The sequence below is a fragment of the Microtus pennsylvanicus genome, chromosome 5 (assembly GCF_037038515.1).
Source record: "Microtus pennsylvanicus isolate mMicPen1 chromosome 5, mMicPen1.hap1, whole genome shotgun sequence".
NCBI classification, from domain to species: Eukaryota; Metazoa; Chordata; class Mammalia; order Rodentia; family Cricetidae; genus Microtus; species Microtus pennsylvanicus.
In genome coordinates, this window is record NC_134583.1 from 87,945,419 (window position 1) to 88,014,732 (window position 69,314).

At 44.5% G+C, this 69,314-nt stretch overlaps 3 protein-coding genes and 1 long non-coding RNA gene across 10 annotated transcripts; 1 reads left to right on the plus strand and 3 right to left on the minus strand.

The window, feature by feature from the left end:
• Positions 1-2,730: 2,730 nt before the first annotated feature.
• Rbm14 (RNA binding motif protein 14) lies at positions 2,731-30,746 on the minus strand. 7 transcript variants are annotated; one of them, XM_075973069.1, is made up of 4 exons: positions 30,306-30,746; positions 10,408-10,830; positions 4,937-5,615; positions 2,731-3,121 (listed from the first exon to the last, which is right to left on the minus strand). In XM_075973069.1, exons 1-3 carry the CDS (start codon positions 30,640-30,642, stop codon positions 4,945-4,947), a joined length of 1,431 nt encoding a protein of 476 aa, XP_075829184.1. In that variant the 5' UTR covers positions 30,643-30,746; the 3' UTR covers positions 2,731-3,121; positions 4,937-4,944. The 7 variants fall into 7 exon arrangements, with proteins under 7 accessions (XP_075829184.1, XP_075829181.1, XP_075829180.1 ...); XM_075973066.1 differs by lacking the exon at positions 30,306-30,746 and adding an exon at positions 12,177-12,355; XM_075973065.1 differs by lacking the exon at positions 30,306-30,746 and adding an exon at positions 12,044-12,355.
• LOC142850033 (uncharacterized) lies at positions 6,272-10,401 on the minus strand. Its single transcript, XR_012910643.1, has 2 exons — positions 8,071-10,401; positions 6,272-7,966 (listed from the first exon to the last, which is right to left on the minus strand). It is a non-coding gene; the product is annotated as an uncharacterized LOC142850033 (long non-coding RNA).
• Positions 30,747-43,406: 12,660 nt separating the features above from the next.
• Ccs (copper chaperone for superoxide dismutase) lies at positions 43,407-57,862 on the minus strand. Its single transcript, XM_075973070.1, has 8 exons — positions 57,734-57,862; positions 57,362-57,434; positions 53,215-53,352; positions 52,309-52,486; positions 51,820-51,880; positions 43,996-44,073; positions 43,822-43,925; positions 43,407-43,716 (listed from the first exon to the last, which is right to left on the minus strand). Exons 1-8 carry the CDS (start codon positions 57,770-57,772, stop codon positions 43,563-43,565), a joined length of 825 nt encoding a protein of 274 aa, XP_075829185.1. The 5' UTR covers positions 57,773-57,862; the 3' UTR covers positions 43,407-43,562.
• A 55-nt stretch (positions 57,863-57,917) lies between these two features.
• Positions 57,918-60,599, plus strand: Ccdc87 (coiled-coil domain containing 87). Its single transcript, XM_075975224.1, has one exon. It carries the CDS (start codon positions 58,035-58,037, stop codon positions 60,597-60,599), a length of 2,565 nt encoding a protein of 854 aa, XP_075831339.1. The 5' UTR covers positions 57,918-58,034.
• The last annotated feature ends 8,715 nt before the right edge of the window (positions 60,600-69,314 follow it).

Sequence of the window (69,314 nt, forward strand, 5' to 3'; positions counted from 1 at the left end):
TTACCGCAACAAGAACTGTATAAAATGCCATAGCACTTAGGTTGGTTTGAGAACCACTATCCTAACTGGTTATGTAGCTGCAATGACTTGGAATTCCTGGTCTTCCTGCCTCTACCTCCCCAGTCCTAGACTATATGTGCACTATCACATAGTGTTCTGCAGTGCTACAGATCAAGTTCAGGGCTTCAAGCATGCTAAGCAAATTTATTATCAACAGAGCTACAGCACCAGTCCTGACTCATAATTTTCACTTCACTATTCTCCCATTACACTTCATAAGCATTTTCCAAATCAAGTCAATGAATAGATTTTTGTTTGAATCACATTATGAGGGGGCTGGAGAGATGGCTCAGAGGTAAAGAGCACTGGCTGTTTGAGTTCAATTCCCAGCAACCACATGGTGGCTCACAACCATCTATGAGATCTGGTGCCCTCTTCTGGCGGGCAGGTATACATGCAGACAGAACATTGTATACATAATAAATAAATTTTTAAAATCACATTATAAATTTTTTTGTTTTAATCACACTATAAAGTATGGTTAGTCCTTGAACTCTGAATCACTTCGGCTTTCAAGAGATTACACATTGCTGAGATTACAACAGCATTCCCCAAGTGTGCACATGCATGTGTACCATTAGTATACAGGTGGAGGTCGGAATACAATATAGGAGTTTTGGTTCGCCACCATGTAGGTTCCAAGCACCTTTACCATCTAAAGCAAAGTAAGAGTTCAAAGTTAGTCTGGGTGTATACATAGCAAAAGCACGTCTTCTATTTAAAAAGAGAGGGGGAAAAAAAAAAGCTCTGAGCCAACATGAACTGAGCAATGAAAAAAATTGAGAGGTTGTTACAGGAACCAGTCTCTCTCTCTCTCTCTCTTTTTTTTTTTTTTTTGCTTTTTCGAGACAGGGTTTCTCTGTGGCTTTGGAGCCTGTCCTGGAACTAGCTCTGTAGACCAGGCTGGTCTCGAACTCAGATCCGCCTGCCTCTGCCTCCCAAGTGCTGGGATTAAAGGCGTGCGCCACCACCGCCGGGCTCTTAAAACAAAAAGATGAATCAGGTAAATTTTAACGCTCTGCATGTTTTACGTTTTAATACTATAAAAGTATAGCACAGTGTATACACCTTTAGCCCCAACTACTCAGAATGTGAGGCCTGGCAACCTTGAGCAACATGGTGAACAAACAGCCATGTCTACTCTGACAAGTCAATAAAAACAAAGACACCATTTAGACAGGAACCTCCTCCACTTGATGTGCAATTTTACTTTACTTTTGAGACAGGGTCTCACTCCCCTGGAACTCTGACTCACCTGGAACTCGCTGGCCTTGAAGCAAGAAACCCACCCATTTCTGGCACCTGCGTGCTTGGACAAGGGCTTATGCTACCACACCCAGCCCCAAGTGCTAAGTAAGAGCTATCTAAGGGAAGCTGGGCCTGGTGTATCTTTCATTTCTGCCTCCCACCCCATTCTTTTTTATAAAACAGCTTTAAGATCCCTAACGTCTGTTGAAGAGTCTCCTCAAACCTGTTAACAAATATAAGTCTCCCAACCTTCACATCAAGAAATTGAGCTAAAACTATGTGCACAACAGTAACTGAATTTATTCATTAAAGAAAAGGGACCAAAGTACGCATGAACCTTTCTAAGACAGGCAACAATGGCAAAGAAAACAATTCAGCCTGGAAGTAAAAACTCCTTTCCTAGAAAGACCGAAGAGCAACACAGACATCACTTAGCCACAGGGTCTCAGATCACAAAAAATTACCTTTGTCCAGAGTGCTGTCACAATCCCAGCCATCTATAAATTAGAATGATTCAATGAAATAGACAGTTAGTAGATAAATTTAAATTCACCCAAGTCAAAAGTGGCTCCTTTATCATCTTTATTTCATTTTATCTTCATCATTATGACCCCTTTACTGAAAGCATGCCTGGCATAACAGGAGGAACTCAATACTGGTCAAGTAAATGATAGAGAGATGGCCCTATATATGCTGAAACATAGAAGACAAACTGTTTTTAATAAAATCATGACACTAAAGCAGTGGCTTCTCACTGCATTCAAACACTTGTCTTAACTGCTGATAGTAAGTTTATCAATGACTTACAAAGGAGCTGCTGGGCCCTTTACACCTCTCATCTACAGTCATGAAATACAAGCTATAAGATGCTGTGGAACTAACTACTCATGCAGACTCTTGATTCTGGCAGAACCATATGAATGGTGAAATGCGCCACAAAGTAGTACTAGTCAATGGAATAGCAAAATGCACTCTGGCAGAGTCATAACTTTATTTTTCTAAAATATTTTCTTTTCCCTCAAACCTTTACCTCTTTGCCAGAAATAAGTCAAGGGAGGTATGTTGACTGAGTATTAACAGAAGTTGCCAAGTATGCACAATGATTCTTTCTCGAAGCAAGTAAAGATCTACAGCTCTAAACCACTAGTTAGTTGGTGTTATAATCAAAAGTGGACCAGCAGGAAACGTCTTCATTGAAACAAGGATGCCTACTTTAATTCTTCTGTACAACTACTCTTCTGTTTAGTGCCAAAAGGTGCTATCTACTATTTACAAAAAAAAAAGTAAAAACCTCTACAGTGTTATTCACCCAAAGCTAGGTAGCTTAAACTGTAAACACTCCCCACCTTTTGTTCAGGGTACAAATAAACAAAGAACCCAGAAACAAGTCCAAACAAGAACTTTCTCAAAGCACACATACCCTAATTTGAGAAACCATTTATTTCACTGGAAAGTGATCCAAATCTCTAGGACTAGCCTTTGGGCCAAAAAAGAAAACCTGGAGGAGCAGTGATTCTCAGCAAGGTCAGGAGGCAGGGAAGAGACAGCACAACCCCTACCAGTTCCTGCACAGGAGGCATGCTGGGAAAACAGAACATAAATGGGAAGCTACAGAAGAATACACAGGAGAACAGGAAATTGAGCAGGAGAGAGAACAGGAAAAGAAAGTCTGAACTTAACAAGGTAAATTAAGGTCCATGGTTCCTGAGGGACTGAATGCACAGAGCCGAGAACGTCCCGGAGATGGGGTACCACGAAGGGTGTATTCTCATGCACAACCGCAGCTTGGAATTTCAGCCCACACACATCCCACCTGAAAGAGAGCACAGTACAGGGGCTTTACAGCAAAGCTCAAAAGGGCTTTTCCTCTTAGAAACTTCAAAGAACATCTTAGAACGTCATACCTTGATACTTTTAAGTTTACCTTTCCCTAATATCAACATAATTTCTAAAAATGAGAACAGCTTGCAGGTCAGAGAATCATTGGGAAGGCTAAATAGTCCCCTAGTAAAGGCCTTTCTCCAAATTAAATAGCAAAATTTTCATGATAGTAGGCAAAGATATTCTATTACTTTCAATGTTAACATTAGCATTCTCAAGAGAAGGTAATTCCACAAACTCAGAGAGCAAAAACAAACAAACAAAAAAAAAACTGGGAAAGTTCCAATTAACCTCTGGGGTAAAAAGTCAACAATATGTTTCAATCTATGAATTACTGCAAGAACTAGAAAAAAGTTGGATCAACTGAACAAGTTTGAAGGTTTATAGAACCAACTTTTAAAAGAAGGCACTGGAAAATGTGTAAGCTACATCAAGTTATTCAAGTTTCTCTTCTAGCACAATCCTAGCCAATGAACCCAGTCAGTCATTTGGACCAGTCAATGGACACATCATCTGCTCTAATATGAAAGATGACAAAGTATCTGTATTACAAGATTAAGGATCAATAACAATGTCAGGGACACAGTAGGGCTCCTCAAAACTAAAAGAACTGAAAAGTAACCCAAGTACAACAGCACTCTCAAAAAACCTAGAGCCCAAAGCTGACAAGAAGCGTCAAAAGAGAATGTATTCAAAACAGAAGCACCACCATGGTGGTAAACACCTATCCCAGCACTCAGAGTTGAAGCACAACTGAACTTGAACCGTGGAGTTCAAGGTCCCGTTAGGCTACAAACTGAGACTGTCATGGTCAAATGGACTCGGGTAAAGTTGCTGAGTATTAAATGTCCTTAACTAACAGGAAGATGAGGATGAGGTGATCATGGTAAAGTTCCTAAGACTAGATTTCAACATAACCAAGGAATACACAAGTATGCATGTAAACGTATACTGCTGTATCACACTAAGTGAAACATGTCAAACCCAGGGTCAAAAATAAAAAAACTGAATAAGAGGCTACAACACAATAGAGGTAAAAGATAACGAAAGTGGACTCTTAAGGTCATGAAGCTGGACTAAACAGTTAAGTTGGACTTTGAAGCTCATGACAGACTTTCTTACGCTATGAGAAATGTTTTCGACTATTTCTGCTTTAATTTATCACTAATTAAGTTCTTTAAATGCCTAAGACAGAGAGACCTTTGAGAATATGAGAAACAATCTTCAAGATTAAGATGAAGCCCTTTGTGGGTCTTCATAGGATTTGAACAATAGTAATCAGTTAACTAGTTAGAAACTTTATCATTAGTGGTCCTATCAGACCCTTTCACAGCATAATGCAATACAGCAAACTAAAAAAAAGAAAAAAACAGGAACTAGTGCCACACAGCTAAGAAATTCAACAGACTCTAAGAAGCAGCCCACCTATGTCTGAGTATCTGGATCCCAGGTCAATTACAGCACACAGATTTGACCCAAGATTTAACAGTACACCATTGTTTGTTGTTACAAACACAAATACAATGAGAATGACTCCCACTATTAGAAGCCTGGGAAAATAGGCAAAAGAGCAAAGGATGTTTATTTCAAACTCCAACATTTAAGGACTTGTCTGTAAACTGAACTATGCTAGTAAACTCATACTAGCCCTGCAGAAGGCAAGCAAGCAGAGCAGCCTAACTAGAGCCCTTTGAGGTCACAGGAGGGATGGCAAAACCAACAGGGGACACCCCCCCCCCACTCTCACCTCAAACTTTAAAAGGCTGAGTACCGCGCCCGATCCGCATACTGCTCCCGCTCATACCGGGCCATGTCGTACAGGGAATTCCGCATGGCTGCTGAAGCTTGGGATAACTCACTGTCATGCCCGTAACCGTAGCCCTCTCCAACAGTGGGGACTGGGCCTGTAGCGCAACGCAGGGGGCTCCGATCCCGCCCATAATATGAAGTAGAAGCTGCAGTACAAGCAGCAGCAGCAGCAGCTGCAGCAGCAGCTCCTGAAGGTGGCAACAGATGTCTATTGTAGGGATCGAGAGAGGTGGAGGTGAGGTGACTGGCCATGGCTGTGTTCTGGACTTGTGGCAGCTGGGACAGAGTCTGCTCTGCATAGTTATATGCAGAGGCAGCTGCAGCTGCCACTGCCTCATAGGAGCGGGCAGCACGGCAGCGCTTGTAGTAGGCATCGAGCGCTCCGTACGTGTTGTTGTAATACAATGAATCCCCATAACTCATGGTGTAAGGCGTACGCACTGCTCCATATTGCTCATTATATTGCTCAGTCAAGTCTGCCACGCGGCCCGAACGATCTATTGGACACTCTTTGGACCAGTGCCCCTCTTTCCCGCACCGATAGCAGCCGCTCTGGTCTCCCATCCCGGGCGCAGTCCTAAGTCGGCTGGTGGACAACTGCACGTGCATTCGTTTGCCTTGAAGAAACAGACGCAAGAAGGGTTGCTATCACGAAGTAATAGCCCAAGCCCCAACCCCAGCCACTGGACACAGCAATGGTTTTACCTAAACAACTCTAGATGTGTGACAAATTGTCAAAATGACTTTCTACAGGGGATGGGGAAGTCCAGCATAAATGACCTTATTTCAAGCAAAAGATAACCAGATGAAGAAGAAATATAGCTATCAACATCAGCTTACTGTTTTAAGAATTCTACTTTTGCTCAAAAAAAGAGATTTCACCCACTGCCAAGTAACTGCACAAATAGCTACCCCACTGGCCCAATACATAGGAAACTCAAGAATGTTTCAAAAATCTGACATACCCATCTTTTATATCAAGATTAAGTAGGGGAAAAAATGTTGAGCCAATTTTATGCATACATACCCCAAATCAAAAGAGATTCATTTAAGTTACCATCATTTAAGAATGATTAGGACTTGTTCCAAAGCTGAGCCTGGATACCAAGTTTCAAAGCTAGATCTTTGGAATAGTAATGAATTAAGGAAATATGGGAACACAAGATGAAGGTCTTCTCTTTAAATTGTTCTTTCTCATTTAATAATCATTCTAATAGGGATTTATCCACAATTTGACACTCTAATCAGAGGGCCAAAAGAAAATTGGGCAAGCTTTCAACACATATACACACGGTAAGTGCATTTTAATAAGAGAATAAGAAAGGTACAAAGGATAATCAACAATGTTAGTGAAACAAACTGCTCAGAGTAGAGGAATTACAGTGAGAAGATGGGAAAAAGCTGAGCATGACGGCACACACCTTAAAACTAGCACTTTGAAGAATGAGGCCAGAGGATAGTTAAGCTGTAGCCCAATCTAAGTTATGACATACAGCCTGTTTCAAAAATCAAGTAAGATCTTGAAATTCTAAGAACATGCTCCAAGCACAACCTTTCTTTGAAAAACACAATTGGTATTTTGAAAATGAAATAGTTCTAAAAGCCCTAATAAAAAGAAAAGAGGCAACTTTAAGAATAAAGGTTAAAACTAAATTCTCAATTTATTCACCTAATAAGAAATTTCTACCTATGTCAACAAATTTACTGGCAAATGAATTCAAAAGGTATCTAAATCCAACAAAATCTTCACAGTGTAATGACTTTAATGCACTTCAACACATAGGTTGTAACAGTAACAGAAGAGGAGGCTGGAAGAATGGCACAGTGGTTAAGATCACTGGTTGCTCTTCCAGAGATGACAGGTTCTATTCCCAACATTTACATGGAAGATCACAATTACCTGTAACTCCAGTTTCCAGGGGATCTGATCCCCTCTTCTGGCCTCCAAGGTGCCGAGCACACTTAGTATACATATATACATGCAGGTAAAAGTAAAAAATAATTTTTCGGGCTGGAGAGATGGCTCAGGTTAAGAACACTGACTGTTCTTCCAGAGGTCCTGAGTTTAATTCCCAGCATCCACATGGTGGTTTACAGTCATCTAAAATGAGGTCTGATGCCCCCTTCCGGAATGTAGGCAGACATGAAAACTAACACTGTATACAAAATAAATAAATAAATATTTTTAAAAAAAATAACTTCAAGTCACTAGAAAAATGGTTTCTCCTACATAAAAGAAAGTGTTAAATAATCTCACCTGAAAAATCAAAATTAGATCCTAGGAACTATTAAGAGAGTGAGGAGACAAAATACAAAAACAGGTAAAGCTTAATAAATCTAGACTGCAGATATCAAAAAGAACAAAGATAGGCAGTTAGATATTTACAGGCCATAATGGAAACACTGAAATTTGCCCAGGATGGGGATAGGGAAACTTTAGAACATAACAAATTAGGGGAAAAAAATACAACCAAGAAGCATGCAAACACACTTAAGACATAGAATTATTCACTGATAAATGCCTTGATCTATGCATTTGTTGATTCTGGTGTCCAAAAAGGGAACTAAACCTTTTAAATCTAAAATCAGTTTTCTTCAAGTAGGCAAGGAAAAAAAAAGAATATAAACTAAAAGGAAAAGGACTAGTCAGGTATTATTACTCGACATATAAAGAACTTTGACCAATTAAGAAATGAAACAAAGGCAAGCATGATATAATTCCAGCACTCAGGAGACAGGCAGGTGGATCTCTGAGTTTGAGGCCAGCCTTATCTACAGAGCAAGTTCCAGGACAATCAGAGCTGCTGTTACAGAGAGAAATCCTGTATAGAAAAACTGTGTGACCCCCCCCACACACACACACACAGGGAGGGAATAAAACAGTAATGCTAGGGATTGGAGAAACACACACCTAGAAGAGGCTGGAGACAGAAAAATGGCTTAAACCCAACCTAAGTTTAAGGCCAACCTAGTGAGTTCGAGACCAGCCTGGTCTACAAGAGCTAGTTCCAGGACAGGCTCCAAAAACCACAGAGAAACCCTGTCTCAAAAAAAAAAAAAAAAAAGGCCAACCTAGGTAACATAATGAAGAAAGGAGAGAAGAAATGGTCTCCAGCTGTTGCTCAGCTTACTAGCATGTGAAAAGCCCTGGACTCTATCTCTAGCACCGTATTTTGAAAAACCATGACATTAAGAGAAAGAAACAGTGTAAAATTAACTAAGCATGGGTTAGCATCAGAGCCCGAGTTTCAGATACCCAGTTATAAGGACACTTGCCCTCAAACAGACTACACTGTCCTCCTCCCCTTACACATGTAACTGCCACCAGAAGACACCAGCTCTTTGTGATTAAAGTGCTGGAAAGCCTCCAAATATCAGGTATCATACCAGAACCTTCCACAGAAGCAGTCTTTGCTTCCAATTAAGTTGTTGACAAAATAACTCTCAGCTTCCCAATTAAAAAAGAAAAGCAAACTAGACCTGAGAGACCTGTGACATTTTTAATAATGCAAAGCAATGCCCATGACACAGGGCACTTGTCACATGGGGGGGTGTCATCAGACTCTAGAAAGGTTCAACTTAAGGGGGGGGGACCAAAGATGACAATAAAGCACTGTTCCACAAAAGTTAGTAATGAAGAAAAGAACCTGCCACTGCTTAGTATTAATATAGCCACAGCCCAGGCTTGAAATACAGTTCTGAGGGGGATCTGCACACATGTACACATACACACACCACACTCAAACAACACACATAAAGTTAAATATTTTAAAAAAGGGGGAGGGGGAGCAGGCTAGAGAGATGGCTCATAGGTTAAGAAGACACTGGCTCAATTCCCAGCACCCACATGGTAGCTCACAACGTCTGTAACTCCAGTTCCAAGGGGGTCTGCAATCTTCACATCAAAGCATAAACAAACAAACAAATAAATAAGAAGAAAACCTGAGTTATGGGTCTGGTGGGATGGTTCAGCAGTTAAGAGCACTTCCTGCTCTTCTAAAGAACCCGTGTTCAGGTCCTAGCACCTAATTACCATATGGCTGACAACCGCCTGGTTCCAGTCCCAAGGGATCTGACACCCTCTTCTGACTTCTGTAGATCACACATAAATATTTCAAAATCTGTGTGTGTATTTTTTTTTTATTTCCCCCTTAAGAAATATAGCTATGAGTTCCAGGACTATGCTGTAATCTGGAAGTTTGTCAGAACCTTAAAAAAAACTGTTTCTGACTCTTGGAACCTAAAAGCATGAGGAGTTCAAAGTCCAGCTGACAATTCAGTCTTTTAAATGCCACTCTTGATAAGAAAGTTTTGATCTTAAAATAAAATACCTTTCAAATGAATTGATAAACCACATCAACACCCTTCAGGCACAAAAACAATTCAGCCACCAGGGCTTTATGGTAACCCCAAACTATCCCCCAAAATGTTGAAACCAATCTACCCCTGCATGCACATGAAACCAACTGGAGGACATGCCATTACTGCTCCAAATCCTAACTCTTCCTCTCTAGATTCTTAAAATCAGTCTCCTAATTCTAAGTGATGTTCAAATGTGACTCCTTCGCACAGACATAAAGCAAACTAAAGCCAGAACCTTTCAAAAGTTTGTTATCTTTACTGAAAGAACTGAAACAAGAGGGGAAGCTTAACCCAAATTCTGTCCCTGCTGCTTTCTTTCTCTGGATTTTCCTCTATCAAGTGCAATTCAATGTGACCTTGTGTTGATCCAATAAAAATCAGAATTAAAAAGAAGACAAAGTCTTCAGAGAAATGATTTTGTTTGTTGTATTCTCAAGACAGGGCTTCTCTAACAGTTCTGGCTGTCTTGGAACAACTCACTCTGCAGACCAGGCTGGCCTCTAACTCAGAGATCCACCTGCCTCTGCCTCCCAAGTGATGGGATTAAAGGCTTGCGCCACCGCCACCACCATGCACACAGAAAGGATTTCAGAGACTCAAGAGTCTTAAATACTACAAATGAAAACGAACTATTATTTCCCCCTCCAATCACCATTCTCCATTTTATAAAATTCATTATCTATTTCCTGCACTGTTCCTGAACATTTCATAAAAAAAGGTTGAGGGTCAGTGGGTGTGACTTAGAGAGTAAAAAAGCCCTTGTCACCTGACTTGTTAGGCCGGCCACCTAAATTCAATCCCTGTGACCCACGTGGTAGGAGAAAACAAATTCCCCCAAGCTGTCCTCTGATCTCCATATGCATGCTGCAGCACACAGGCACAGATACAAAGTAAATGAATAAACATAAAAATTGTTGCTGAAGAAATGCATCACCCATCCTTATCAGCCAACAAAAAGTTTTCTATCCCAAACCCTTTCTCTACTCATCCAATTTCTTCCTAATAGCCTTGTGTTGAGCTGCCAATCACCAAAAGAGAGTGGTTCACCTTGAAACTCTGTGTTGTCAAGGCCTCTGATGGCCTCCACTGCATCCTCTGCCCGCTCCATGTGTACAAAGGCATAATCTTTCACGATGTCACATTCAATGACTGGGCCATACTCCTCAAACTTGGCCCGAAGCTCTTGGTTGGTACAAGTGGGACTGATGTTGCCCACATGTAACTTGGTTGAAGCTTTGCTCTTATTCTTGCTGGCTTCCACATTGATGTTCACTCCGTGCAGTTTGTAGCGGTGTAGGTTGCGTATGGCATCCTCAGCGGCCGTCTTGTCCTCTATGTGCACAAAGCCATAGTTCTTAATGATGTCACATTCCAGCACCTTCCCGTACTGCTGGAAGAGTGAGCGGATCTCTTGCTCTGTGGCCTCCCGGGGAAGATTTCCAATGAACAGCTTCACCATTTCCACACAGCCTACAAGTAAAAAGACAAAGTTTTTAAGGGAAGACCTAAGTCCACAGCAACTATTAAAAAAATAAATAAAACCAATCCCTACTATCACCTCCTTTTACTCTAGCATATAGTTCCAAAAATTTTATCTTATGGGTGTGCCCTGTCACATCTCCAAACAATAACCAACAAGGGAGTTCAACAAGAGACCCTGCTTTACTCCCCACAAAAACTTCTATTAAAGAGGTCTCTAACAGGGCAGTCTTTTGTAGACAAAGGGAATTTTGTGGTGTTGGCATCAAACCTACAGTGACGTGTGTTATAGGCCAATGCTCTGCCACTGAGTAGACCCTTTGCCCCAGACAAAGGAAAAACAGGGCTGGAAGTTTTGAGAATAAATTAAAAGCTACATATACTGAGCATTTCAGCCCACGGTGATAGCCACTAGAAAATAAGATTTTAAGCCGGGCAGTGGTGGCATACACCCTAAGCACAGCACTCAGGAGCACAAGTGGATCTGAGTTCTAGGTCAGCCTGATCTACAGAGCGAGTTCCAGGATGGGCTCCAAAGCTACAGAGAAACCTTGTCCCAAAAAAACTAAAAAATAAAAATGAAAAAAAAAACAAAGAAAAGAAAACAAGATTCTAACTACTAGACTTGCTAATTAGCTCTTCCTCTCTTAGCAATCATTTCCGGAAACGTGGGCCTTGAAGTACCTGGGTTTATGAGTTTCCTTTGGAATAGCGAATACTGGAATCAACCAGATAATAAGTATGGGAAATACAGAAAGTGCCCGAGTAGGAGAGATGGGGGGGGGGGGGGCGGGGGCGCCGCACATCTTTACTATGTAGCTCCTACGAAAAGAAAAACTGGCCGAGCGGTGGTGGTGCACGCCTTTAATCCTAGCACTTGGGAGACAGAGGCAGGCGGGTCTACAGAGTTCCAGGACAGCTAGAGATGTTACACAGAGAAGCGCAACAGAAAGAAAAAAGAAAAAAAAAAGGAAGGAGGGGAAAAAAGGAAAAGAAAAACTGCCTGGTAAAAGATGGATGCTATATATTGTTTAATGAGGCAACACGGCCCTGGGGCATGAGAGTCTCATGTCTAAATCTAAGAGTTAACTAGGCATAAACCCCCAAATAGGAAAATCAGCAAAGCAGAGGATAAAGGGGACAAAAGGAAGGTATTCCAGGGACTGCGGGGTGGGGACTTGGGGGAGGGCTGCTTCAGGCTTACCGCACAAAGTCGAGGACCGAGGTCGGCTCTCAGTGACGGCTAGGCAGGCCGCGACCCCACTAGGACAGCCCTGACGTCCAAGGGAGTCAGGGAAGTTTTAATAAAGAACACAGAAGGATTTGGAGTCTCTCACCACATGGAAATCTGCAGATCCTCCTCCTCCTCGCAGCGCGGACGGTTCTGACAAAATGCTAAAATGGCGGCGGCCACAGCAGTGACTCTGGGTAGAAAGGGGGAGTGAACCTACCACCGGATTGGACGTTCGGGAAAGTAAAAGGCTGGCGTTCCCGGAGATCCTCTTCCTGATTGGTTACCGCGAACGCCAATTACCTGAGAGGCCAGGAAGAGGTGGAAACGTCAGTAATCCGGAGCTTTTATACGAAAGCCAATGAGTACCCAGCCTAGTGAAAGCGAAGCCACTGATTGGGCAGGAGGTTCATGTGAGGGAGGAGCCACAAACGTGGGTTTCTTCGAAGTGCGGCCCGCCATTAGGCAGACTAAGCGATAGTCTCAGTGTGGCAGTGGCTTCATGGCCCTAACTTGGTTAAGCTTTCACATTCCACCACTTCCACGTGCACGCTCTGACTGTATTCAGTCCTCTATTCCAAGATTTCGCACCCTGCAATTGAACGCCACTACACCCCGCAGTTTACACAGACCTCCGTCCAGCCTACACAAACCACACGCAATAAATAGCCGAGCACCCGCCCCTACTTAAAAATCAACCTCAGCCTTGGGCAATTTCCACTTTGGCCCTCCTAAGTCCCATAGCTACCCAGGAATTAAAACTAGGTAGTTGAAAAACTCTAAAACAGTCCGTAGATCCAGCTTCAATTACGGTGTAATGGCCCAGATATGAGCCGGCCAGAAACCTAGGAGGCACTGGGATATAATGATCCCTCTAGCCTCCCACCACCCAAAATGTTGTGTAAACATAAAAGTTGACCCCCACCCCAACCTCACCCCCAAAAGGAAAAAAAAAAAACAGCAACAAAAACAAAAGCAAAAAACAGGAACGGCAAAAGTTTGGTTTGGTTTTGTTTTATTGGGTGCCATTAGCCAGAGCTGTTAAGTTTAAACTCCCTAGAACTGACCTTAGGAGAAAAGGCTTTGTCACAATGAGCTGCAAACAAGTACAAACGAACATTCTTCACAGGATCCAATGCCCTCATCACATTTTTCTCACCCACTGGTTGCTTCACATAATCCCATACTCAGTGAGCAAGCAACTTTAGTCACGACCGTTGCAAAGCAGCTTTTGAAGATGGGGATAAAAGGGGAAAGGTGCTTAATGGATAACTTGAACATGAACATGAACAGGCAGAAAGCAGGGCAACTTCATGACAACAGGATGATGGGGAAAGGAAGAACAAACAGCATACTGCCACCCAAACCGGCGGGGGGGGGGGGGGGGGGGGGACAGGGGATTGACTAAAACAAAAAAGACAGAAAATAAGCCTAACTCAGAGACAGAAAACTAGCCAATAATTTAAGTATGGGAAAAGGTATTTTTTTTTTTTAAGTTAAAACCTAGGCAGTTGTGGCGCACACCTTTCACCCCAGCATTTAGGAAGCAGAGGCAGGCGGAACTCTGAGTTCCAGGTCAGTCTGTTCTACAGAGTTCCAGGACATCCAGAAAAACCCTGTCTCAAAAAGCAAAACTCTTCTGAGTTCAAAGCCAGTCTGGTCTATATGGCGAGTTCCAGGACACCAGGACAGGCTCCAAAGTTACAGAAAAACCCTGTCTCAAAACCCCCACCCCCCATGTGAAAATATGACATTAAATATGGCCACTCTGATGCACCTGAGTCTGAGTAAAGGCAACCTGAGATCAGTAATCAATACAACCAGTTCTACCGCCCTGGACCTTTCTGAGGAGGTCTAATACTACATTATCACAACTCAATATGTATCCAGAAACACATATAGTATAGAAATTCTTTTCTCTCAGTTCAATCTTCTAAATTTTCTTATGCCGAAATCCCTGAAAAATACCTGCAATAGCATACAAGACCAATTCATTCACTAAATTAGAATCTCTACAGGTTCAAAGGTAGAGACTAGGTAACAATTCAAAGGATCACAATTCATGCCAGTGTGCAGACATCAAAACCACCAGACTATGGCCAACCAACCTCCAAATCAAAATCATGTCCTTGGTTATTAAAATCTACTACAGCTGAACAGGCAATACCAGCACATAAGAGGGAGAAGCAATTAAGTCTCTGTGAGTTCAATGCCAGCCTGGTCTACATAGCAAGTTCCAGGTTAGTCAAGCCTACATAGTTTGACTCTGCCTAAAAGAAAAACGGAAGTGAGGGGCATATTCCAATTTCTTTATGGACTAACAAACTACCCAACCAGGTTTTCGCTAAAGTCTCAGTCTGCTTGATCACCACCAGATAAAGACTGTTTTTTTAATTCTCTATTCAGATCTTTTACTGGCCGCTCTTTCCCCACCCCACCCCACCCCCGAGACAGGGTTTCTCTGTGGCTTTGGAGCCTGTCCTGGAACTAGCTCTTATAGACCAGGCTGGCCTCGAACTCACAGAGATCCGCCTGCCTCTGCCTCGAGTGCTGGGATTAAAGGCGTGCCGCCACCACCACCCAGTTTACTGGCCGCTGTATCTAAAGTCACAGACACTGACTTGTAACTGATCACTTCATACTACTTTTGCAAATAATTACAATTACTTGAAATTCTATCTTGATCATTTTCCATATTATATGCCCTCAATGCTGGAACTACTTTGGTAACATGAAAGACCCTCAAATATTTATTGACTAAAAAAAGAATGCAGGCCAGAAGCAGAGGCAGAACTGTGAGTTCAAGGCCAACCTGGTCCACAAGTCTACAAGAGCTAGTTCCATGACAGCTAGGACTGTTACACGGAGAGACCCTGTCTTAAAAAAAGGGAAGGAAAGGAAAAAACCTAATGCATGAGAAAACTTTTTGATATCTGAGGAAGGAAGTGATTGGATTCAGTTCATGTTATACTGGCTTGCTGGCTAGAGAGGTATATGCTCAATGATAAGCGTCTAACATGTAAGGTCCTTACTTTAGAATCCCAGTACTTCAGCAAGGCAGTGGTGGCACACACCTTTAAACCCGGTACTTGGGAGGCAGAAGCAGGTATTCTCTGTGAGTTCAAGGTCAGCCTGGTCTACTGAGTGAGTTCCAGGACAGCTAGGGCTATTGCACAGAGGAAACCCTGTCTCGAAAACCCAAAAGAATCCCAGTACTTCAAGGAAAAGTTATCTGTGCTTATCATCACCAGAACGTTTCAATCTTCTTCAAAACAAAATCTGATCATCAAGTCAGAGGTGGCTTTTCATCATGACGTTAACAATAGCAAAATGAAGCCTTCGGTAACGAGGTTAACTATAGACCAAGAGTTCACACTGAGGTCTATTTTGCTCACAGCCCTTACAGAAAGTTACAGCACCAATTTCAAACCCTCTCCCTTAACTATAATCCCACCTACAGAAGCACTTTTACTGTCTTCATTTTTAAATCATCTTGTCTGCCAGGGCTAGGTATGTAGCACAATCATAGAACGCCTGCCTAGCAAGGAGGACCTGGGTTCACTCCCCAGCAACATAACTAAAAACTCTTAGATACCTCAGCCTTTTTTTTTCCTTTTTGGTTTGTCGAGACAGGGTTTCTCTGTGTAACTCTGGCTGTCCCGGAACTCACTTTGTAGACCAGGCCGACCTCAAGCTTAGAGATCCACCTGCCTTTGTCTCCCTGAGTGCTGGGACTAAAGGTGTGTGCCACCACCACCCGGCTGCCTTAGCCTGCCTAGTACTAGAAATATAGCCACAAGCCAACACGTCCACCTAATAATTTACACTCCTAATAAATAACTGGCCCCTAGTCCAAAACTGAGTCACAAGTTTGACAAAGGCTCAAATTAAAACCCAGTATCAAGGATGTTCATAGGGAGCCAACAGGCTAATAACCAAGTATGCCCACTCCAAGCCCACTGGCTAACTATATTATTTCTACTTTCCATTCAAGATGTTCCTCGTACTGCAAACTTTATTTTTTCATAAGCAAAAGAAAAGTCATCCTAAGACACAAAATGGTGTCACCAGAGATGGGGGGTCGTCCATATTGGTGTAGTCTAATAGGTTAAGTCATTGCTATGCTGCTATGCAGCACTCACAGCAAAAACTCAGATGACTCCTATGTGTTGCATTCAAACCTATATCCCAAGTCCTTTGCAAAACTATGTGTTTCACCAGGTCAGCTCAGTGTCCCCAGACTCTATTGTCTCATTCCTAAGATGAAATTTCTTTTTACATGTATGAGTCTGAGCCTGTGAGAATTTATGTGCACCATGTACAGGACCCACAGAGGACATTGGATGCTATGCTTCTCTAGAACTAGAGTTAAGGGTTGTTATGAACCGCCAAGTAGGTTCTGAGAACCAAACCCAGGACCCTCTGCAAGATCAGAAAGTACTCTTAAGCAATGAGGCATCTCTGGAGCCCCGAAAAATGAAACTTAGTAACTGAGTATAATACATACCCTCATTTGTTTTATGTTCACTCACCCTTTTAGAAACTATTATGGAATAATAATTACAAGAGGTAATGTATTTTGGTTTCAATGAACATTAACATATAAAAATGACTTTTTCTTTTTTTCAAGACAGGAAGGGTTTCTCTGTGTAGCTTTGGAGCCTGTCCTGGAACTTGCTCTGTAGACTAGGCTGGCCTTGAACTCAGATCTGCCTGCCTCAGTTTCCCAAGTGCTGTGATTAAAGGCATGTGCCACCACCGCCAAACTAAAAATGACTTTTTTGATACTACTATCACTTTTTGATATTTCTGAGTTGGTTAATAAAAAAATGATTTTAAGCAATACTTAGAACCATGATCATGTCAAATGAGGTACTAAGGGCACGGTTTAGTTGGTAGAGTGCTTCCTTCATAGCATGAAGGCGTTCCTGGAGTCATTCACATCCCAAGCACCATATAAATGGGACATGGTGGTACATGTCAGTAACCGTAGCATTTGGGATGTGAAGACAGATATGAATTTAAGGTCATCCTAAGCTACACATGAAGTTGGGAGACCAGCCTCAGACATCTAAGACCCTGTTCTCAAAACAAACAAACAAAAAATTAGATAAGAACAAAGGTGAGTATGGTGGTGCACACCTTTAATTATAGTACTCATGAGACAGAGGCCCGCAGAGAGCTAAGTCTAAGGTCAGCCTGATCTACCTGTTGAATTCTGGGCCAGCCAGGGCTACAGAGTGGCACCCTGTCTCAAATTAAAAAAGAAAAAAAAAATACTGGATGATAAAAACAAGGCAGAAGTACTGACATATCCAATTATCACACAGTTAAGAGGAAAAGCCAGACTGGGCAGTAGCAGCGCATGCCTTTAATCCCAGCACTCAGGAGGCAGAGGCAGGCAGATCTCTGTAAGGTTGAGGCCAGCCTGGTCTGCAGACAAATTCCAGGAAAGGATCAAGTTAGAGAAACTGTATGGAAAACCAAAAAAGAGGTAAGAGTCAGGATTCAAACTCAAACCTGAGTTAAGTCTTACCAAAAAAAAGTATTCTCTAGTCACTGACACATCCCCTTCTCCTAGGTCCACCCTTTGCCTAGCACTGCTCATTAACTCTAACAGTTCGCCGGGGTAGGTCCTACTTTCCAGTGCGGAGCTCTCTCCAGCCAACCCCAGACCAAGCTCCCAAGCACTGCCATCTCAAGCTTTATAGATACAGATTTAATTATGAGTCAGAGGGAGACCTGAAATTAAAAGTTTTCAGAAGAAAAGGCCTTATTTTAGCATCTTTTTAAAACATAGATAAATATTAGCTTTCTGTGTAGTATTTTATCTTCTCTATTACCCAAACTTCTATTAAATAACGCCAGTCCATAAATCTAGTAAATATATTTTCATTATGGCTTTACCATGCTACTCTATTGTCCCTTGACTTGGCTTGATAGGACAAAATGCCTGGAGAACCAACAGACTGTGCAAGGACTCTGACACTGCTTAGCTGGGGACACAAGGGGGTTGTATAGAAAAGTAGCACACTTCTAGAGACCGGCTCCTCATTGATGGTCTCTCATTATCTCTATTTTAAGAAATAGAGCCCCAGCAAGCCAAGAGAATTTAAAACAAAAGCCAAACCTCTGAAGAGGACAGGCTGATAAGGTTAGAAGTCTCTGTGTATGTCTTGTTCCAGGAATAAACCAACAAAACTTCTCCAATATGGCCAACATGTAGAGATGCTATGTGTAGAAGTTGAATGTTCTGAAGATGCGATGAAAATCCATTTCCCCAAAACATTCATTACATTTCTGTCCTCCCATTCACCAAACCCATCTTTCCCCAAGTTTTAAGAACTTAAAACTCAGATATCGATAAAAAGCAAAGTATGAGTGGGTTATAGAATAGAGATGAATAATTTAAATAAGGGTTTTTTTTTTAACAATCTGCAAGAGAAAAGAAAATGACCAATGATTTAGCTCTGTAGCTCCTTCTGGCTTGAATGAGAACCCTGAGGGCTGGGGCAATGAGGCATCAGGATCTAAAGATGGCCAACAGTTAGACTGATCCAATAAACCAAATCACTTTGAGTTTAGCTGTAAAAAAGATCAACACTGGCCCTGGGAATACATAGCTGGTTGGAGGGGGGAGATTGTTTTTGTTTTCTGCAGGAACCATGGAATTGTGACTGTGGCAGAACAAGGGCTGGAGGAAAAGGAAAATGACAAAGAGATACTGCAAATACCTAGACCACAATCAGGCCCTACATCCAACCCTCTACTCCCCCAGAGCAGTCACGCCAAGTCTGTAACTTAGCTCTCAGATCATTCTACCATCACAGAGAAAAGTATTAAGAAACCTATCTTTCCATTCTACCCCCATTCTGAAGAGGAATGAATATGAGCAGCAAAGCACCTGAAGACAAGGCGATGAGCAGAAAGAGAAGCAAATAAAAGACCTTTGACCCCAGTACTCCCTGACATTTACCCGTTAGCCACAAATAAGAACTTGTGAGTTTGAGGCCTTTTTTACATGATGGGCAGAAGGAAGAAGACATTTGGGGCAAACTACTGTCACAGCCAAGTTCCGATGATGCCAATGGAGGCAGACAACCCACCCCATCTATTTTGCAGCTCCAATCACACGTGCACGCACATACCTTAATCCACCAAGCCCCCAAATGTCTCTAAAGCATCCTTTCACAAGGAGTATCAGGATTCTGTTATCACTCCACTTAACCAGTCTTCTTTTATCTACCCATCAAGTTCAAACCTCCATTTTATCCCTGGTTCAAACTGCCCAGGTCTTCCAGCCCTCTTCCAGACAAGCTCTATATCAATTCTTTGCTCAATCTCAGCATTCCTTCTTGATTATGTTTGCACCCCAGCCACTTCTCATGAATGTTTTATAATACCTTCAGATATAAACCCAGCAAAAAGGTATCTAAAAACCATAATAGATGCAGACAGGTGTTGTGATGACCGAAGTTGGCAGGACACATGAAGGATGCTCCATGATGAAGTTCAACAGGCGAAGTACCACGATATGGTCAGATAGCCCCATATGCTTCATATTTTCCTTGCCCCTCATTTTTCCAACCACAGGGCAGTACTGGATAGTGACATCACCTCCACTCCACTATGGCTTCTTCCCCAGGTCCCAGCCTCAACACTCACTCAAGCCTACTGCCTGGATTCATTAGCTTTGTCAACACTGGCGGCAGCCCATTACCCAATCCCAGTCAGATCTCAGCCTGAACCATCCTATAGGATTGTAGTTTTTGCTTTGTTTCCTGAACTGGGAAAAGGTCATGGACATTAGTCAAACATAAGCAGAGGAAAATGGGCATTGTTCTAAATATGTGATCAACTGAAACTGATCCGTCTGCTCTCCAGTTCTAAAGATGGCATGCCATTTAAGACGATAATGAACTTAACCCCACTTTCAAGCACCTTTCCATACCTACTCTGGGTCTTCAGGCTGCCTTTCTTTAGCTGTCATGTCTTCCTGGATGTCAAACTGGCTCACCTGACACTGAATGCAATCAAGACAATGACAACCAGGTTTCCAAACCACAAATCGCCCCAAGTTTTATTTGTAGTCCATACAAAAGAGAAAAAAAATTAAGGTTTCTAACACCACCTACTTGGGCAGATAGGGAATTGGGACTATGCCAGTCACCATCAGCTAAACTTCAGTGGCAAGCAGGGATCTGGACACATACCACCTGACTGTCCCAACCGGATCTCAGTCTCAATAGTCTCTACAGAGGACAGTCAGGGCCCCCTGGACTGCTGGCATAGGTTGGCCCACAGGAAATGGTTAAAGTAACCCTTTCCTGGCCTCCCTCACATCTAAAAAGAAAAACGCGCCGCCCAACATCAGCTGTAGGTTGTATGACCCTCCAAACAACCTCAAGTATCGCGCAGAAAAATAAAGGGAGCCAGGAAAAAAATAAAAATATAAAAGAAATGCCCATTCTGGGAAGATGGCAGGGTAGGGGAAAACCGCAGATCTAAAGCCAGTAGCAAGATGTGCTGCTGAGGCAAAGAAACAAAGCAGGCTACTGCCAAATACAAAATGGTCCTCTCCTGGGGAAGGCCCACATGGTAGAGGGAGGGGATGAAAAATCACCATTGGGAGAGGTATGAAACAGGGTGGTGATGACCTGAGTCTGAACCCTACCCTACCTCTTCCTCTCTCTCCCTTCCTGTGGCGCCCCATCCCCAGGATGGCCCTACATGCGGCGCTGGTAGCCAGAATGCATCTGAGCTGCCCGCAGGTAATCATTATAGGAGCCCGAATAGCGTGCGTAATCGGAATGGGCATCGGGCAGGCGACGGTAATCCAGCGAGGACTTTGTCGGCGAGCGGCGGAACGAAAGCTGCGACTCTGATAAACGGCGGTAATCAGAGAGCTCGGCTAAACGCCGGTCGGAACCATACCTAGTCGAGAGAAGAAGACAGTTGGTAAATGAGACAGTTTACGGGAGGGCTCCAGGTGGGCCTAGGGGAGATGCCATTGGGGACAGGGAGGGTGTTATCAGATTTGTCTCAAACCATTTGGTTTCCTTGTCAGAAGGCTCATCATACTATCCAGGCCAAGAAATCAAACAAGGTTTCAAGTCAGCAGGAAACAAGCCCTCTGCTGAAGCTCTCTCCCTTCCAAACTGGTCAAGGTGAATTCTGGTCTACATTCCCAAACAAACTATCCCCATTCATGGGCCCTGTACAAAAAGACCTTGGTTCATCAACAGAACGACGGAGAAAAAGCAGGGTCCCCAACTTCCCAGGGTGAACGCACCTCATAAGCTTGCCTTCAGCCAGTGAGTGCCAAAAGGACTACTCTTTCACATCTACCCCATCAAAACCAGGACAACAGGGAATGGGCTAAGACATTGGGAAAAGCTATGAGCCAATCCTACAGAAAGTGGCTCCAGTGGTACAACAGGCTATCCTAGAATGGTGACGTTTCCTGGTCCTAGGTTGTTGGTATCACCCCAGACTGAGCACTATGTTCCACCTAAACTCTGATGGCCAATGTTCACTCACCCTCATGACCCTTGGACATCCCACAGAAGACCAAGTGAGGGGCCAATGGCTCCTGTTTCCCTCCCATGCCAACCTCAGCCCCTTGCCCTAAGCCCCAGCTGGGGGCTGAGGCGGGGGGGCATACAGTACCTTTTTGACATGGCGACAGCCTTTTTGTAGGGATCGTCGTAGCTGGCCCGGGGTGGGGAGAGGCGGGTACGCTCATAGGGCGGCGGGGTGCTGTTGGCGTTGGCAACGGCCCCCTGGGACATAGACAGGTAGGCTGCTGACGGCTGGCCTGTCCCATCGTAGGCACTGCCGGGCTGGCCACGGTAGGAGGCAGCAGCCTGGGGATGCTGCTGAGCAGCATACGAAGCAGCCAAAGAGGCTGACTGAGCGCGGTAAGGAGCTGCCAGGGTGGCAGAAGGCTGAGCCCCATAGGCAGCTGCTGCACCATAGGAACCAGTGGCCGCAGCAGCAGACTGAGCTCCATATGAGCCTGACAGGCCCATTGATGCTTGAGCCCCATAACTATTCAGCTGGGTCTGAACAACTGGTTGAGCTCCATAGGAACCAGCCATTGGGGTAGTGGCTTGTGCAGCATAAGCAGCTGGCTGGCTAGCATAGGCAGCAGCTGTGGCTGGCTGTGCCACATAAGCAGCAGGCTGGGAAGAATAGGAAGCAGCCTGTTGGGCAGCATAAGGGGCAGATTGGGCACTGTAAGAGGCTGAGGGCTGGGCATTGTAAGAGGCTGCCTGGGCTCCATAGGCCAGTGAGGAGGCTGCAGATTGGGCACCATAGGAGGCTGCCTGAGCTCCATAGGTACCTAGGGAAGAAGCTGCTCCCTGTGCGTTGTAGGAAGAAGCAGCCGCACGAACCCCATAGGAAGAGGCAGCTTGGGCGCCGTAAGAGGATGGCTGGTTACCATAGGTGGCGAGGGAGGATCCCTGAGCCCCATAGGAATTAAGCGAAGAAGCTGCAGCTGCCTGACCCCCATAGGTGGAAAGGGCTGAGGCTGAGGGCTGCGCTCCACCATATGGGCCAAGAGAGGAAGCTGCAGCAGACTGGGAACTAGGGCTAGCCAGCTGACCCCTGTATGGGGCCCCAAGGGAGACAGAGGGCTGAGCACGGTAAGAGGCTGCCTGGGCTGCCATGGGCTGAGTCCGATAACCAACACCCAAAGAGGCAGAAGGCTGGGCCCTATAGGCAGCTCCCAGTGACACTGAGGGTTGGGCACGGTAGGTGGCTGGCTGGGCCGTCAGAGGAGCCACATAAGAGGCTCGAGGAGGTGAACGGCGCAGGGGGCTGCGGTCGCGACCAAAGAATGGCGGTGTGGGCTGACGGGCTTGCCCATCAAAGCCACCAGTGCTGTTGCCAAAAGCCTGTTGGTAGTCGAAGGTGGCAGAGAAGCCACCAGTTCCAGGGAATGCTGTATCCCCAGCCCCTGGTTTCTTGGTCTTGTCCCCAGACTGGATAGCCAGGGCAGGCCCCTTCTTCTGCCCCTTGGTTGAGAGTTCCACGTTGATGCGCTTGCCCTTCACTTCCTTGCCGTTGAGCTGCGCGATGGCGGCTTTGGCATCTGCTTCCTTCTCCATGTGAACAAACGCGTAGTCTGATAAAGCAGCAGACAGAGGGTTAGCAATTAGGGGGGCAGGGCATGCTACCTGTTGGGTCCCAAACTGGACACACAACAGCACCCAGCTGTTGCCAGCTACAACCAGGCTTCCAAACCCTCCTCTACATGAGTATGCCATGAAATGTGGCTGATGTGTAACAAAGCTTTTGACAGTCTCAAGCAGTCATTTGACTACGGCCTTGTCCCCTGCCACCTCAATCAACTAACTTTCTGTGAAAAAAGAAAAGCAAAAATGAACAACAATGCAGGATAAAAATCTTCACAGCTTCTATAAATATAAACCAGCAAGCAAATACACAAAGTATTTCTAGATCACTCAATTACTCAATGTTCTCAATTCAAGCACATCTAATAACTAGCTACTTAACACTCACCTCTGAAGCTAAGAGCTTAAAACACTAAAAACCACCACTCACAATTTGGCATGACTCACTTCTCTGTCTAGGTCCAATTAGTAAAAGCAGAGTGACTGCAAGAAGCAAGCATTCACAGAATTCCTGCTAGAAAATCTTCCCCTTTCCATATTACTTTCCAGTTTTCACACCCACTTTCACATCCAGGACCTCTCAACAATCCTGGGAGGCAAACTTTTAGGCAAACAGGTTCCAAGTTTCTATAAGGCTTACTGTAAATCAATTTATTAATGCCAGGACCAAAGCCCCAGCTAGCTCTTCCATGCCCCTTTGTTTCATCCCGGAGGTCCATGGACAGGATTGTGTAGTATAACTAAAAACGTTAACTTGCACAGAAGCTAGACCCTATGAGTGTCAGTAAGATAAGGGAATGGAATCAAGAGTCCACATTGCTTTCTCTGCTATTTCCTCTTCAAGGGACAGAAGAACACATTCCCCTTAAAAGATTGTTTGCTGAATTTTCAGGTTTACCCTTAAAGGGCACTTGCTTTATTGGGAGGGGAAAGTGTAGGGCCAGGGACTGAACATACAAAGGGCCTTACACATGCCAGTTCATGACTGAGCAACATCACCAGCCACCTACCTAGGTTCTCTCATTAAAGACTTGAGTAAATTGTGTTGGGAAGAAGTCTAAGACAGGATATTGATCTGAGAACTCTAATCATCTACAACATAGGAAAAACCTTAAAGGGGAAGAAATTCTTAATAACACCCATACCACGAACCGTAATAGTGCCATCAAGAGGATATAAAGAACAATGAAAGGAACCTAAGGTTTTGCCCCTAACTCCATTTTGGACCTGTGGTTACTTTACGTAAATTAAGAGGCAGAATCCAATCTCTGTCATATCAGTGCAAGAAATGAGGAGTTATCTGGATGGAATTACTAAGGCTATTATCTATTATAAAATAGATTACTGTAAATGGCCTCCCAACAGCCATCCTTACTTTTAGGACTTCATTCCAAGATGCTTATCTAAGTTATTCCTTCCTACAGAACAAGTCATTTCCTGGATTTGAAGACAATGCCCTCTCCCAAAAAGTAAAAGGCAAAAAGCCAAGTACAATATAATATCAAGGATCCTGGGCTACACTACAAGGCCCAGCTTTAGATCCATCATCACTGACTTGTTAGGTGATCTTAAAGAACATAACATTTATTCCCCGTTGGAAAAATTTATACTACTAACCTCAAATTAGAGGTCAAGTAAGAAGACAGAAATGCCTTGTGAGGTATAAATGGCTGCAAGATAATGGAGAATTATGACAATTCTTCAAACCTAAACTAACCAGAGATTTATTTCCCTAGAGAATATTATTTTTCATCTAATAAATCATAATGCCACATAAACTTGAAACCTGCTTAATACGACCAAAGAACAAAATGAAGCTGGAGAGCTGGACCAGCAGTCAAGAGCACTTGCTGCTCTTACAGAGGACCCAGGTTTGGTTCTCAGCACCCACATGGGCAGCTCATAATCACTTCCTGTTCCAAAGAATGCCACACCTTCTAACTGTGTAGGCACATATATGCAGGCAAAACATTCATACACATAAAATAATATTGGGGGGGGGTCAAGATGGGGTCTTATTATGTGACTCCAACTGTCTTGAAACTCACTGTGTAGACTAGACCAGGCTCATCTCTAACTCACAGAGATTCCTCCCCCCCCATCTCTGTCTTCTGAGTATGGGATTAAAGGTGTTCACCATTATGCCTGGATTAATTTTTAAGAACAAGATGAACACCAAGCTTGATGTTCCTAGTTCAACAAATGCTAGTCTTCAATGATCCCATGGTCAAAAGCTGACGTTTTTAACAATTATAAAAGGCTAAATGTTACTTTCCACCTAGCCACAGGGTATTTGAATTGTCCTTTGATTGCTGATCTCTAGTTTAGGTTGATCAGCTAAAAATAGCTATTGTGGCCTAAGATATCTTTAAAAACAGAGAGGCCAGGTGTAGTAAAGCTTGTCAAAACTCCAGCACTCAGGAGGTGAGACAGACAGAAGGTGAGTTAGAGGTCAACAAGAGCTACAAAGACACTGGAAAAAAAATAAAAAAGAAAAAAAAAAGCTGAACTCACCTCAAGAAAGACAAAGGTACCAGGGAAATGCAATGACAAGCAGAAACACCCACCCACTCAAAAGAAAACATTAAGGTTAGCTGGAGCTTCAAAGTAGATGGGGCAGAAGGTGAGGTAGAAAGAGACAACCAAACAACAGGGAAGGTCAAAGAAACCTTCCTGCATTCTTTTTTTTTTTTTTTTTTTTTTGGTTTTTTTGAGACAGGGTTTCTCTGTGGTTTTGGAGCCTGTCCTGGAACTAGCTCTTGTAGACCAGGCTGGTCTCGAACTCACAGAGATCCGCCTGCCTCTGCCTCCCGCTGCATTCTTGATCTTTGTTCCCCTCACTATGTAACCCTGGCTGGCATAAACCAGACTAGCCCTCAACTCATAAGAGATCTGCCTGACTGACTTGCAAATTGCTGGAATTAAAGGCAGCTCAGTGGGTGGAGCATGGACCGCTCACCCACGTCAAGTGGTTCACAACTCCGTTAACGCCAGCTCCAGGGGATCCAAAGTACTCTAGCTAGACTCCACATACACACATAATTAAAAAAAATAAATCCAAAAAATAAATAAATAAAGGCATGCACCAACATGACCACCCACCTGTTTCCTTATCCTATTCAAAAATGAGCTAGGAAAAACACCTAAGAAAAATTTCAATGGATTTACAAGAGAAATTACATCTCCCATCATCTATACCTTATACTTGGTTTTGAGTTTAGCAGATAAAGTGCTGCCCAGCATATGACAGTAGTAACCCTGTAACCCTAGCAATCAGGAGGAAAGGCAAGGAGGACCAGAAGTTGAAGGGCAATCTAGAGTCTCAGTGAAGCCCTGTCTCAAAAAAAAAAAAAAAGCTTAAATAGTGACAAACCAAAAGAAGAAGATTTAAAAATGCCGCGGGGGCGGGGCGGGGGGCTTAGTGCCTTTAATCCCAGCACTTGGGTGCTCTGTATGAGTTCACAGCTAGCTTGGCATACAAAGGAGTTCCAGGATAGTCAGTGAGTGTTACATAGTGAGACCCTGTCTTGAAAACAACAACAAGAAGACTTATGAACTGGGATGTAACCAGTAATGGTGTATACGTAACAACTGTAAGGACATTGGTTTGATCCCCCATACTATAAAAAAGGAAAGGGGGGGGGGAGACAGACAAGGAGAGGATGGAAAAGGAACAGTACTTTCAAATGAATAATTCAAATGACTGCCCAATTAATTAAGCAATAACGAGGTAAGGTCTCTGACACAAATATAGTCAACTTTTATAAGGAAATGTCCAAGCCTAATAGTAGAAAAACGTGGGGCTGGAGAGATGGCTCAGGTTAAGAGCACTGACTGCTCTTCCAGAGGTCCCGAGTTCAATTCCCAGCAACCACATGGTGGCTTACAGCCATCTATAATGAGACCTGGCGCCCCCTTCTGGTTTGCAGGCACATGTGGAAGGGATGCTATACACATAATATAATAAATAAATGAATAAACAAATAAATAAATAGAAAAACGTGTGGACTGGGCATCGCAGCACATACGTATGATAGCAGCTCCTAGGAGGTAGAGGCAATTCAAATCAGGACTGTAGCTACACAGCAAATTCAAAACCAGCTTGGGCTGCATAAAAAAGGGGAACAGGGACTGGAGAGATGGCTTCTTGAATTCCCTACAAGACCTGCAGCTCTTGTATAATAAGTTCCCAGCACTCAAATTGTGGCTCACAACCATCCCTAACTCCAATTCCAGAGGATCAGACCTCTTCGGACCTGTGGGCATCAGGCACATATGTAGTGCACATACATACATGCAGGCACTCACAAACATAAAATAAAATAGACCTAAAGGTGGGGGGGGGTGAAGATGTACCTCAGTTAGTAGAAGCCCAGGGAATCTGTTACCTAGAAATGGGCTAAATTGCAGTAAGTAGCCAAAGTCAGACCTGTCAAAAACACTCAGAAACCAACTACTACTAGGGCAACAAAGAAATCTGAAGAACTCCAAAGACCTTCTTGCCTGCTGAACTACTTCAAAGAAACTACTGATGGAAATCACAGCATAAGATTAGCAGATGGTGGTGCACACCTTTAATCCCAGCACTTGGGGGACAGAGACAGACAGATTTCTGAGTATGGGAGTCAGCCTGGTCTACAGAGCAAGTCCCAGGACAGCCAGGGCTATACAGAGAAACCCTGTCTGAGCAGGGACAGAGGAGATATGATTAACAAGTTATGTTTTCAGGACCTTCTATGATGGCACCACAATCTCTCTAGCACCAAAGCTAAAAGAATACTAGAAACTGAGTTTTCCAAAAGACTAAATACTTTCAAGTTTACGAAGTTGTGTAGAGAAAGAATGGCCGACCAAAAAAAAAATCTTTCTTTTCTGATATTCGGACCTGAAACTGTCCATCTTTGACTATCCAACAGTGCACAGCTGCTATAGCTGTGGAGAATAGTCATTGTTTGTTACAAGTCAGACCTAAGCTCAATTAACCAAGCAACTATGCTTTTTTCCTATAAAATAAAACAGCTGGCCATTCTGTGTAAAAAAAAGCTTTTGCACTTTTCAAAGATTTGACAAGTCAACCAAATCCCTATCCTCAGCCTCCCCTCCCAAAAATGAGAAAGGTATTTTGCAGAGCCAGTTTCTTCTAGTACACTCCCAATTTTAAAATGCTTTCATTCCCAAAGAGAACATCATCAGTGGAAGTATGTTTCAGATCATCACCAAATCTTTCATATCAAAGTAGAGACTGGGTCATATCAGTCTAGAGTGTAATTTTGCTATATTTGTTTCTAAAAGGAAAAATGCACAAACTTTGTAATCTGCCTAGAGCTGTACAGTGTATGTAAAGTTATTATCAACCACCACCCTCACTTCTACTTAATGTCAGTCCCAAACTAAGCCAGGCAAATTTCTGGCCTACCACCTGAGAAAAAAGTTTATTGATCCATATGAATTCCAACGGAGAGACTGTACCCTGAGGTACTGGATTCTAGATTTCCACTCTGGTAGCCAGCCTACCTAAGAACCACAAAAGAAACTAAATAGGTCAATTAAACACAAAATTCTCATAAAAACTCATATATCCCATCCTTTTGTTGGTCAAGTACCCAAACTGAGACCTTTCCCACTTTTACTTTAAACAGAAGCAAAAATCCATGCACCACAGTATGCTTAAAGACTGCAGGAAAGTATCATTCCAGATATAACCTGAGTTGAGGAAAAGAGAATCAGTATCAATGCAGAACAAACATTTTGTTCCTGGTAATGCACATCCTATGACCCTTTAAACACCCCCATTATAGAGAAGACAACAATGGCCCAAAAGTTGTGACTTTTCTGGATAGCAAATGAACTATTTGATGAAATGAGCAAGCACTACCACCGCAGTTATTCCTGTCCTCATCATTCCCACAGGGCACGAGCAGATAGGAATCCAACAGAAGTAAGGCATGAGTAGGACATCACTCCCAGGTGGCATTGTTGAAAATGACAGGGCAAAGTTAACTCTGACCAGTGAAACAGACATCGGTCTGGGTTGTCCCTTAAAATCTCGCCAACAAAAAAGAATAGCATTTAGGAGACAAGCGATAAGACCCCAGGCTAAGAAAGTCAACAGGGTCTCAAAAAAGACATTTCCTCAAAGAAAACGAAACTAGGGAGCTGTCCTAAGAATTATTCAAGCACGACTACTGAGTGAATGGTGTTTAGCCCAAGTTTAACAGACACCACGCCCGCCTCTCAACATCCCGCAAAGCCAGAGCATACCCCTTTGCAATCTCAAAACTTATAAAACTGCTGGGCCCTGTGGCACCAACTTGGCAAGTAAAAACTACCTGGGGGGAGGCCTCATAACAAAAGCCCCCTTCCACATGCAAAAATAAAATCAGGGCTTCCAGCTGGTAAGATGTAAGACTGAACACAAAGTTGGGGGGGGGGGGAGACCCAGAGGGTTGGAAAACACAAAACTATCAAGGATAACCCACCAAATATTGAAAAGCCAAATGGGTTTGGAAAAGGCCCCTCTGGTACCCACAAGCAGATCCATGACAGAATACTAATAAAGACTGCAACCCGAGAAACGACCAAGGGCCCCGTTACCTTCCGCTTGGGAGCATTCGTAAGGAGGAAACCCCGGGGAGGCCTTGGGGCTTTAGCCCCCACCTTTTCCCTCTTCCCGGGATCTGACCGATGTGTGGAGAGGAAGTGGGAAAGTGGCGAAATCTTCCCTGCTCCATGGTCCGGCTGGTGCCCGTCACTTCCCAATTTCAGTTTAGTAGCAAATCCTTGCAACCAGGAAAATGCACCCCTGCCCCAACCCGAGACACTCGCAAGTCTCTGGCGCGACTCCAGGCCCGCGGCTTCGCCTAGCAGTGGCCACTGCACCCGCCCAGAGCCGACTCCTCCCACTTGATGAATGTTGTTGCCTGGACCGCAGGGGAGGGTGGCGGTACCCAACTGGCCCCCAACACCTTAGGCCCCGCTCCCGCGCACTTCCCCACCGTTCCCAACCGCAAGGACCAACCCCCCCGGGTAAGGGGCGTGGCTAATAGGCTGAGTGCACCGCGCGCGTCCCCTCCCCAAGCGCGCTCCCGCGTTACCTTTAACCACGTCACACTCGATGACGCGTCCACGGCGCTCAAAGAGGCTGCGCAATTCCTGGCTTGTGCATGCAGCCGACACATTGCCCACGAAAATCTTCCAAGTGTTCAAGGGCCTTGGGCGCGACATCTCCACCACGAGCGCGCGACCTGGACGCAGCTCGTGGCCATGCAGGGCCTCGATGGCGCGCACCGCGCCAGCGTTCTCGCGCATGTGCACGAAGGCAAACTGTTTCATGACGGCGCAGCTCATGACCGTGCCGTAGGGCGCGAAGAGGGCTGCCAGCTCCTCCGGCGTCGTATCCGCCCCGTCGACATTGCCCACAAAGATCTTCATCTTGACGCCGCAGCCGCCTTCCCGGAGAGACGGGAGCTCTCCTACAGCGACAGGCAAAACGTCCGAACGACCCGCAGTCCTCCTCTGGAATGGCTGGCGACCGAGAACCCCGCCGCGCAGGCGCTCTAACCTAGCCAATTGGAGACTGCATCCCGCGCCTACAGCAGCCAATCAAAGAGGTTGAGAGAAGATGCCCTTTGACGCAGCCAATCCCAAAGGGCCTGGAGCCCGCTGGTTCTCGCAGGGGTGGAAAAGGCACGGAGGCGCGCGACCAACCGCCGCCGCCGCGCCGGGGGGAGGGGAAAGGAGGGCTGGCGGCGAGGGAGCGCGCTCAGGCTGAGTCGGCAGAGGCCTAGTCCGCAGAGCGGCCTCTGGCCGGGGTGTGGCGAGCCGGAAGGGCCCCGAGGAAAACTTTGTTCTCTGGGGGAAGGCAGGGCTCCTGCTTTCCAGCAGCCTCGGCCAGACCCGAGTGTTGTGGAAGCGTGTCTGCCGTAAGGCTAGGCCTGGCGGGAGACACCAGGACAGCCGCCTTCAGTCTAGGATCGATACGCGATACTGTGCTCGGCGGTCGGGAGAGGCACCTCCCCTGAGTAGTTCGTTCTTTGCAAGCACATTACTTGGGGTTGCTGAGGCTCAAAAGGATTTTGTCGACAGTGAAAACTGAGCGTCTGTTCAAACCCGATGGAATTTACGATCGAGAAATACAGAGGTGACAATTTATTGTATGCATGAAGATTTCACAGTACAATATTTCATGAAATAGAAGAACAGTTATCCTAAGGAAGCCAAAAGTTGGGGCTTAAAAAAAATACGAAGAGGGAGCCATGCGTGGTGGCGCACCCCCTTTTCATTCCAGCGCTCTGGAGGCAGAGACGGATGGGTTGTTCGAGGCCAGCCTGGTCTACATAGTGAGGTCCTAGACTGCCAGAGCTATGTAGAAACCCTTAGAGGGACAACTCCCTGGTTACTAGCACTTAGGGCTTTTCGAGAAGACTTGAGTTCAATTCCCAGCACTCACAAGGTGGCTCACAGCCAGCTAACTTCAGTTCCAAGGGATCCAACGCCCTCTTCTGACCACTGCACGAATGTGGCGCACAGACATACATGCAGGCAAAGCACCCATATGCATAAACAAATAAAATTTTAAAAATTAAAACCTAAAAACAGTGTTTAAAAGGCAAGAAGAGCTGGGCAATGATGGCGCATGCCTTTAATCTCAGCACTTGGGAGGCAGAGACAGGCAGCTCTCTGCGAGTTCGAGGCCAGCCAGGTCTACAGAGCTAATTCCAGGACAGGCGGGAAGCACCAAGCTACACAGAAAAACCCTGTCTCAAAAACAAAACAAAAATCTAGATGAAGTGGCACACTGCTGTAATCTCAGTTTTCGGAGGCTGAGGCAGGAAGCCAAGGGGGCCAGCCCACAGCGTGAGATTTTAAAAATTTAAACAAGTTATCAAAAGCATAAATTCATTAACTACTTGTCCATAGTTTCACTCACCATATTTCACATCTTCCATATGGAGAGTGCCAAGCACTGAGCAAAATGGCAACTTCAACTTTCTTGGAGTTTATATTGTATAGTGAAGGAAAACAGGCAGTAAGTGGAATGGTGTCGACGGTGGTAGCTCATCCTATAATCCCAGCACTTCGGAGTCAATAAGACTGGACTACAGAGTAAGACCCTGTATCAATAATTCAATAAGTAATAAGCAATACAGCATGTTAGATAGTGATAAAGACTTGAAGTAGCCAAAGAATAGCGCCAGCCAGAAAATACAAGCCTAAAAGACGTTGGAACAGGAACAAGTCTGCTGGTTCAAGGAAGCCAAAAGCCTCTGTGCTGGGCGTCAGGCACAGTGAATAATGGAGCAGAAAGGAGCAGTGTGGTCTGGTACCCTGTGCATCTTTGGAATGATTATCTTTTACCCTGAAGCTGAACCTTTATGGAGAGTATCAGGCAGAAGCAGTGTGATAGCACAGGTCTCATGGTTGTAAATGTTCTGGCTGCTCTCAAGATGGATAAAAACAAATAGAGAACAACAATTCCTACTGCCAAAATCCAGGAGATGGTGTTACCATGGCAGAATAAAACGCAATCAGAAGCTGGATGGTGTTGGTGCATGCCCTTAATCCTCAGCACTGGGAGGCAGAGGCAGGCAGATCTCTGTGAATTCAAGTTCATGGTCAGCCTGGTCTAAAGAGTTCCAGAACAACAGGGCTACACAGAGAAACCCTATCTCAAAAAACAAGCAAACAAACAAACAAAAAGGTCATATCTGGGATTCTTTAGAGCCCTGTCATACATGATTAGATGTCCATTGTGAGAGGAGTCTAAGATGGCATGGCACGATCGGAAGCTTGGAATTGGCATTTACTGAGATAGAGAATATTGTGAAACAGGTTTTCTATAAATGATCAGAAAGTCACTTTTCGTTCACTAGGGTCTGAATGTTTGAATTCTCCCCAAATTCCTATATTGGACCTTTTTTGTTGTTGCTATTATTTTGTTTGTTTGTTTGTGAGGCAGGCAGGATGTCGCTCCGAGTAACTCAGGCTAGTCTGGAATTCTAAGGCAAGGTCTTGGAGTGCCAGTGCAGCGCGCTCTACCACACTTAGCCTAAATTGAAACCTAGTCACCAGTGTGACGGTGTCTAACACATTCCTTTACTAGTTGATGAAGGAGAAGAGATCATTATAGCCAGTATACATTTAAACCACCTGTTACTGAAAAGGAGGAAAGTACACACACTTTCTGTTGATAGTGTGGATTTTACCTCCTTCTAGAGAAATATTCATCACTCCCAGCTGGAAAGACTGCTATTCGCCCCAGAGCAAAGGAAAAAAAATCCATCTATGTCCAGCTTGGTGAGCCCATAGGTTTCTTACTTAAAGGAACAGAGGTGACTCTTGGGCTGCCGCACTACTAAAAAGCCTTCCCTCATATGAGCAATGACTTATAAAATTGGCATCAAGGTGGTCCAGCTTGCAGGCAGCTACATCTAAATGGTTTCTCCTGCCCAGCAGTTGTTTCCCACCTAAATTACCTTGGGTTGGGAGGTGCTGGGGATGTAGCTCAGTTGCTAGAGTGCTTACTAACACGCATAAGGCCCTGTGTTTCATCGAACCCAGCACTATGTAAATTGGGCATAGTGGTTTACCCCTGTAATACCAGCACTCAGGAGGAGGCAGTAGGGTAAGAAGTTGTAGGATAACCTGGGATATATGAGACCCTCTGTTAAATAAATAAATAAATAGCCTTGGGGAGGGGTCTCTTGAGTCTTGTGGATTTCTTCTGTTTTGATTTTCTATATGTATGAATGTTTACCTGTATATGTCTGTGCACCACGTGCATAGAGTGCTGGTGGAAGCCAAAGAGGAAGACATCATGTTCCCTGAAACTGGAGTTTGCAGATGTTTGTGAGCCGCCATGTGGATACTGGAAATAAAAGCCCCATCCTGAGATGCTGAGCCATCTCTCCAGCCCCTTGTGGGATTCTTTTTCTTGTGAGCTCCCCTTTCCTGCCAGGGAATCATTTTTCAATTCAGAGGAAACAGTCCCACAACAAAATATGAGAGAAAATTGATCATTTTAGCCATCTTTAAGTATGCAGTTCTGTGCTATCAAGTTCATTTTCAATGTTGTACAAACACCACCACCATCTACTCAAGGATATTCTTACCTTCCTCCTCAGAACCTCTGTGCCTATTAACACTAACCCATTCATCTTCTCTCTGCAGTCCCTTGAAACCACCATTTGATTTTCTCTCTGTAAGTTTGAGTATTTTGAGTACTCCACGAAAGTAAATTATACAAATATTTGTCCTACTGTGCCAGGTTTATTGTACTTAGCATAATGTATTTAAGTTTCAGATCATAGTGTGTCAAAATTCCCTTTTCTTTTTTGTCGAGACAGGGTTTCTCTGTAGCTTTGGAGCCTGTCCTGGAACTAGCTCTTATAGACCAGGCTGGCCTCGAACTCACAGAGATCCACCTGCCTCTGCCTCCCAAGTGCTGGGATTAAAGGTGTGCGCCACCACTGTCCAGCTCAAAACTCCCTTTTTAAGGCTGAATAATAATCTATTGCTTGTATGCCACATTTCCTTTATCCATTGCTCCATCAGTGGACACTTTGGTTGTGTGGAAATTGTGGCTTTGTGGATAATGTTGCTAAGAACATGAGTGTACAAATACCTTTGAGGGCCAATGAAATGTCTCATTTGGTAAGCATGCTTGCGACCAGTCTGATGACCTGAGTTTGCACCCCAGGACCAACATGGTGGGAGTAGAGGACTGATTCCCACGTTGTTTGGACTTCTGCACACGCCTACTCCCCACACACAAATAGAAATAAATGTTAAGCCGGGCGATGGTGGCGCACGCCTTTAATCCCAGCACTCGGGAGGCAGAGGCAGGCGGATCTCTGTGAGTTCAAGACCAGCCTGGTCTACAGAGCTAGTTCCAGGACAGGCTCCAAAGCCACAGGGAAACCCTGTCTCAAAAAAACAAAAAAAAAAAAAAAAAAGAAAGAAATGTTAAAATATATATGCAGTGTTTAAGCCCCTGCCTCCTGAATGCTGGCCATGTGATCACTCTGGCCAGGGAAAAGTTAGAAGTGCTGTTTGTCCTGTCAGGCAGAGCTGTTTAAGAGTCAGGACACATTTGACCATGGGCTCTTCCTTCCACTGATAGTGGACATACTGAGCTGAGGCGTCTGCTGTCCAGAATGGCTTCAGTGGGCAGATCCCTCACTCTCATACTTAGCCTATCATGGGCTATACAAAGGCCCTAACCATTATTAAACGGGAGAACTAACTCCAAACATATTTCTAAGCAAGTGCTCTATCACTGAGCCATTGCCTTAGTCCTTGAAAGGCATTTCTAATAATTATTTCATATGAAATACTTTTTATGAAATATGTTTTCTGGTCAGCCTCAAATGCTAACCAAATGGTTATTGCTGCCATTTTGTCACTGGTAGTGCTTTTCAAAATGGTAAGATTAAATTAAGTTCAGTGAAAAGATTTTGTTTGTAAATAAAATAAACTGAGATTTTCACACACAGATTCAACCAACCACAAATTGAAAATATTCCAGGAGCAGGGGCTGGAGAGATGGTTCAGAGGTTAAGAACATTGACTGTTCTTCCAGAGGTCCTGAGTTCAATTCCCAGCAACCACATGGTGGCTCACAGCCATCTGTAATGAGATCTGGTGCCCTCTACTGGCCTATAGGGATATATGTAGGCAGAATATTATATATATAAGTAAATAAAATCTTGGGGGTTTTTTTTGTTTTTTTTTTTTGTTTTTGTTTTTTTTTCTTTTTTTTTGCTTTTTCGAGACAGGGTTTCTCTGTGGCTTTGGAGCCTAGCCTGGAACTAGCTCTGTAGACCAGGCTGGTCTCGAACTCACAGAGATCCGCCTGCCTCTGCCTCCCAAGTGCTGGGATTAAAGGCGTGCACCACCATCGCCCGGCAGTAAATAAAATCTTAAGAAAAAATTCCAGGAGGATGGGTAGAAATTTAAACACGGTACTCAAGTATGAAATTCTCAAAAACATAGCCTTTGTCCTTGACATTGTTCCCAACAATACATTCTAATATTTATGTACAAAGCCATCTATTTTATTGAGTGTGATAATGATTTAAGGAAAATCTTCCTTAACTGTGACTCAAACCTTACATAGGGTCACACAACTTAATGTGGGGGGTAGGTCCCAGAAATTTTGTCGAAAGTGAAAAGTTTCTAAAAGTACAATGACCAAAAAGTCAACTCAAAATAATGAGTCAACAACTTCATATGGAAAAGCAAAAAACCCAGGATAGCCAAAATAATTCTGTATAATAAATGATCTTCTGGAGGCATCACAACCCCTGACTTTAAACTCTACTACAGAGCTACAGTACTGAAAACAGCCTGCTATTGACATAAAAACAGACATGTAGAAGAATGAAAATAGGTCCATATCTATCACCATGCACAAAACTCAAGTCCAAATGGATCAAAGACCTCAACCAACATAAAGCCAAACACTCCAAACCCCATAGAAGAGAAAGTAGGAAGTAAACTTGAGCACATTGGTACAGGGGATCACTAAATATAACCCCAGTAGCACTGACACTGAGAGGAACAATGAATGGGACCTCCTGAAACAAGAAGCTTCTGTAAAGCAAAGACAAAATGGCAGCCTACAGAATGGGAAAAGTTCTTCACTAACCCCACATCAGACAGAGGGCTGATCTCTGAAACATACAAAGAACTCAAGAAACTAGACATCAAAAGAACAAATAATACAATTAAAAAAAAATGGGGTACAGACCTAAACAGAGAACTCTCAACAGAGGAATCTAAAATGGCTGAAAGACACTTAAGGAAATGTTCAACATCCTTAGTCATCAGAGAAATGCAAATCAAAACAACTCTGAGATTCCGATTACATCTGTAAGAATGGCCAGGATCAAAAACACTGATGATCCTGGAAAGGATGTGGGGTAAAGGGAACACTCCTCCATTACTGGTGGGAATGCAAACTGGTACAGCCCCGTTGTATATCAGTGTGGCGATTTCTCAGAAAATTAGGAAACAACCTTCCTCAAGGCCCAGTAATACTTCTTTTGGGTATCTATTCAAAGGATGCTCAATTGCGCCACAAGGACATGTGCTCAGCTATGTTCAGAACAGCACTATTTGTCATAGCCAGAACCTGGAAACAACCTAAATGCCCCTCGACCAAAGAATGATTAGGAAAATGTGGCACATTTACACAATGGAGTACTACACAGCAGAAAATAATGACATCTTGAATTTTGCAGGAAAATGGATGGATCTAGCAAACACTATATTGAGTGAGGTAACCCAGACCCAGAAAGACAAATAACATATGTACTCACTCATAAGTGCTATTAGACATAAAGCAAAGAAAACCAGCCTACAATTCACAATCCTAGAGAACCTAGATAACAATTAGGACCTTAAGAGAGACATACATGGATCTAATCTACATGGGAATTAGAAAAAGACCCAAGATCTCCTGAGTAAATTGGGAGGATGGGAACCATGGGAGAGGGTTGAAGAGGAGGGGAGAGAAAAGGAGGGGAGCAGAAAAAATGTATAGCTCAATAAAATCATTAAAAACAGAAAAAAATTATGACTCCAGCTGGGCATGGTGGCACACACCTTTACTCCCAGTATTTGGGAGCAGAGATAAATGGTATATATAGCAAGTTTCAAGCTAACAGGGCTACACAGTGAGGCCCACTTTCAAAAGGTGTGAGTGTGTGTGTGTGTGTGTGTGTGTGTGTGTGTGTGTGTGTGTTGGGGGCTGGGAGGTGGGACAGGAGATGATGGTTCAAAGTTAAGAGCATTCACTGCTCTTCCAGAGGACCTGGATTCAGTTCCTAGCACCCACATGGTGACTCACAGCCATCTCTAACTCCAGTTCTGACAAAGGATCAGATAACTTCATCTGAGCTCTGTAAGCATCAGGCACACACTGTGAACAAAATTCATACATAAAATAATAATAAAAAACCAAATTATTTATATACTAAAATTGTTTTAAAATAAATTTATAACTCAATATTAGTAGTATTTGATTTGAATATTTTATGTACTTTTCTACAAAGGACCTCATGGGAAAAAAAGACTTGAATTTAGGCATGTTGGAGAGGGGCCAGAGAAGTAGCTCAGCGACTAAGAGTACTTGTTGCTCTTGCAGGGATCCATATTTAGTTCCCAGTACCCATATGGTAGTTCACAGCCATCTGTAATGCCAGTTCCAGAGGTCAAATGATCTCTTCTAGCCTCCATAGACATCAGGTATGCATGTGGTACACAGACAAACACTTTTTTTAAATCTTTTAAAGTGTGTGAGAGAGCCAAACATGGTAGCACATGTCTTTAATCTCAGCACTCAGGAAACTGAGGCAAGTGGATCTCTGTGAGTTTCAGTACAGCCTGGTCTACATAGCAAGTTCCTGGCTAGCCAGGGATACATAGTGAGGTCCTGTCTCATAAATAGAGTATTTGGGAGAAGGGCATACATAGATTCGTTACAAATACCTTACCATTTTACATATGGCACTTGAGCATCTATGAGGTTTTGTTGGGTTTTTTTTGGTTGTTTGTTTGTTTTTGTTTTTGTTTTTCGAGACAGGGTTTCTCTATAGCTTTGAAGCCTATCCTGGAACTAGCTCTTGTAGCCCAGGCTGGCCTCAAACTCACAGAGATTCGCCTGCCTCTGACTCCTGAGTGCTGGGATTAAAGACATGTGCCACCACTGCCCGGCTGAGCATCTATGAATTTTGACAATCTACAAGGGTCCAGAATCTAAACCATGTGGACACTGAGGAATGATTAATTGTAAATTAATCATTAATGTAAATTAAGTGTATTTTCCAGCTACATTTAGTGGATCACTTTACCTCCAAAGTATTTTATAATTATAATTACACAGGAGTGCATGCAAAGGACCAGGAAGTAAGGAAAGAGATCCTGGGTCCCAAGATTTAAAAGACTGACTCCCTGAACCCAAGAGGAGATAGAAAACCAGCAGGACAGCCAAAAGGAGCAGAGTCCAAGGCCTGCCACTGCCAGTAACCTTGAAGCAGGAAAGAGTTAAGGTCTGGGAACTGGGAGTCAAGCCAAGAGGCTCAAAGTCAAGGCCAACTATAAAAACCAGTGCCTGGTTCTAAGCAAGTGGCCAAGGGGGACAAAGTGTGTGGTCTGATAACTCTCCCAGTCATGAAAACAGCTTTGTCAGGATGAGCAAGCCTCATGTGGCCCAGGGAGCGCTGCTGCAGCCTGGCTCTAGGACCCATGGCTACTTCCTAGTGATCATTGTTGGGATTCCCTCTCGCACTTCACACAGTCTCAGGCTCAGAGCCACAGCCTCCTACATGTGTGCAAGTCAGGTTCTGTGCCATGCATTATTTCTTAATCAGGCGTAAGGCAGGGCATGGTAATTTTAGCATTTGGGAAGTGGAGACATCAGCAGTTTAAGGTCAAATTCAGCTATAAAGAAAGTCAGAGGCTAGCCTAGACTACAAGAGACCCTGTCTTAAAAAAAAAAAAAAAGAGGAGGAAGAGGAAAGACTTGGAGAGATGGCTCGGTGGTTAAGAGCATCTATTGTTCTTCCAGAGGACCAGCATTCAGCACCAAGATGCAGTCCACAACTGTCTGTGACTCCAGTATCCGGGAGATCTGACACTCTCTTCTGACTTTTTTTTTTAAAGATTTATTTATTTATCATGTATACAACATTCTGTCTCAATGTATGCCCGCACGCCAGAGGAGGGTGCCAGATCTCAGTACAGATGGTTGTGAGCCACCATGTGGTTGCTGGGAATTGAACTCAGGACCTCTGGAAGAGCAGCCAGTGCTCTTAACCTCTGAGCCATCTCTCCAGCCCTCTTCTGACTTTTAAAGTATGTATGTGGTACACACACATACATGCAATGCAGCCAAAACACCTAGACACATAAAAATAACAAATCTTTTTAAAAAACCAAATAAATGACTGGATGACTTGTGTAGAGGAAACGAGTGTAAGATATAATGCGCTGTGTGGATGAAATGTCCTAACGAAGTTCACTGTCTTATGTACTAATTTTAAAAATTCCTTTTAAAAGCTCAGGCAGTAATGGCAAACACCTTTAATCCCAGCACTTGGGAAGCATAGGCAGGCAGATCTCTGTGAGTTCGAGGCCAGCCTGGTCTACAAAGGATAGTTGGGGCTGCCTCAAAAAGACAAATCAAAAAAAAATAAATCTAGGAGATATGAGAGCTGGGCATTGCGGCACACTCCTTAATCCTAGCACTTGGGGGACAGAGGCATGTGGTCCCTATGAATCTGAGGCCAGCCTGGTCTACATAGTGAGTTCCAGGACAGCCAGGGCTATGTAGAGAGATCCTGTCTCAAAACAAGCAAACAATATGTTCTGTTTTTATATTTTAGTAATCTGACAAATATGTATAATACAGATAATGATCTATAATATAACATGTAATAAAAGGGCCAATGATATGGCTCAATGGGTAAAAGCACTTGCCATAAAAACTTGGCAGCCTGAGTTAGAGTCACACAGAGATGGAAGGAGAGAACCAACTCTACAAAGTTTTCCTCTGGCCTTCACATGCCTTGTCACCAGTGCGTACACACAAAAAAAATAGCAACAGCTGGGCAGTAGTGGCACACGCCTTTAATCCCAGCACTCGGGAGGCAGAGGCAGGCGGATCTCTGTGAGTTCGAGACCAGCCTGGTCTACAAGAGCTAGTTCCAGGACAGGCTCCAAAACCACAGAGAAACCCTGTCTCGAAAAAAAAACAACAAAAAAAATAGCAACATACATAATACATAGTATATTGTAATATGTAACTATGATATACAATATACATTATGTATAAAAATATTATAACCAGTTATTTATGCATGATCCTCCTTATAACAAAATAAAAAGGCATATTATGAAATTAATAGAGAGTAAAAAGGGGGGCTGGAGAGATGGCTCAGCAGTTAAGAACACTGGTTGCTCTTCTAAAGGCCCTGAGTTCAATTCCCAGCACCCACATTGAGGTTCACAACCATCTATAATGGATTCCAATGACCTCTTCCACTGTACAAACACGCACACAGAGCACACATATACATAAAACATGTAAGTAAAAATAAATAAGTCTTGTTTTAAAAAAAAGAGCAAAAGGGGCTGGAAAGATGGCTTGCCATACAAGCTTGAAGACCTGTATTTGGTTCCCCAAAATTCACATAAATGTTTGGGAGATAGAGATAGATTTGTGGAGCAAACCAGCATAGCCAAATAAGCAAACTCTGGGTTCAAGTAAGAGACTCTGCTTCAATATTTAGGGTAGAAAATAACTGGAAGACACTGGCTGTTGTAGCAGGAGGTCTTGAAGAGCACTGCTGTCTGGCTTGACTTCTGGAAAGTTAGCACCTAGGCTTTGAACTGCTTTCTGTAATTGTTGCCTTTTGTGATTATTGACTTTTGTTTGAAGTGTTTGATTATTATTTGAGTTCTTCCTGAAGGATTCAGAGCCTTTGCAAAACTTAGTGGTGGGATGACTTGGAAAACCAAGATATCTCATAGCTGAGAATTGCTTGCTTGGGCAAATGGTTCCTTCAAACAACTCCAGATAAGAGGTTCTGGTATTCAGAAATTGACTTGCTAAGAAGTATAAATTGTGTAACAATAAAAGGAGGTTTTTGGCCGGGCGATAGTGGCGCACGCCTTTAATCCCAGCACTCGGGAGGCAGAGGCAGGTGGATCTCTGCGAGTTTGAGACCAGCCTGGTCTACAGAGCTAGTTCCAGGACAGGCTCCAAAGCCACAGAGAAACCCTGTCTCGAAAAACCAAAAAAAAAAAAAAAATGAGGTTTTTTTGAAGCAATGGGTAGTCAGTTCACTGGTTTTCCTGCTGCTCTGCTAGGTCAAAATTCATCTTGGTAAAACTCAATATAAACTCAGAGACAGAAATTGGGGTTCAACCTGAAGATCCAAAAAGCAAAGCAGCCAGCTACTGGCTCTTACCTCGAACCTCAGTCTGAAATAGTGATCCTGCCTCCAGGAATCTCAAAATGACACTAAAACTGAGAGCTGTCTCCTCCTGTTTTATAATCCTCTCTAGGGCTGGGATTAAAGGTGTGCACCACCCAGTTTCTATGGCAACTAGTGTAGCTACTGGGATTAAAGGTGTATGTTACCACTGCCTGGTCTGTAAGGCTGAGCAGTGGGTCCCTTGTGCCCTCTGATCTTCAGGCAAGCTTTATTTATTAAAATACAAATAAAATACAAATGAAATGCCACTACATCTTGGAGTGACCTTAATTCTTCCATGGACTCATGCAAGAGAGAACACTGAGAGGATGTCACCATCTCTCCACAAGCATGTGCACACACATACAAACATGCATGCACACAGCCATGCATACCACATACACCGAAACACAAAAGAGTAAAAGAAGACAACTCAAGACATTAAGTTTTTAAAGGAAAAGGGACGTGCATTGCAGGGGGACATAGGTGTACCTCTTGAATCCCAGGACAGGCTCAGCTGACCACACAGTGACCTGATTTGGTGAATATAGGGTGGTCAGAACGCTCCAGCAGCTCTTAGGTTTTCTCTGGTCTTTTTTTCTGATACTCAGTTGACAAGGAAGAGAGGAAAGGGCCACTGTAGTTTCCCTATTCCCATATGATGGGTCCATCCACGGAGAAAAGGGCCCTAATGCTAGATCCCAGGTTTATTGGAGACAGAGACCCAGGTTAGGTCAAGAATCCTTTTAATTCTATTCAGTAACAGTGAGGGGGTTAGGGAGATCACACACAGACATATGACTCCAAGGAAGATGAGGAATGAATATATATATATATATATATATATATATATATATATATATGTTTATATATACGTGCGTGTGTGTGTGTGTGTTTAAAGTTAGTTTGGGGGGCTGGAGAGATGGCTCAGCGGTTAAGAGCATTACCTGCTCTTCCAAAGGTCCTGAGTTCAATTCCCGGCAACCACATGGTGGCTCACAACCATCTGTAATGAGGTCTGGTGCCCTCTTCTGGCCTGTAGGCATACCCACAGACAGAATATTGTGTACATAATAAATAAATAAATATCAAGACCTTACTGTAAAAAAAAAAAAAGTTAGTTTGGTATCAAAGCTAATGGGTAGGGTAGCTCTGGCTGCAGTCAGCAGAGAGACTCTACTCACCAAGCCCAATAAGAGACACAGAAACACAAAGTGCCATATGAAAATAACAATTTAATTTGCTAAGGATACAGCAACTCCTACCTGCCTTGTACTTAGTTCTCCTAGGTCTACATAAGCAAGGTCCCTTGTTCCCTCTGCAGGTAGATGTTGAGCTAGGAACACAAAATGACCTGAGATGAGGCCCTGATCAGAGGTGAGCAGGAGCCTGGACTGAGTCCTTTCGGCCTTCACCAGCAATGGGCCGGCCTCGCTCCTCCCAGATAGTGAGGCCATCACAGGAGCAGATCTGCTTGGGGTTCTGGAAAAGGCCAGCAGAGCGTGCGATGATGCCACAGGCCAACCTGTGGAAGGATGTATGGTCAGCATGGGCCTTGCCTAGGCCTCCTCAGGGTTCCATGTGCCCCACTGGCACATCAATGTCTCCAGCTGGGGGTGGCACAGCTCACCTCTTCCCAGAGTTCCCTGTGATCTTGGATAAGGGATGGTTTCCCCGGCCCAGGTCATCTTCTCCCTCATCAACAACCAGGCTGCGGCCAATCACATCCCACACCTTTGAAGGGAAACAAGAGCCTCAACTCCACTGTCCTTTGAGGAGGGGCCCCACATTCTTCCCATCTTACCTTCAGCTGTTTATCCTCTATCCGGAAAGTGGCTCGGCCATCAGCCCCAGCCAGGATGTTGCCCAGATCTCCCCGGTGCTGGAATGAGACCCCCATGAGGAAAAGAAAGTTACACAGTCACGACCAGTATTTTTGCCTTCCCAGGATCTGATTCCTCATCCCATTTCCCCAGGCTTCTAATTTCCTCCTGCAGGTATCCCCTGTGAGGACTCAAAGAAGATCCTGGACACTCACCACCTTAGAAGTGAAATCCTAGGCAAAAAGCCACCATGCTGCAAAGAACTAGCATTCCCTGTTAGACTCAATTTCTTTCCCCTCAAGCCCATTGTCTAGCCTGGCTTCCATCCCCAATTAGCTAAGTTCCTGTTCTTTATCTCCAGTTGCTCCGGAAGCCTCCATTCCCCAAGGCTTAAATTGGCTATGTTTGGTTTTTCTGACCATCACAGTGGCCAGCATTACTTTCCTGCCGTGGTGATATTTTGTTTGTGCTCTAACAAATAAAGCTTGCCTAAAGATCAGAGTGTGGAGCTAGCCCACTAGTTAACTACAGAGGACAGGCAGTGGTGGCATACACCTTTGATCCCTACATTCGGGATCTCATGCCTTTAATCCCAGCACTAGCGGGGTAGAGAGACAGGAATATAAGGCAGATGGAGACAGGAGGATTCGTAGAGGTAAGAACTAGTGGCTGGCCACTCTGCTTCTTTGATAAAATTTCACCCTCCTATCTGACTCTGGGTTTTTATTATTAAGACCAATTAGAATTTACACTACACCTGACTCCCAGCCTCAAGGAACAAGAGGGAAGAATGTGAGGAGGCAAAGAGATGTTTTTTTGTACTCCCTTAAAGGTGTCAAAGAGGCTGGTGAGACAGCTCAATGGTTGTAATGCAAGCATGGGGACCAGAGCTCCGATGCCAGCAGCTATGAGAAATCTTAGCATGGTAGCGCATGCCCAGGATCCCAGTGTGAGGGGCGTGGAGACAGGGAGATCCTGGGAGCTCACTAGTCAGCCAGTCTAGTGAAAACAGCAAGCATCCGTTTCCATGAACCCTATATCAGACATAGTGAGCACTGTACACACTCCTCACTTTTTGTTTGTTTGTTTTTCAAGACTGGATCTCTCTGTGTTTCTCTGACTGTCCTGGAACTCACTCTGTAGACCAGGCTGGCCTTGAACTCCGAGATCCGAGATCTGCCTGCCTCTGACTCCAGAGTGCTGGAATTGAAAGCCTGAGCCACCACTGCCCAGTTTCCATACTCACCACTTTTAAGAGCCTCCACTACAGAACAGAATGAGGACAACAAATACTGCATGTGGGGGTGACCTGAGCAGTGAGCACAGAAGTGAGAAGTGACGGGACCCAAGCGGTGAGCACAGAGTGACGGGACTCGAGCAGTCAGCACAGAGTGACGGGACCCGAGTGGTCAGCACAGAGTGACGGGACCCGAGCGGTCAGCACAGAGTGACGGGACCCGAGCGGTCAGCACAGAAGTGACGGGACCCGAGCGGTCAGCACAGAGTGAAGGGACCCGAGCGGTCAGCACAGAAGTGACGGGACCCGAGCGGTCAGTACAGAAGTGACGGGACTCGAGCGGTCAGCACAGAGTGACGGGACCCGAGCAGTCAGCACAGAGTGACGGGACCCGAGCGGTCAGCACAGAGTGAAGGGACCCGAGCGGTCAGCACAGAAGTGACGGGACCCGAGCGGTCAGCACAGAGTGACGGGACCCGAGCGGTCAGCACAGAAGTGACGGGACCCGAGTGGTCAGCACAGAGTGACGGGACCCGAGCGGTCAGCACAGAAGTGACTGGACCCGAGCGGTCAGCACAGAAGTGACGGGACCCGAGCGGTCAGCACAGAAGTGACGGGACCCGAGCGGTCAGCACAGAAGTGACGGGACCCGAGCGGTCAGCACAGAAGTGACGGGACCCGAGCAGTCAGCACAGAGTGACGGGACCCGAGTGGTCAGCACAGAGTGACGGGACCCGAGCGGTCAGCACAGAAGTGACGGGACCCGAGCGGTCAGCACAGAGTGACGGGACCCGAGCGGTCAGCACAGAGTGAAGGGACCCGAGCGGTCAGCACAGAAGTGACGGGACCCGAGCGGTCAGCACAGAGTGACGGGACCCGAGCGGTCAGCACAGAGTGACGGGACCCGAGCGGTCAGCACAGAAGTGAGAAGTGACAGGACCAGAGCAGTGAGCACTGAAACCTACGTCTGAGCAAAGAAATCATTTCCAACCTAATTCATGAGCAGACACAAATGCCTCGGCTGGAGTGAGCTGGTCCCCACCGTCTCACTGCCGAGCAATGAAGAATGTCACTTCTCCAGTCAGAGTGGCGCACATCTTTAATTTCAGCATTTGGGAGGCAGACAGAGCTCCGTGAGTTTGAGGCCAGCCTTGTCTACACAGAGAGTTCCAGAACAGCCAGGGCTACATAGAGAAACTATATCAAGTTTAAAAAAAAAAATCAGGCTAGAGAAACGACTCAGAGGTTAAGAGCACTGGCTGCTCTTCCAGAGGTCCTGAGTTCAATTCCTAGCAACCACATGGTGGCTCACAACCATCTGTAATGAGATCTGGCGCCCTCTTCTGGCCTGCAGACAGAACACTGTATTTATTAATATATAAATCTTAAAAAACAAAAAACAATCTCTGTGAGTTCGAGACCAGCCTGGTCTACAGAGCTAGTTCCAGGACAGGCTCCAAAACCACAGAGAAACCCTGTCTCGAAAAAAAAAAAAAAAAAAAAACAAAAAAAAACAAAGCCGGGCGGTGGTGGCGCACGCCTTTAATCCCAGCACTCGGGAGGCAGAGACAGGCAGATCTCTGTGAGTTCGAGGCCAGTCTGGTCTAGAAGAACTAGTTCCAGGACAGGAACCAAAAAGCTACAGAGAAAACCTGTCTCGAAAATCAAAATAAATCAATCAATAAATAAATAAACAAACAAACAAATAAACAAACCCCCTAAGGGAAAAAAAAAAGAACTGAAATTTGTCTTCTACTTTATCTTATCTAGACAAACAGCTGGCACCTGGTATTTTTTGTCACATTGCCCTATGCTAAAGACGTTAGTGGTAGAGAATTCTCAAGGTGGGGAAGATAACAAGGACCTTGCCAGATGTTTCTGGGGTTGAATAACCCAGGCAGTGTGACTGAAGGCATGACCTTGCAAGGGGGTCAGGGAAAAACAGCCTTTTCAATTCCTTCCCCTAAGAACTGGTCACAGAGAGGCCTTCAATGTCACACCAGGATACTGGGCCCAGCCTATACTCTGGGTCCTGAGGGACCAAGAAGGGTCTTTGCATAGTGTGTGGCAAGGCTCCTTCCTGCATCGGAGAACGCCGCTGGTATAGTAGAAAGGACTAGAAAGTGAGAAGGGAAGGAACCTGAAAGACTGTTAGCCAGGCTTGGATGTAATTGCCCACACTGATTTTAATTCCATCTGGACAAGTCAGCTGCTGACATCTAGGAGAAACTTGCTGAATACCGTGTGGTCTTTACCCTCCAGTCTTGCTCATTTTTAGTCCATTTTCTGGAGAAATGGCTCAAATGGTTCAAAATTCAAATAATTTTAGAGTCTTATACATGCTAAGTATATGCTCTACAAATAGGTTACACTCATAACTTTTTGGTTTTTTTATTTTTACCTTTTGTGTGTGTGTGTGTATGTGCACATGCGTGCTCACACATGCACATGTATGTATGTGCCTTTGCACATCAAAGCAAGACAACTTATAGGAGACAGTTTTCTCCATCATGTGGGTTTCTGGGGTCAAACTCAGGTTGTCAGGATCAGCAACAAATGTCTTTACCCCATTTTGTTTTGTTTTACAGACGGGGTCACATGTAACCCTGAGTAGCCTTGAACTTGCTATGTAGCCAAGGCTGGTCTTAAATTCCCAATCTTCCTGTGTCTACCTCCCAAATGCTGAGATTACAAACAAGTGTCACTATACCTAGGATAATCCTCTCTGGTTTTGTTTCCTGAGTCCCTTTTGATCCCCTGTCCCAAGTGGGGTCTGAGGGGAAGGACACCAGTCCCAAGGTTATCTTTGTCTTTCAGGAACCTTTCTGCTCCGTCATGACTTAGATGGTTTCCTCTGCTGGACCTGCCACCCCAGGCTCACCTTGTCTACATACAGAGTTCCTCCTCCTTCAAAACCCAAGAAGTCAGAGGCCGCACAGATGCCCCTTCCTGTATTTGCATTCTTTATGATTTCTCACTTTTGTGTGGCCTGGATCGAGGATCATTTCCTGGACTAGATTACAGCATGAATCCGACGTCCATGTTGGATGTCCTCTCATTCTCTGACGCACGTGTCCCGAGAGACACCAGCTGTCTAGGGAAGTTCATGTGGCACAAGACTGATACCTGGCCAATAGCCAAGGCCGGCCAGCAGCAACACTGCCAACTGCCAATAGCCATCAGGACAGCAGATCTTTTCCCTGTTGAACTCCATGACTGAGGCTCCAAAAGACTTTGAGCCAGAGAAACCCAGGTTTCTTTCCCAGAGAAACTGGGAGATAATAAATGCTTGTCACTTTATGCCCCAATATTAGTGGCATTTAATTCAAGACAACATTACTTACAGACTGATCACAAGCATGGCATTGTGCAAATAGACAACAAACAAGTCTATCCCACCTCAGAGCAGGGAAGAAGAACTTTGACCATTAGAGAAGTATGGAGCTATCAAAGGTCCAAAAATGAGCTACATGCTTTAAGAGGCACACAGGCTGCCAGGTGGTGGCACACATCTTTAATCCCAGTACTCAGGAGTCAGAGGCAGGTGGATCTCTGTGAGTTTGAGGCCAGCCTACTCTACAGAATAAGTTTCAGGACAGCCAGGACTGTTTCGCAGAGAAACCTTGTCTCAAAAAACTAAAAGAGAACCAGGCAGTGGTGGTGCATGCACTCCAGAGGCAGAGGCAGGCGGATCTCTGTGAGTTCAAGGCCAGCCTGGTCTACAAGAACTAGTTCCAGGACAGGCTCCAAAGCTACAGAGAAACCCTGTCTTGAAAAACCAAAACAAACAACACCCCCCCCAAAAAAAAAAACCGGAGAGAGAGAGAGAGAGAGAGAGAGAGAGAGAGAGAGAGAGAGAGAAAGAAAGGAAAGAAAAAAAGTAAAGAAATTCAAAACAGACAGAGACTATGAAATGCTCTAGACCAACATGTCTTATGTACATGGATTTTGGTGGTGGTGTTTCATTTTGTTTTATTCTAGAATATTTTCTTTAAAGAAAAAAAAAATTTGAGGTAAGTCTCACTGTGTATCCCTGTTTGGCCTGGAACTCAGGCTAGATTCAAACTTAAATCACTTGTGATGAGAGAAGCCCACAATCTTGGGGAGGGCAGGCGCAGTGGCAAGAGAAGCTGCCCAAGAAATGGCTGCTGCAGGGGGTCAGGGAGACATGACAGCTTCAGAAGCTGCTGTGTAATTTCGTGCCATGTGTTGGATGCCAAATGTTTTTACCTAAGTTGTTCTATTAGCAATAAAGACTTGGGAGTCAGATGTTGGGGTAAAAAGCCTGCTAGAACAGAGAAGTAGCAGAGGAGTGACTTTCCTTTTTTGACCAGAGACCCAGCAAGATTGTCTCTCCACCTGTCCCAGATCAAAAAGACCTGGAATCTCTAAGTCCCTCCCTACTCCTTCCTGAGAGTCTTCTCCATTCATCTCCCTGGGTCCTCCGCACTTTCTATGGCTAATTCTTGTCAACTAGTCACTGGTTAGTTTCAAACTCTTTATGTAACCAAGGATGACCTTGAAGTTTTGGTTTTCCTTTCTCTACCTCTCAAATATTGAGGTGACAGGCATGAGTCACTGTGCCCTGCTGTTTGTCTTGATGCCAGTTCATAACTTCCTGGCACAAAAATCAGTAGAATCATGATACAAGCTGGCCATCCCAACCCCATGGAACTGTGGTACAAGTCAAGCATTTCTGTTGCAGATCCCACATCTAGATGTTACAAATTCTAAGACTCTGATAAGAGTTTAGCTTATTTTTAATTAGGAGGGCACAACCAGTAAAGTGTATGAAAATATTCAGAATTGTAGGGCTAGAGAGATGGGTCAGTGGTTAAGGGTACTTACTGTTCTTTCAGAAGACCCAAGTTCAGTTCCCAGCACACATGTTGGGTGGCTCACAGTTACCTGAAATTCCAGCTCCCGGGGAATCAACACCCTCTTCTGGCCCCCACAGGAACCTATACACAATGTGCTATCCACACATATGGAGACATATATTAAACATATGAGCAAAATGAAAATTCATCTTCAGAGCTGTGCATCATGGTGCACACCTTTAATCCTAGCATTTGGGAGGCAAAGGAAGGCAGCGCACTGGAAGCTTGACTCTAGCCTGGTCTACCCAGTGAGTACCAGGCCAACTAGGGATGTACCATGTTTTGGGATATTTGATCTCACTGTGACACTCTGAGACCATGTTAATAAAATTAACCTTGGGTCAGGAGGCAGAGCCAGTGACTAGTTGACAAGAATTAGCCATAAGAAAGTATGAAGGAGCCGGGCGGTGGTGGCGCACGCCTTTAATCCCAGCACTCAGGAGGCAGAGGCAGGCAGATCTCTGTGAGTTCTAGGCCAGCCTGGTCTACAAGAGCTAGTTCCTGGACAGGCTCCAAAGCCACAGAGAAACCCTGTCTCAAAAAAAAAAAAAAAAAAGAAAGAAAGAAAGTACGGAGGACCCAGGGAAACGAATGGAGAAGACCCTATCTCAAACAAACAAACAAAAATGATAGAAAATTTAAACAAATTCTGGAGTCTTGAGAGGATCCAAGAAGGAACTGGGGTTTTCAGCTCCTGGAACGAGAACTCAACGTCTTTGTCTCCAAGTACAGGGAGGAGGACTCCTCCGAGAAAGGAGGTGCTTAGAGGTGTGCAGCAGAGCACCAAGGAACAGAAAATCTCCAAGGGAGAAAGCAACGTTCTTATGTCGGCTAATTTTGATTATAAATTTGATCGGATTGACAAACGCCTAAGAAATATGTAAAGCACACTTCTGGGTATGCAAACCATGAGGGCTTTGGCATAATCAATGGATTAATCTCTTGATGGATCCACGATATATTGGCATTACTGGGAGATGGTGAAGGTAGGGGGTGGGGCTTGGTTGGAGGAAATAGATCCCTGGAAAAAAGTTCTTCAGGGTGGGATCTTGCCTGTCTCTTCCTGTGACCCTTTTCTCTATTTTCTAGCTACTATGATGTGAAATGTTCTCCACCATGACCTCCTTGCTCCACCATGACCTTCCTGCTCAATCAAACAATGGAAAAATTAACAATACAGATGCAGTCAGCTAAGACAAAGAGCACTAAGATGGCAGGAAACTCCCTGAAGACAAAAAAGAATTTTATGGTGGAAAATGAAACACCAGTGTTACTGGGAATGCAGCTCAATGGCAGAGCAACTTGCCTAGCATGTGTGTGGCCTTGGGTTCCATGCCTAGCACCACAAGAAAGGAAATGGCTAAGGGAAGAAGGGATGAGGGGCAGGGCAGGAAGCAGAGAGGAAAAGAAAGAAGCCCCAAGGCTCCCTGTCAAGAGTATCTTTCTACACAACCATAGAGTTCCTCCACTAGACTATGAACGTCCTCAGGGCAGGCACTGAACCCTACTGCACTGTATCCCGAAGACCTTGATCACAAGAAGTATAAAGTCACTAAGCTAATCAACATCAGATGAGAGGGAAAGACCCACACATAAAGCAATCACAGTCCAAGATCCAAGAACTGCCTGCCTACCTCTGAGTCCCTGGATTCTCTCTATGCCCAAACCCAGCCCAAACCTACACTTACCCGATCAGTGTCCTGAGGGCCCCCATGAGATGCTCCATCAGGGTTAAAATGGTCCCCACAGCTAAGGATGAAAATTAGCAAATAGGTATCCAAACAGTAGTGTCTGGGCCCTCTTCTCTGACAGCCTTTATTCAGTCCCTCATGTATTCAACAGATTGAACGCCAGGATTTGGGCAAAGAATAGAAATTGGCACATGGATTATACCTTCCTTGAGTTTCTGCTTCAGGAGACACAGAAGAGTAAACACCAATCATACTGCGGAAGACACTCACAGACACGGGGCCTCTTCCTTCCCTGTGTCCAGGAGTCACCCTCTATTTCAGATCTTGACTCAAATCCTCTGAGGCCTTTCATATGTCGCTTATAACCTCTTTAGGCCTCAGTTTCCTCATGTGTACACTGGGCCTGTATATACGTGCCCCCACCAGAGAACTTCTGAGGACAGAAAATGAAAGTGTGTAGCTACAGGGATGCTACAGATGACTTACCTACTGCAATCCCTTGTGAGATCCCCAAACTGATGGACATGGAATCCATGCAGCCCGGGTTCCAGGCCATCAATGGTTCCCTCAATCAGGCAGAGCTCAGAGGTCAGCTGTAGGAAGCGGACCACCCCCTGTATGGCATTACGGCCCTCCAGAATGGCTACTGCTGCTCCCAGATTCTCTGCAAGGTATGAAATATTTACTGTTTTTCCATCTCACCCAGTCCCTGATGAACCAGCCTGATTCCATCTTATTAGAAGGTCAAAATAAGTTCATTCCTGTTTTTTATAAAACTTGGGTTTGACCATGTATCAACCCATTTTCTGGATTCGGATATGTTCTACACCCTCCACCCTGAGAAGGTAAGATGTTATGCCAAGTTACCCAAGCCTTAGAACCCTCCTAGCCTTGCCATTTTCGGGGCTTCATAAGCCTTACTTTTTCCTATGTTCAAAGCTATTTTCTCAAACCTTGCTTTAGGAAGATAGCCCTATCTAACAGAAAATAAAGCTTGCTTAATTCAACTAAAAGAATTTGGGCCGGGCGGTGGTGGCGCACGCCTTTAATCCCAGCACTCGGGAGGCAGAGGCAGGAGGATCTCTGTGAGTTCGAGACCAGCCTGGTCTACAAGAGCTAGTTCCAGGACAGGCTCCAAAACCACAGAGAAACCTTGTCTCGAAAAATAAAAAAAAAAAAAAAGAATTTGGGTAATGGTCTTTAATCTTGTTCTATAGGATTAATATCATGTCCTTTCGGCAGCTCAGAAAGGTCAGGGAAGGAATCTCACATAACTTTCATAACTCCCCAAAGCCAATCCGGTCCAATCCTGAGATTCCTGGGCTTAGATTACACCAGCTCTTGCTCCAGCCCGCCAACCCCAGAGGCCAGGTGACTATAAGTATCACTCACGTAACTGGCTGCTGCCCATGCCCTTGAGTACAGCCTGCCTCCCTGTGCTTTCCAAGAGTGCTTGCACCTCCTGGCTGGGAAGAGTGGTATGCACCAACACCATTTCGTTCTCCAGTTGCACTTCCACACTCTGGACACCTGGCAGAGAGAGAGGGAGAGGGCAGGAGAGGGCTGGCATCACATGCTGATGGTACAGCATTTCCCCATCTCCATCTCTACAAAGCTTCATATGACCAGAGGTAAACCTGGAAGCTCCTTTCTATTATTAAGAACTTGGTGTGGTATTTTTGTGAGTCCTGCATGTAATGTGTAATGTGAGGAGTGGAACTCAAAGGCCTCTCCCACGCTAGACAAGTACTCTGTCACTGAGCACGGACTGTTACACACGTTAACAAAGGGAGGACCACAGCTGCATCCTAAGAGCTGACACTGAGCACGGACTGTTATAGATGTTAGCAAAGGGAGGACCACAGCTCCATCCTGAGAGCTGACACTGAGCACAGACTGTTATAGATGTTAACAAAGGGAGGACCACAGCTCCATCCTGAGAGCTGACACTGAGCACGTACCATGGACTAAGGTCTCTTTTTTATTGAAGATTTACTTATATAAATGAGGGCTTTACCTACATGAGTGTATGTGCATCATTTGCATGCAGCACCCGCAGTGGCCCTAAGAGGACATCGGATCTCCAGGAAGTACAGTTACAGACTGCTGTGAGCCACCATGTGGGTGTCAGATACGGAATCCAGGTCCTGTGCAAGAGCAGCCAGTGCTCTTCCCACCGAGTCATCCCTCCAGCCCATTAAGTCCTTTTTTGGTGTTGTTTTACCTACATTGCTTCATTTCATATTTACAGTAGCCTGGGAATTGATCTCTGTTTTGCGGATAAGGATATCAAGGCACAGAACAATGAAGCAATTTATTGAAATTAGGTAGGCTGCAGAATGCAACTCAGTCCAGACAGCTTAGCTACAGAGCAAAAACAATTACCCCAAACCTTCTACTCACCCTAAGAAGGGCCCTAGCCCAGGCTTCCTGGGACTCCCCAGCCCACACATGCACCTGCTAACTCCCATTTCTGCTGAGCCATCTACCGGCACTGACTACAATTCTTTGTGTGTTTTGAAATAGGAAGAGAAAATCTAATGGAGAGGGAGCCATTTCGTTAAAAGTAGCACATTCTGGTCAAAGCTTTTCCAAGATGTAGTAGGGCTTGCTACTTCCTGCAAAGCATTCTCGCTGGGAAAACAGACAAGTGGGACTTTAGTTGGACACAGAGCAATTTCAAGGCTTTAGTGAGTTTCTTCGACACCCAAAAAAAGAGTCTTCTGGTCTGAGAGGTGAAACCAGTTTGGCTTTTTCATAGCCGGGCAGGAGAGTTTCAGTGTACAGAACACACTGAGCGAGAGAGTTACCCAAGGCCTTGGGCAAGAGAGTCTTACTCTCCTCCCTGGGGCAAGTGGGAGAAGTTCCAACTTCACATCTGCTGGACAGTAACTGTGGCCTCTCTTTGCTCCTCACTGAGCCCTACCAAAGCCCAACCTGGCCATGCTCCAAGAGTCACCTGCCAAACAGAACTGTCGCTCTGTTGGAGACACTGCCTTCTTCCGGTTCAGACTGAGGTTGCGAACTTAAGAGGGGATAAGCCACAAAAGCATTCCCTTCTGCCCCCGCCCCCCACATTAGGAGTGCAGTATCACTTCTCCTGGGAGTTCTTGGTTCTGGGAATCCACCCTATGCCCAGGCCAGGCTATCAAAAAACCTTATCTGCTGTGTGTACAAAACACATTCAGGTCTCAGCACTTATCCTAGATGCCTCACTTCTCCTTAGTCTGCTCAAGAACCCTATCTATGGATTCCCTGTTTTCTTTGTTGACTCTTTTTTTTTTAAGATTTATTTATTATGTATTCTCCCTGCATATATGCCCACACGCCAGAAGAGGGTGTCAGATCTCATTACAGATGGTTGTGAGCCACCATGTGGTTGCTGGGAATTGAACTCAGATCCTCTGGAAGACCAGGGAGTGCTCTTAACCGCAGAGCCATCTCTCCAGACCCTTCTTTGTTAACTCTTTAGTATAGTGGTTATCAACCTTCCTAATGCTGAGATCCTTTAATACAGTTCCTCAAGTTGTGGTGACCCCCAACCATAAAATTATTTTCATGGCTACTTCATAACTATTATTTTGCTACTGTTATGAATCATAATGTAAATATCTGATATGCAGGACATCTGATATGCAACCCCTGTGAGAGGGTTGTCCAACCCCCAAGGAGTCGCAATCCATGGATTAAGAACCACTGCTTTGGGGCTGGAGAGATGGCTCAGCGGTTAAGAGCACTTACTGCTCTTCCAAAGGTCCTGAGTTCAATTCCCAGCAACCACACGGTGGCTCACAACCATCTACAATGAGATCTGGTGCCCTCTTCTGGCATGCAGTCATACATGCAGTCAGAACACTATATATAATAAATAAGTAAATCTTAAACAAAACAAAACACTGCTTCAGTATCTTTCCACATAAAACTGAAGGTGATTTTTTTTTGGTGTGTGTATGTGTGTCATATGCATGCATGTGTGTATGCATGTTCCCGAGTATGGGGACATATACTTGGCTGGTACAGATGGAGGCCATGTGTTTTCCTTGATTGCTATCTTTTATGGTGAGGCAGGTTCTGTCGCTTGAACCCAGAGCTCAGTTATTTGGTTAGTCTAGTTGGCCGGCTTGCCTGGGATCCCTATCTCTACCTTCCGAGTGCTGGGACTGCAGGTGGGCTGCCACACCTGGGTGGCATTTATATAGGTGCTGGGAATCTCATACTGATGCAGCTATCATTTCTACCAGTTCAGCCATCTCCCTAACCCCAGCACACATGCAAGCAAACACACACACACACACACACACACACACACACACACACATAAAATAAAACAAAGTTAAAAAATAAAAATAAACCTTAAGAAAAAATCTGCTGCCCCAGGGCCAGCCAGATAGCTCAGCAGGTAAACTATTTTTGGCACAAGACCGACAGCTGGGAGCAGGGAACAAATCCACAAAGTTGTCCTCTGACCTCCACATGCACAACTCCCCTCCCACAAACACACCATACACGAATTCACTAATAATAAATTAAAAACTCGGTTCCAGACCGGGTGGTGGTGGCACACACCTTTCTCAGACTAGGGAGGCAGAGACAGCAGATCTCTGTGAGTCGAAGGCCAACTTGGTCAAGACAGCCAGGGCTGTCTCAAAAAAAAAAGGAAAAGAAAAAAAACCAGTTCCCCCAGTTCTCCCCTGTAAGCCTTTCCTCTCAGTTCCCTGAGATTAACTGGGTTCTCATTACATGCTCAAGACTTGCAACATCTAATTCATTCTTCATGGCAATTCTGAGTTATGAACATCATTCAAACACTGCAGAAACAGAGGCATAGAAAGCAAGGATGAAGCCATTGTGCTAGTATGTGGCAAAGAGGGCATTTGAATGCAAACAGATCAAACTCCGGAGTGCCTCTGTCTCGCTAGACACACTGCCCCGCCCCCAACCAGCGACCGGGCTCCAGACCCTTCTAACCGCCTTCCTTCCCATTCCCACAGTGGCTTCCCAAGGAAGCATTCTGTGAATGCTCTTTTGGCAAAGCTTGTATCATCTTTACCTGAGCATAGGGGTAAAGGTTTTTCCTAAGAAGCCCCCAGTGTCTAATCTACACCTGCTGAAAGGTTGGATGAACATTTAACAGATTTTTTTTTTAAAGCCAGTTTCCGTGCCCTGAAGACGACTCTGCCTTCCATCTTTCCAGTTGTGCCAGATCACCTGCAAATAAGCTCTCTAAGCTGGGCCAAGACTGCTGTTTGCTTTATCAGAACGGCGGTGTTTCCCAAGCAAGACCTCAGAGAACGCCCTCGATAGGAGGAGCTACACACTCTGGCTACCTCCTGAGCTCAGCGGCGGGAGGAGCAGAGTTAGTACAGAGTTTTGGCAAGTCAAGTTTGAGACCAGCGCGCTGGACTCTGCCTTTGGGTCTCTGTGTGACTCTGAGAAGTTTCCTTTCGTTCTCTAGATACCTTTCTGAATCTGTAACAACAGGTATACTGCTGAAGACAGAGCTCTGGGCTGATCCCAGAAAGGTTTATTCTGCTCCTACCTGCCACTCCTTTCAGGGTCTTGTGCACCGCGTCCACGCAGCTCTGACAGGTCATCTGCACTGCAAACTCCAGCTGTAAGGGCAGCAGGGCCGAGGTACACGTCAGGCATTACCCTGATTCACCACCTTCCCTAGGATGACTCTGGGCATCCACCGCACATGGCTTCTGTTCATGTGCCTTCTTCATTATCTCTTGGGCATTCAGGGATGGTGGTCTCACCCTCCCACACCCACAATGCGAGGGGCATACCTGTTCTAACCCCGGGATTTCACTCCTGCCCAAGAGCCTCAGGCTCTTTCCAGGCTTCCCAAGATAACGATCACCCCCAAGGGCTGAAGCTATGCGAGGCTCCACAAGAAACCTTTACTCACTGCGCACATGGTCCCACCGTTCCCGGAATCCGAAGCCATCCTGGATGTAGTCAACCCAGGCCCCGGGCGGCAAAACAACTTAAGTCCAGAGACCAACACTGCTCAGTTTTGTGGGGTGGGCGGAGCCTCGGGGAGCCACCCTTTGCTCCACCTCCTTGGCGCGTGCGCATTTTAGGCCCAGGCCCACAGTCAACCCAGAAGTGGTACCGGGCTGCGCAGGCGCATTGATGCCATCCGCCCTGGTTTCCTTAGTAACCGTTTGGCGTCCTCTACAGGCTCACAGGGCGCCACCTGCGTAAAGATGGAGCCACAGAATCAGGAGCCTGACCTCAAGCCGATTTACCACCGGTTGCTGAGTCCACTGTCGCTCTTCCCCCGCAAGGAGCCGCCTCCAGAACCTCTGAAGCACCCCTTGCAGGAGGTCTCGACTTTGAAATCCATCCCACTCGCGAAGCTAAGAGTGGGGCCGCTGTGCCGCCTGGTATCAAAGCGACTTGCAGGCAGCGGGCGGGCGGCGCGGGTGACTCCCAAGGATCGACTCCGTCTCACCGAGGTTATCCTAGAGGAGCTGAAGTGTAGCTGGCAGGAACCTCCTACAGAACCTATTTTGAACTACGAGAACAACCAGAAGCTGCGGAAGCGGCTGGAGTCTTACGTACTGATCTGCAGTGAGCAGCTCTTCATACGCTATCTGCACCTGCTGGTGACCCTGTCGGCCACTAGAAAGGTCTTCACAGAGTCAGCCACCCTCAGCCGGTTGGCAGCCAACCTTGCCAAGGATTGCACAGTCTTCCTCACCAGTCCCGATGTCTACCGCTCCCTGCTGACTGATTTTCAGACCCTGCTGAATTTAGAGCAGACCCAGAGAGGCTTATCCAAGCTGCGCCCCCCAGCCTGTCCTCCTGGGACTTTCAAATTCTGTCCAATCCCCTGGCCTCACAGCACCGGCTTGGACCAAGTGCCATGCTCTAGCCTCAATCTGAACTACCTAGTCCAACTCAGCCGCCCATATGATTTCTCCAGTGAGCCAGAACCTGATCCAGTGAAGGAGTTGAAATCCATCCCCCAACTGAAGGGTAGAAAGCGGCTTCTCTGGGTGCCCTCCATGAAAAGGGGAAAAGAAGTTGAAGTGATACCCTCACAGATGGTACCACTGCTTAGCCATTCTCCTCCCAGTAGGGAGATGCCCCTCTTCCCCACTTCACGAATCTACCCCAGGCTCCCGAGGGGCCAGTCCATGCCCTGTCTTCGTGAAGGATGGAATCTGGCAGATGTGTTGGGCCTCCCTCCTCTCTCCCCTCATCCCCTCACCCCACTGGTCTTGGCTCCAGAGAGTAAACCACTGCAGTTTGGGGACATGGTGGCTGAGGATCTGAAGCAGATGACAAAGAGCATGGCAATGGAGTGGGCTCACTACTCACCGCTCGAATGGGGCCTGCCGCCCCTCCTCGGGGTCCTCACCAGGCGCCTGACTGCCCAGTACCACATGGAGGACTTGCAGAAAATGTTGAAGAGCCTACAGGAAGAAGAAGCCTCAGGACAGTGGGATCTCCACCTCCCAAGAATCATTCCACTTCACCCACAACCAGTGACCATGACTTTGAAGCTACACGATCAGGTAGTAGTCCAAGTGGCTACTGTGCAGCTCTCGGACAGATTCTTTTCTGACACTTTCCACGTGGAGGGGGCTGGAGTCCTATACAATCACCTGACTGGGGAACTGGACTGCAAAGCCATCGAAGAAATGGATGCTGACCGTCTTGTTGGCAATAGCACCAAAGAGGTCTACAAGGAATTGATGAGCCGAGTCTCCACTAGTCACTTCTCTTTTGATGAAGGACCTCAGATCGAGCCCTCAGCAGATAAAGATTGGTCTATCTACCTGTCCTCAACTTTCATATACCAAAATAAGCATAGCCCAGTCATCAACCATAATCTGGTCGGGGTTTTCTCCAGGAGAACAAGCACTCAGCTGTTGTCCCTGGAGAAGGTGCCTTCTCTCTCGTTATTCCCAAACCGCAAAAGCTGGGACAAGCAGCCAAACAGGGGTGTATGGATGAACTGGTGGAAAACCTCTGTATCTGCGGAAGACTACTTAAAGTACCTCACCACTCAGGAGACGGATTTCCTCCATGCGGTCTTCCAGCTGTTTGATGAAGAGGCTTCTGTGGAGATGCCAGTCCCTGCCAAACAGTCCGTGGAGATTCAGCACCCTCCTCCCCTGCTGGATGATAAAGAGCCAGAATTTGTGCCAGGAGAGTGGAATTGGAGTTCAGTGATAGAGGACAGCTCAGGATTTGGGAAAACCCACATCCTAAGCCTGCAGCAGCGTCTAGAACGACTGTGGGTCATGTTGGAAGTCCCTGACCAGAGCCGGCTGGACATGGTCATTAAGTACAGTTCCAATGCGCGCCTGCAGCAGCTACCAGCACTGATCAGGGCCTGGGAGCGGGTCCTGAAGCCCATTCAGATGCGGGAGTTGTTGCTAGGGAGACTGGAGTGGTTTGAACGGCAAGCCTCTGACCCCAACCGGTTCTTTCAAAAGCCTGATTTGTTGCTGAGTCGACTCCTGGAGGAGAATCGGTGCCGTAGCCATATCCAAAGAAAGCTGAATCTAATGGAATCTTCTTTGATTTCCTTGCTGGAAAAGATAGAGTTAGTCTTTGGGGAGCCAGTGACCTTTAAGGGGCGTCGCTACCTAGAGAAAATGAAACAGGACAAAGTGGAGATGCTCTACTGGCTCCAGCAGCAGCGGCGGGTTCGCAATCTGATCAGGGCCCAGAAAGCCTTCCACCAATCGTCCATGTTCACAAGGAGCAACAGCCGGGCTTTAATAGCTCCTGGGAATACTCCCATTGCCCGCTAAGAGGGCCAAGTGTCCTCAAATCCCTTCCTCACCCCCAAACATTCACACACTCACATGACCTCTCAATGGCTTTATAACAACCGTGGATATTTCTACAAGGGACTGAGATTCTTTATCTTAGCATTCTAGATAAAAGGATTCCCTCAAACCTGGTGTTTCATGTACGCCAGCTGTGCTGCAATACAACCAAAGTCCTTCATCAGATGGTCCCTTGGGGATCATTATATAACAGAGAGAGTCAGACAGAGCCAGTCGTGATCTTTAAAACAATCCAGTTTAGCTTCACTATCTTGCTATATTAAACCAGTTGATTAGAGCTTTTGTTTAGGCTCAATAGCATAATACTGTTGTTGTAGTTTTCTTTTGGCTCTTGGCTCTTTGGGGGCCCACCACCCGGCTCCCAAATAAATCACACACAGAGTCTTATTCTTACTTATGAATGCCCGGCCTTAGCTTTACTTGTTTCTTGCCAATTTTTTTTTTGCCAGTTTTTCTTAACTTAAATTATTCATACTACCTTTTGCCTCTGGGCTTTTTCCTCTTCTTACTTCTGTATATATTACTTTCAGTCTTACTCCATGGCTGGCTGGGTGGCTGAGAGGTTGGCCCCCGGTGTCTTCCTCCTTTGTTCTATGTTGCACCTTCTTTTTCTTCCCAGATTGCTCCCAATTTATCCTCTCTGCCCGCCAACCTGCCTATCCTTTCTCCTGCCTCGCTGTTGACCGTTCAACTCTTTATTAGACCATCAGGTATTTTAGACAGAAAAAGAATCACAGCTTCACAGAGTTAAACAAATGCAGCATAAACAAAAGCAACACATCTTTACATCATTACACAAATGTTCCAGAGCATAAACAGATGTAGCACATCTTAAAATAATATTCTACACATAATACTTTGTAGCGGCGTAAACGAATGCAGACAGTTTGTAAAGATATATATAGTTTTAATGTAGAAATAGACTTACAGAACCACCGTTCCCGCGGAGACCAGGAAAGTAGAAGAGGAAGCTCTGAGCACGCTCGCCAAATTTATAGGCAGACATTAGCCCGAGGCGAACACGCCCCCTAAAGGGCGGGACTTATCCCTACATCTCCCCTTTTTGTCTAAATAAGACAGAACTAAACCAAATACAACTACATACAATAACAACAAATAATAAATATAACAAACAATATTGAGAACAAAAGCTTTGCTAAACATTCTATCTCAAGGAGTCCAAATAATGTAAAGAGTAACTACAATTATATAATCTTCAACTCTGTCAAAGATCTGAGAAGGGAATAAACACTACTCAACAAACGAGATATATCCAAAATGTGCAACAATTGACAGAGACAACTGACTACCTGGGCAATCACCCAAAGTCTCGTTTGCAATGTTGAGTCAACCAATTTTGGCTAAGGCCTAACATAACTGACATACCATTATTAAAGGCAAGGAACTTTTCAAAACTATCTTACCCTGTCTTGGCAGGATATGACAGTCCTGTTTTATCCATTGATGCACGCTCTGTATCTGTGTCAGTGGTTGAGGTATAGGCATTTCTTTGCCCAAAGGCCAGTTCTGCCAAATAGAAAGGCTCCAGGTGGAGTGTCTTTGGTGCTCAACATTCTCTCGGGAATGGAGTGGTGTTGCCAGGAGCAATTGTGTCTCACTATCACGAAACTCTGAGTTAGATTAAAGGCCATTTTCTACAGCTCTTTGAAGAGGTTGAAGATTATCTATCTATACTGAGTATAATCTCTATATATCTAAAGAACCTGATTAGTCTGATTATAAATGACAAACTTAGATGACTATTTATCTATATAATTCTCAATATCTATCTAACTTAAAGACTAAGACAATAAACAACTGTGTAACAAATGAGGATAATGACCTCCAAATATAAACACTGTAAAAATATACATTGCAATATGGTAAATATATATCAATGCACAAACATTATATAAGTATCTTAATCAGAGGTAGAAATGTACATTGCAATATGGTAAATGTATACAATATATATATCAATACAATATATGTCAATACATAAAAATGTTTTAAACAGACATAGAAACATGCATGCATACAATAGTCAATATAATTTAACTTTGTTTCAATATACAAGAATTGATACCAATATATTTGTCTAAAAGCAGTAACTCACAATTATAAATCTATAATCCCATCATTCCCTCTCTCTTTTTTTTTTTTTTTTTCAAAATGATCCCTGAGCTTATAAAATTCCTCCCCCAACCTCCCAACCCCTAAATGATGTCCCTAAACCCAGGGGTAAACTTTACTGGGAGAGGGGACGTCGTCCTCTAGAATTACTTCCAGCTGTCATGGGGGCGACGTTCTTTCTGGGGGATCCTGTGAAAGTAAAATGATGGTTAAATTTCAAGATCAATGTCTTTTAAAATTGCAAATAGTCTCTGAGTATTTTGTGGAGGTCTGGCCAGAATGTTGTACAAGATGTGCACCATTTCAGCTAACCAAGTTGGGATCGTCTTGTGCAGCTGGTATCCAAAACAGGTCTTGTAGTAGTGCTATCAGTATCATGACGTCATATCAACCAGGTAGAGTTGTTGTTGTGGGGCCCCATCTTCTTCCTGGAAACTTCAAATGTCACTTCGGGAAAAACTCATTGTTCATTGTGAAAAACTTAAACATTAATCATATAGACATATATATACATACATATATATATTCAATAAAAGGCATGATATATATATTCAATGAAAAGTATGATAGATATGAAGAAAAGCAAGGATGTTTTCTAAACTCATATTTCTTTCTGTCCCATATCATGGCTCTTGACATGAGACAGAAACTCCAGAAACTCTGGGTTTTTCTCTTACTAACAGGCTTGGAATTGGAGAAGGACTGAGCCAGAGTCCAACTTCAAAACCAGCTCTATATATTTATAAAGAAATGTTTAATAAGATATATAAATAAAAATTAATACTTACAAAATGTGTCCATCCATCAGTAATTAAATATTCAGGGTTCCTTAATTTCTTTGAAGATGAGTGTTTTCCTGTGGAGATAAGAAAAGAACCCCGCCTCCAAACCTATCTGTATTTCTTACCATCAGTATGTTCGCCATCCTTATGAAAGAATTGTTATTTATCTTTTCCAAGTGGCTTCTCTTCTTCAAACCGAACCTTTATTAATTTTGATGGTATCCACAATTTTTCCTCACCTGTGGAGATAAGAGCAAAACCCCTTCCCCAACGTAGCACATATCCTGGCTTCCATTGTGAGGTCAGCACATCCTTGAAATAAACTGGTTGATTTAGTTCAGTAGACTTTTCCATTATCCAATGTCTTTCTGCAGCCGTTGTTCCCTTCTCATTAGCGTTGAGAAAATTCAAGGTTAACAAAGCATTATGTAGCCTATTTCTGGGGGTGTTTTCCACCCCTTTCTGTTTGTTCAACATATCTTTTATAGTTCGATTTGATCTTTCTATGACTGCTTGACCTGTAGGATTGTATGGTATACCTGTAACATGCTTGATATTGTAATAATCAAAAAACCGTTTCATTTTCCTAGAAACATAAGCAGGACCATTGTCCGTTTTTATTTGTGTAGGTATACCCATGATAGCCATGACTTCTAATAAATGAGTGATTACTGAATCAGCTTTTTCTGAACTTAAAGCAGTTGCCCACTGAAAGCCTGAATAAGTGTCAATGGTGTGATGAACATATTTTAATTTGCCAAATTCTGCAAAGTGGAACACATCCATCTGCCAGATTTCATTCCTTTGGGTGCCCTTTGGATTAGCCCCTGCAGGCAGTGGCGTTTGGTTATAGAAAGAGCAAGTAGGGCATTTCTTTACAATCTCCTTAGCTTGTTGCCATGTAATTGAAAACTCTTTCTTCAAACCTTTGCTATTAACATGATGTTTTTTATGAAATTCAGAGGCTTGTAGCACACTACCAATCAGTAATTGATCAATTTCTGCATTACCTTGTGCTAGAGGACCTGGCAGACCCGTATGGGATCGGATGTGTGTTATGTACATAGGGCAAAGCCTGTTCCTGATCAAATCTTGAACCTGGAGAAACAATGAGGTTAGTTCAGTATCATCAGGTATAAATTCAGCAGTTTCAATATGTAAAATAACTCTTTCTGCGTATTGTGAATCTGTAACTATATTAATAGGTTCTTTAAAATCCCTTAGCACCATAAGAATGGCATATAATTCTGCCTTCTGGACAGAATTATACGGACTTTGTTCCACCTTATCCAAGTCTTCTGATTTGTAACCTGCCTTCCCTGATTTATTGGCATCAGTATAGAATGTACGGGCTCCAGTTATTGGAGCATCACGGACGATTCGAGGAAGAATCCAAGAAGTTCTCTTTATGAAGTTAAGCCTCTTGCTTTTTGGATAGTTGTTATTAATGTCTCCCAAAAAATTAGCACAAGCTCTTTGCCATGGTTCATTATCTTCCCATAATTTCTTTAGTTCATCAGCAGTGAAGGGCACTATAATTTCTGCTGGGTCTATGCCTGCTAGTTGACGAAGTCTCAGCTTGCCTTTTATAATTAACTCAGAGACTTTTTCCACATAAGTTTTCAGTTTCTTACTTGGTTTATGTGGTAAAAAGATCCATTCCAAAATAATATCATCTCTCTGCATTAAAATTCCTGTAGGAGAAATTTTTGATGGTAGTATGACAAGAATACAATCGAGCTCTGGATTCACCCTGTCCACATGTGCCTGTTGTAATTTTTCCTCAATCATTGTCAGTTCCTTTTCTGCTTCAGCTGTTAATTCTCTGGGACTGTTTAAATCTTTATCACCATCCAAGGTTTTGTTCAAATGAATTATTAGATCAGGTGTTATTCCAATAGCTGGTCGTAGACTGGAAATGTCTCCTAACAGTCTTTGAAAGTCATTAAGAGTCCGTAGGCGATCTCTCCTAATTTGTGCTTTTTGTGTCTTAATTTTTTGCAAACCTATTTTATAACCTAAATAATTAACAGAATCTCCCTTCTGAATCTTTTCAGGAGCGATTTGCAATCCCCATTTAGGTAAAAGTATCTTTATTTCTTCAAACAGTCTGTTCAAGGTATCCATGTTTGAATCGGATAACAAGATGTCGTCCATGTAATGGTATACTATAGATTTGGGAAATTTCTTGCGTATTATTTGCAATGGTTGGTTCACAAAATATTGGCACAGGGAGGGGCTATTTAACATACCCTGGGGGAGAACGGTCCAGTGGTACCTCCTCGAAGGTTGAGAATTGTTATAAGTAGGCACTGTGAAGGCAAATTTTTCTCTATCTTCTTTTTGCAAAGGTATAGTGAAAAAACAATCCTTTAAATCAATAACTATGAGAGGCCATCCTTTTGGTAATAAAGAGGGCAAAGGAATTCCAGATTGCAGAGGGCCCATAGGTTGAATAACCTTGTTGATGGCCCTGAGATCTGTCACCATTCTCCATTTACCTGATTTTTTCTTAACCACAAATACAGGAGAATTCCAAGGGCTGGTAGATTCTTCTATATGTCCAGCATCTAATTGTTCTTGTACCAGCTGTTCTAAAGCCTGTAACTTTTCCTCAGCTAAAGGCCATTGCTTTGTCCATATTGGTTTCTCAGTCAACCATTTTAGAGGCAAGGCTGTTGGTATCTCTGAAGGGACATCAATTGCTTGTTCTTGTACAGCCCGAATGGCCGGTTTTCTCCATTTGTAATATCTTTTAATATTATTCTCAGAACTATAGGCTCTAGAAGTAGCAGGAATGTTAATTTCGGTATTCCATTGTTGTAATAGGTCACGACCCCATAAATTCATTGCGATATTGGCTACATATGGCTTTAATTTTCCTATTTGTCCCTCTGGCCCTATACATTCAACCCATCTCGTGCTCTGCCTTACTCGAGATAGGGTTCCAATTCCCAGGAGCTGAACATTTACATTCTGAAGAGGCCAATACGGATGCCAAGATTCTGGGGTAATGATACTTACATCAGCACCTGTGTCCAGCAGGCCAGTAATAAAAATGCCATTTACACACACTCTCAGTTTAGGTCTTTGATCATTTATAGAAGTTTGCCAAAACACACGTAACTTATCTTTCTGATCATTATTGCTTGTAACAGTAGGCATGGGGCTTCCTAATTGTCCTGATGAGGCACGTTCTCTGCAGAAACTGGATATGACTGAACCATGTTTGCCATGGGGGCCTGTGAGGCCCCCCCTCTCACGTTTCCCGACTGTATCAGGTTGCCTTGTCTATCTCTTGTAGACCTGCATTCATTCGTCCAATGTCTGCCTTTTCCACATCTTCTACATAAACCTGAAGGCTGAGTCCTCCTATTTCTGTTATTTCTAGAAGATGCATTATTATTATTATTGTTTCTGAAAGATGCATTATTATTATTGTTATTTCTGAAAATCCGTTGTCTACAATTCCTTTTCATATGACCCATTTTGCCACAATTAAAACATTTGGTATTCTGGTGTCTCCTTTTACCATTGGAAATTGCTTCTTCTACCCATGCTTCAGTGCCATAATCAAATGTATCAACATTGAGTGTATGCAAGACCCATTCTTCCAAAGGCGCTGATCTGAGCTTTAAAGGCCCCAAAATCCTTTTGCATTCCACATTTGCATTTTCATAAGCCAAAGACTCAATCATTATACGTCTTGCTTCTGGGTCAGATATCCCTATTTGTACAGCCTTAGTTAATCTTTGTAAAAAGTCACTAAAGGGTTCTCTCTGACCCTGTTTAACTCTGACAAATGATTCTATTCTCTGTCCTGGGTCTTGTACCCTGTCCCAAGCCCTTAAGGCTGCTGTAGTACACATGGAGAGTGTGTTTTCATCCAAATTAGCTTGTTCCTGAGGGTCGGAAAAGAGCCCTTCACCTATAATTTTATCTAGGGAAATGTCAATTCCCTTTGCTTTTTCCTGCTGTTCTAAGAGTTTAGCCTCTTGCCTGAATAAGCATTGCCATTTCAATTGTGGTCCACTCTCAAGTACTGCAGAGCTCAGCTGGAGCCAGTCCAAGGGGGTTGCTTTGTTTGTCGTGGCCCAAGATCTTAGCATCTCTTTAACAAAAGAGGCTTGCATCCCAAAAGTCATGACAGCCTGTTTAATTTCCTTGAGGTCATTCATACGGACAGGCTCCCATGTATCCTCCTTGATGACCCTAGGGTTTCTGGAACCAACCACCTTCTCTGTTGTTATTACTGGAAAGGCAGGTAGAGCTGTCGGTAGAGCTTTGTGGAAATTGTCCCGGAGAGATTTACCCACAGATGTAGTTAAAATTTGCCCTTCTACCCTTTGCTCTTCTTCATCAGAATTTAGAAATTCCTCAATCTTTTCAATTCTATTCACTATTGCCTTCTGCAATGTCTGAATCTCCTGTCCAGAATTATGTTCCAAAGCCTTCATTGAGGATTCTAAAGTATGAAGTTTGTCCGTTAGAGATAACATCTTATCTTTGGACATAATTTTTATGGCATAAACTGTGCCTTCTTGTATTGACACTCTTTCCATCAATTTGTCATAAGCTTTAGACAAAATCCAATTGTCACATTCAGCAGTTTTGATTCTCTCAGTTAATGTTTCATTTCCTACAGAAAGGGACTGAATCTTATTGTCCAAATCAGCTGTTCCCTCTTCCATAGTAATGAATTTCTCCTTAATATCAGCCACTAATGTTTCAGTTCCTACAGAGAGGGACTGAACCTTACGATCCAGATCAGCTGTTCCCTCTTCCATAGTAATGAATTTCTCCTTAACATCAGCCTGGAGAGCCTCAAACTGATTCTTGAGAAGATTGTTATCAGCCTGGAGAACTTCAAACCGATTCTCGAGAAGATTGTTATCAGTCTGGAGAACTCCAAACTGATTCTTGAGAAGATTGTTATCAGTCTGGAGAACTTCAAACTGATTCTTGAGAAGATTGTTATCAGTCTGGAGAACTTCAAACTGATTCTTGAGAAGATTGTTATCAGTCTGGAGAACTTCAAACTGATTCTTGAGAAGATTGTTATCATTCTCAATTGTTTTTAAGCGTTCTATCTCTGCCTTAAGAATCCTGGATTCGTCTCGTAAAGACTTTATCATATTTCTATTATCAAACCATTTGGTGCCAATGAAAACTACGAATCCCAGAAGGATCCATAGAGGTGGCGTGACAGACACCTCTTGTAAAATCTCCCACATGGTACAATTAAAAAAACTGTTAAATTCTTGAACAGTAATGTGTTCAGACATTTTATTTATAAAAGAAAAAATCTTTTACCTGCAATATTCGGTTCCTGCCAGTTGTTGGTCTCTGTGTTTTTGGAGCCTGTCCTAGAACTAGCTCTTGTAGACCAGGCTGGCCTCGAACTCACAGAGATCCGCCTGTCTCTGCCTCCCAAGTGCTGGGATTAAAGGCGTGCACTACCACGGCCTGGCAGGCCTCAAACTCACAGAGATCCGTCTGCCTCTGCTTCCCAAGTGCTGGGATTAAAGGCGTGTGCTACCACTGCCTGGCAGGCCTCAAACTCACAGAGATCCGCCTGCCTCTGCTTCCCAAGTGCTGGGATTAAAGGCGTATGCTACCACTGCCTGGCCGGCCTCAAACTCACAGAGATCCGCCTGCCCTTGCCTCCCAAGTGCTGGTATCAAAAGCGTGCGCCACCACTGCCCTGCCAAGTCACTTTGTGTCAGACCAAATCTGCCGCTGTGGCAGCTTTTGTTGTAAA

Excerpts from the sequence above, each read along its gene's own strand:
- Ccdc87 (XM_075975224.1), top strand. The coding sequence starts at position 58,035 with ATGGAGCCACAGAATCAGGAGCCTGACCTCAAGCCGATTTACCACCGG.
- Rbm14 (XM_075973063.1), bottom strand. The coding sequence starts at position 30,642 with ATGAAGATCTTTGTGGGCAATGTCGACGGGGCGGATACGACGCCGGAG. Across the intron at positions 23,202-30,305 it reads CGAGTGTGACGTGGTTAAAG|ACTACGCGTTTGTTCACATG; the intron begins GTAACGCGGGAG and ends CTGCTTTATCAG. Across the intron at positions 21,005-21,739 it reads GCTGTCGCCATGTCAAAAAG|GTATGGTTCCGACCGGCGTT; the intron begins GTACTGTATGCC and ends TCTCTCGACTAG.
- Ccs (XM_075973070.1), bottom strand. The coding sequence starts at position 57,772 with ATGGCTTCGGATTCCGGGAACGGTGGGACCATGTGCGCA. Across the intron at positions 53,353-57,361 it reads GACCCTGAAAGGAGTGGCAG|GTGTCCAGAGTGTGGAAGTG; the intron begins GTAGGAGCAGAA and ends TCTCTCTGCCAG. Across the intron at positions 52,487-53,214 it reads CATGGGCAGCAGCCAGTTAC|AGAATCTGGGAGCAGCAGTA; the intron begins GTGAGTGATACT and ends CATACCTTGCAG.